Below are 72089 nucleotides of genomic sequence, written 5' to 3'. Positions count from 1 at the left end.
GACTCAGACAGGGCTGCTGTGCGGCACCAATCTGTGGCTGGGGTAGTGGGCGGCCTGTGGCCCGGGCAGGAGCCTCTCCGCGTGTGTCCCAGGGACCGATCTACCTGCGAACATCGGTCACCTGGCAGGAAGCTACGATGCCCAGACCTATGGTTAGCTGTGCAGCGAGGTGTACTGCGTGGAGAGGTTCCACACACACTTCAAGTAAGAGGGCGGCCTGAGTGGAAAGGTGAGAGTTTGGGCAGCTGTTCAGACAAAGAAGGCGCCCTTTGGCCTGGGCCTAAATGCTTGTGACACCCCACTGGGCCTGCCGGGCTCTGACGGCCCTGCCCTCGGCCCCATGCTCCCCTGCCCTTTGTTCAGTCACAGCAGAGATGGCCACACCCACTCCCTCAGTGAGGGCAGTGTTCCAACCTGCCTCAGCCCCGCCCCCTCTCCTCAGGTTACCATGGACTACAGTTGCTGCATTCTGAGGCCAGGGCGTTCCGAGAATGCCAAGGGCAGACATGATGACCTTAAATGACTTCCTCTTGTGTCAGTTTTGGTAAACTTTAGGAGCTAGGAAATGGTCCCCTTTACAGAAATGTTCAAATTTACTGGCATTTCATATATTCTCTGCTATAACATTGTCCTGATTCTTTCTGTATATTCTTCACTTATGTTTTTGTTTTCCTTAATCAAAGTGTGTCTTTTCAAACTTTTCAAAGAATATTCTTTGGACTTACTAAATCCCCTCAATTTTATACGTTTGCTGTTGTATTAAGTTCTGCTCATATCTTTATTTATCTTTTATCTATGTTCTCAGGGTTTATTGGTTTTATCTTCTGATGTCAATTAAAACACTTGGTTATTCATTTTAATAAATCTTTTTACTTATAAATATTTGAACTTTTGAAGATTCCAGCTTACTTGCAAGTTTCTAAGTGTCAGGTCCTCTACATTGTTGCTGTCCTAAGGCTTAGTTCTACGTATAGCAATGTATATATTGACATATTTTCCCCTTGACTTTCTGTGATTCCTTACATAGCACCTTTCATTGCAGACAAGCCATTTGAAATACCCTTAACTTATTTCACAGCCAATAAGTCTTTGAAATAATGTGTATGTTTTAGAGTAATCTTCTTATATAATTAGGAAGAAAATCTCACCTGCCATAGTTTTCAAAACAGCATAATTTCACTCTTCTCAATGATTAATCTGTTGTATTACACAACCTTTGAGTATTTAGATTTATCAATGACATGTACTTTAAAAATGTTTTAGAGATCGTACCAGAATTTGAAAACACCCTTGTTTCTTGTTTCAGTTCCAGTGTTATGTATATATCCTGCCTTGCACCTGATTATTCCAACATCTGATGGATGGCCTTGGGAATCTAATTCTGGTATTGATTGTTTTTGCTGATTGTCTCCCCTTGTAGCTGATCACTTCATTATTGTGTAAATTTCGATAATGAGCTCATGTTTAGCTAAAGAGCTGACCTTGTAAGAGGCTTAGGTGTGAACGCTCCTAAGTTTCAGCAGAAAGTCGGCAAAGATTTATTTCTGTCCCTCCAATGAGTTGCCCGTGAGGACCCCATTTTCTAGAAGTGTTGGTCCAATACTCCTTCTAGAGGCAGGAGACTCAGACAGGGCTGATTTTCGGCCGCTGAACTGGGGCTGGGGCAGTGGGCGGCCTGTGGCCCGGACAGGAGCCTCTCCGTGTGTGTCCCAGGGACCCATCTTCCTGCGAACTTCGGTCACCTGGCAGGAAGCTACGATGCCCAGTCCTATGGTTAGCTGTGCAGCGAGGTGTACTGCGCGGACAGCTTCCACACACACTTCAAGAAAGAGGGAGGCCTGAGTGGAAAGGTGAGAGTTTGGGCAGCTGTTCAGGCAAAGAAGGCACCCTTTGGCCTGGGCCTAAATGCTTGTGAAACCACACTGGGCCTGCTGGGCTCTGAGTGCCCTTCCCTGGGACCCCTGCTCCCCTGCACTTTGTTCAGTCACAGCAGAGATGGCCACACCCACTCGCTCAGTGAGGGCAGTGTTCCAAACTCCCTCAGCCCCGCCCCCCCTCCACAGGTTACCATGGACTACAGATGCTGCATTCTGAGGCCAGGGCGTTCTCAGAATGCCAAGGGCAGGCATGAGGACCTTAAATGATTTCCTCTTGTCTCAGTTTTGGTAAACTTTAGGAGCTAGGAAATGGTCCCCTTTACAGAAATATTCAAATTTACTGGCATTTCATATATTCTTTGCTATAACATTGTCCTGACTCTTTCTATATATTCTTTACTTATGTTTTTGTTTTCCTTACTCAAAGTGTGTCTTTTAAATCTTTTCAAAGAATATTCTTTGGACTTACTAAATCACCTCAATTTTATACGTTTGCTGTTGTATCAAGTTCTGCTCATATCTTTATTTTTCTTTTATCTATGTTCTCAGGGTTTATTGGTTTGATCTTCTGCTGTCAATTAAAACACTTGGTTATTCATTTTAATAAATATTTTTACTTATAAAAATTGTAACTTTTGAAGATTCCAGCTTACTTGTAAGCTTCTAAGGGTCAGGTCCTCTACATTGTTGCTGTCCTAAGGCTTAGTTCACCTATAGCAATGTATATATTGACACATTTTCCCCTCGACTTTCTGTGATTCCCTACATAGCACCTTTCATTGCAGACAAGCCATTTGAAATACCCTTAACTTATTTCACAGCCAATAAGTCTTTGAAATAATGTGTATGTTTTAGATAAATCTTCTTATATAATTAGGCAGAAAATCTGACCTGCCATAGTTTTCAAAACAGTATAATTTCACTCTTCTCAATGATTAATCTGTTGGATTACACAACCTTTGAGTATTTAGCTTTATCAATGACATGTACTTTAAAAATGTTTTAGAAATCCTACCAGACTTTGAAAACATCCTTGTTTCTTGTTTCAGTTCCAGTTTTATGTGTATATCCTGCCTTGCACCTGATTATTCCAACATCTGATGGATGGCCTTGGGAATCTAATTCTGGTATTGATTGTTTTTGCTGATTGTCTCCCCTTGTAGCTGATCTCTTCATTATTGTGTAAATTTAGATCATGAGCTCATGTTTAGCTAAACAGCTGACCTTGTAAGAGGCTTAGGTGTGACTGCTCCTAAGTTTCAGCAGAAAGTCGGCAAAGATTTATTTGTGTCCCTCCAATGAGTTGCCCGCGACGACACCTATTTCTAGAAGTGTTGGTACAATACTCCCTCCAGAGGCAGGGGACTCAGACAGGGCTGCTTTGCGGCCCCTGATCTGGGGCTGGGGCAGTGGGCGGCCTGTGGACCGGGCAGGAGCCTCTCCGCGTGTGTCCCAGGGACTCATATGCCTGCGAACTTCGGTCACCTGCCAGGAAGGTACGATGCCCAGACCTATGGTTAGCTGTGTAGCGAAGTGTACTGCGCGGACAGCTTCCAAACACACTTCAAGTAAGAGGGCGGCCTGAGTGGAAAGGTGAGAGTTTGGGCAGCTCTTCAGACAAAGAAGGCGCCCTTTGGTCTGGGCCTAAATGCTTGTGATACCACACTGGGCCTGCTGGGCTCTGAGGGCCCTTCCCTGGGACCCATGCTCCCCTGCCATTGTTCAGTCACAGCAGAGATGGCCACACCCACTCCCTCAGTGAGGGCAGTGTTCCAACCACACTCAGCCCGGCCCCCTCTCCGCAGGTTACCATGGACTACAGATGCTGAATTCTGAGGCCAGGGCGTTCCGAGAATGCCAAGGGCAGACCTGATGACCTTAAATGATTTCCTCTTGTGTCAGTTTTGGTAAACTTTAGGAGCTAGGAAATGGTCCCCTTTACAGAAATATTCAAATTTACTGGCATTTCATATATTCTCTGCTATAACTTTGTCCTGTCTCTTTCTGGATATTCTTTACTTACGTTTTTGTTTTCCTTAATCAAAGTGTGTCTTCTCAATCTTTTCAAAGAATATTCTTTGGACTTACTAAATCACCTCAATTTTATACGTTTGCTGTTGTATTAAGTTCTGCTCATATCTTTATTTATCTTTTATCTATGTTCTCAGGGTTTATTGGTTTGATCTTCTGATGTCAATTAAAACACTTGGTTATTCATTTTAATAAATCTTTTTACTTATAAATATTGGAACTTTTGAAGATTCCAGCTTACTTGTAAGCTTCTAAGGGTATGGTCCTCTACATTGTTGCTGTCCTAAGGCTTAGTTCAACCTATAGCAATGTATATATTGACATATTTTCCCCTCGACTTTCTGTGATTCCCTACATAGCACCTTTCATTGCAGACAAGCCATTTGAAATACCCTTAACTTATTTCACAGCCAATAATTCTTTGAAATAATGTGTATGTTTTAGATAAATCTTCTTATATAATTAGGCAGAAAATCTGACCTGCCATAGTTTTCAAAACAGCATAATTACACTCTTCTCAATGATTAATCTGTTGTATTACACAAAATTTGAGTATTTAGCTTTATCAATGACATGTACTTTAAAAATGTTTTAGAGATCCTACTAGACTTTGAAAACATCCTGGTTTCTTATTTCAGTTCCAGTTTTATGTATATATCCTGCCTTGCACCTGATTATTCCAACATCTGATGGATGGCCTTGGAAATCTAATTCTGGTATTGATTGTTTTTGCGGATTGTCTCCCCTTGTAGCTGATCTCTTCATTATTGTGTAAATTTAGATCATGAGCTCATGTTTAGCTAAACAGATGACCTTGTAAGAGGCTTAGGTGTGAATGCTCCTAAGTTTCAGCAGAAAGTCCGCAAAGATTTATTTGTGTCCCTCCAATGAGTTGCCCGCGAGGACTCCGTTTCCTAGAAATGTTGGTCCAATACTCCCTCTAGAGGGAGGGGACTCAGACAGGGCTGCTCTGTGGCCTCAATCTGGGGCTGGGGTAGTGGGCGGCCTGTGGCCCGGGCAGGAGCCTCTCCGCGTGTGTCCCAGGGACCCATCTACCTGCGAACTTCGGTCACCTGACAGGAAGCTACGATGCCCAGACCTATGGTTAGCTGCGCATGGAGGTGTACTTCGTGGACTGGTTCCACACACACTTCAAGTAAGAGGGCGTCCTGAGTGGAAAGGTGAGAGTTTGGGCAGCTGTTCAGACAAAGAAGGCGCCCTTTGGCCTGGGCCTAAATGCTTGTGACACCCCACAGGGCCTGCCGGGCTCTGAGGGCCCTGCCCTCGGCCCCAAGCTCCCCTGCCCTTTGTTCAGTCACAGCAGAGATGGCCACACCCAGTCCCTCAGTGAGGGCAGTGTTCCAACCTCCCTCAGCCCCGCCCCCTCTCCGCAGGTTACCATGGACTACAGATGCTGCATTCTGAGGCCAGGGCGTTCCGAGCATGCCAAGGGCAGACATGATTACCTTAAATGATTTCCTCTTTTGTCAGTTTTGGTAAACTTTAGGAGCTAGGGAATGGTCCCCTTTACAGAAATGTTCAAATTTACTGGCATTTCATATATTCTCTGCTATAACTTTGTCCTGACTCTTTCTGTATATTCTTTACTTACGTTTTTGTTTTCCTTAATCAAAGTGTGTCTTTTCAATCTTTTCAAAGAATATTCTTTGGACTTACTAAATCACCCCAATTTTATACGTTTGCTGTTGTATTAAGTTCTGCTCATATCTTTATTTATCTTTTATCTATGTTCTCAGGGTTTATTTGTTTGATCTTCTGATGTCAATTAAAACACTTGGTTATTCATTTTAATAAATCTTTTTACTTATAAAGATTGGAACTTTTGAAGATTTCAGCTTACTTGTAAGTTTCTAAGGGTCAGGTCCTCTACATTGTTGCTGTCCTAAGGCTTACTTTAACCTATAGCAATGTATATATTGACATATTTTCCCCTCGAGTTTCTGTGATTCCCTACATAGCACCTTTCATTGCAGACAAGCCATTTGAAATACCCTTAAGTTATTTCACAGCCAATAACTCTTTGAAATAATGTGTATGTTTTAGAGAAATCTTCTTATATAATTAGGCAGAAAATCTGACCTGCCATAGTTTTCAAAACAGCATAATTACACTCTTCTCAATGATTAATCTGTTGTATTACACAAAATTTGAGTATTTAGCTTTATCAATGACATGTACTTTAAAAATGTTTTAGAGATCGTACCAGACTTTGAAAACATCCTTGTTTCTTGTTTCAGTTCCAGTTTTATGTATATATCCTGCCTTGCACCTGATTATTCCAACATCTGATGGATGGCCTTGGGAATCTAATTCTGGTATTGATTGTTTTTGCTGATTGTCTCCCCTTGTAGCTGATGTCTTCATTATTGTGTAAATTTCGATAATGAGCTCATGTTTAGCTAAAGAGCTGAACTTGTAAGAGGCTTAGGTGTGAACGCTCCTAAGTTTCAGCAGAAAGTCGGCAAAGATTTATTTGTGTCCCTCCAATGAGTTGCCCGCGACGACACCTATTTCTAGAAGTGTTGGTACAATACTCCCGCCAGAGGCAGGGGACTCAGACAGGGCTGCTTTGCGGCCCCTGATCTGGGGCTGGGGTAGTGGGCGGCCTTTGGCCCGGGCAGGAGCCTCTCCGCGTGTGTCCCAGGGACTCATATGCCTGTGAACTTCGGTCACCTGCCAGGAAGCTACGATGCCCAGACATATGGTTAGCTGTGTTGCGAAGTGTACTGCGCGGACAGCTTCCAAACACACTTCAAGTAAGAGGGCGGCCTGAGTGGAAAGGTGAGAGTTTGGGCAGCTCTTCAGACAAAGAAGGCGCCATTTGGTCTGGGCCTAAATGCTTGTGACACCACACTGGGCCTGCTGGGCTCTGAGGGCCCTTCCCTGGGACCCCTGCTCCCCTGCCATTGTTCAGTCACAGCAGAGATGGCCACACCCACTCCCTCAGTGAGGGCAGTGTTCCAACCACACTCAGCCCCGCCCCCTCTCCACAGGTTACCATGGACTACAGATGCTGAATTCTGAGGCCAGGGCGTTCCGAGAATGCCAAGGGCAGACCTGATGACCTTAAATGATTTCCTCTTGTGTCAGTTTTGGTAAACTTTAGGAGCTAGGAAATGGTCCCCTTTACAGAAATATTCAAATTTACTGGCATTTCATATATTCTCTGCTATAACTTTGTCCTGTCTCTTTCTGGATATTCTTTACTTACGTTTTTGTTTTCCTTAATCAAAGTGTGTCTTCTCAATCTTTTCAAAGAATATTCTTTGGACTTACTAAATCACCTCAATTTTATACGTTTGCTGTTGTATTAAGTTCTGCTCATATCTTTATTTATCTTTTATCTATGTTCTCAGGGTTTATTGGTTTGATCTTCTGATGTCAATTAAAACACTTGGTTATTCATTTTAATAAATCTTTTTACTTATAAATATTGGAACTTTTGAAGATTCCAGCTTACTTGTAAGCTTCTAAGGGTATGGTCCTCTACATTGTTGCTGTCCTAAGGCTTAGTTCAACCTATAGCAATGTATATATTGACATATTTTCCCCTCGACTTTCTGTGATTCCCTACATAGCACCTTTCATTGTAGACAAGCCATTTTAAATACCCTTAACTTATTTCACAGCCAATAAGTCTTTGAAATAATGTGTATGTTTTAGATAAATCTTCTTATATAATTAGGCAGAAAATCTGACCTGCCATAGTTTTCAAAACAGCATAATTACACTCTTCTCAATGATTAATCTGTTGTATTACACAAACTTTGAGAATTTAGCTTTATCAATGACATGTACTTTAAAAATGTTTTAGAGATCCTACCAGACTTTGAAAACATCCTGGTTTCTTATTTCAGTTCCAGTTTTATGTATATATCCTGCCTTGCACCTGATTATTCCAACATCTGATGGATGGCCTTGGAAATCTAATTCTGGTATTGATTGTTTTTGCGGATTGTCTCCCCTTGTAGCTGATCTCTTCATTATTGTGTAAATTTAGATCATGAGCTCATCTTTAGCTAAACAGATGCCCTTTAAGAGGCTTAGGTGTGAATGCTCCTAAGTTTCAGCAGAAAGTCGGCAAAGATTTATTTGTGTCCCTCCAATGAGTTGCCCGCGAGGACTCCGTTTTCTAGAAATGTTGGTCCAATACTCCCTCTAGAGGGAGGGGACTCAGACAGGACTGCTCTGTGGCCTCAATCTGGGGCTGGGGTAGTGGGCGGCCTGTGGCCCGGGCAGGAGCCTCTCCGCGTGTGTCCCAGGGACCCATCTACCTGCGAACTTCGGTCACCTGACAGGAAGCTACGATGCACAGACCTATGGTTATTTGTGCATCGAGGTGTACTGCGTGGACTGGTTCCACACACACTTCAAGTAAGAGGGCGGCCTGAGTGGAAAGGTGAGAGTTTGGGCAGCTGTTCAGACAAAGAAGGCGCCCTTTGGCCTGGGCCTAAATGCATGTGACACCCCACTGGGCCTGCCGGGCTCTGAGGGCCCTGCCCTCGGCCCCAAGCTCCCCTGCCCTTTGTTCAGTCACAGCAGAGATGGCCACACCCAGTCCCTCAGTGAGGGCAGTGTTCCAACCTCCCTCAGCCCCGCCCCCTCTCCGCAGGTTACCATGGACTACAGTTGCTGCATTCTGAGGCCAGGGCGTTCCGAGAATGCCAAGGGCAGACATGATGACCTTAAATGACTTCCTCTTGTGTCAGTTTTGGTAAACTTTAGGAGCTAGGAAATGGTCCCCTTTACAGAAATGTTCAAATTTACTGTCATTTCATATATTCTCTGCTATAACATTGTCCTGACTCTTTCTGTATATTCTTTACTTATGTTTTTGTTTTCCTTAATCAAAGTGTGTCTTTTCAATCTTTTCAAAGAATATTCTTTGGACTTACCAAATCACCTCAATTTTATCCTTTTCCTGTTGTATTAAGTTCTGCTCATATCTTTATTAATCTTTTATCTATGTTCTCAGGGTTTATTTGTTTGATATTCTGATGTCAATTAAAACACTTGGTTATTCATTTTAATAAATCTTTTTACTTATAAATATTTGAACTTTTGAAGATTCTAGCTTACTTGCAAGTTTCTAAGTGTCAGGTGCTCTACATTGTTGCTGTCCAAAGGCTTAATTCAACATATAGCAATGTATATATTGACATATTTTCCCCTCGACTTTCTGTGATTCCGTACATAGCACCTTTCATTGCAGACAAGCCATTTGAAATACCCTTAACTTATTTCACAGCCAATAAGTCTTTGAAATAATGTGTAGGTTTTAGATAAATCTTCTTATATAATTAGGCAGAAAATCTGACCTGCCATAGTTTTCAAAACAGCATAATTTCACTCTTCTCAATGATTAATCTGTTGTATTACACAACCTTTGAGTATTTAGCTTTATCAATGACATGTACTTTAAAATGTTTTAGAGATCGTACTAGACTTTGAAAACATCCTTGTTTCTTCTTTCAGTTCCAGTTTTATGTATATATCCTGCCTTGCACCTGATTGTTCCAACATCTGATGGATGGCCTTGGGAATCTAATTCTGGTATTGATTGTTTTTGCTGATTTTCTCCCCTTGTAGCTGATCTCTTCATTATTGTGTAAATTTCGATCACGAGATCATGTTTAGCTAAACAGCTGAGCTTGTAAGAGGCTTAGGTGTGAACGCTCCAAAGTTTCAGGAGAAAGTCGGCAAAGACTTATTTGTGTCCCTCCAATGAGTTGCCCGCCAGGACCCCGTTTTCTAGATGTGTTGGTCCAATACTCCCTCTACAGGCAGAGGACTCAGACAGGGCTGCTGTGTGGCCCCCAATCTGGGGCTGGGGTAGTGGGAGGCTTGTGGCCCAGGCAGGAGCCTCTCCACGTGTGTCCCAGGGACCCATCTGCCTGCGAACTTCGGTCACCTGGCAGGAATCTACGATGCCCAGACCTATGGTTAGCTGTGCAGCGAGGTGTACTGCGTGGACAGGTTCCACACACACTTCAAGTAAGAGGGCGGCCTGAGTGGTAAGATGAGTGTTTGGGCAGCCTTTCAGACAAAGAAGGCGCCCTTTGGCCTGGGCGTAAAAGCTTGTGACACCCCACTGGGCCTGCTGGGCTCTGAGGGCCCTTCCCTGGGACCCATGCTCCCCTGCCATTGTTCAGTCACAGCAGAGATGGCCACACCCACTCCCTCAGTGAGGGCAGTGTTCCAACCACACTCAGCCCCGCCCCCTCTCCGCAGGTTACCTTGGACTACAGATGCTGAATTCTGAGGCCAGGGCGTTCCGAGAATGCCAAGGGCAGACCTGATGACCTTAAATGATTTCCTCTTGTGTCAGTTTTGGTAAACTTTAGGAGCTAGGAAATGGTCCCCTTTACAGAAATATTCAAATTTACTGGCATTTCATATATTCTCTGCTATAACTTTGTCCTGTCTCTTTCTGGATATTCTTTACTTACGTTTTTGTTTTCCTCAATCAAAGTGTGTCTTCTCAATCTTTTCAAAGAATATTCTTTGGACTTACTAAATCACCTCAATTTTATACGTTTGCTGTTGTATTAAGTTCTGCTCATATCTTTATTTATCTTTTATCTATGTTCTCAGGGTTTATTGGTTTGATCTTCTGATGTCAATTAAAACACTTGGTTATTCATTTTAATAAATCTTTTTACTTATAAATATTGGAACTTTTGAAGATTCCAGCTTACTTGTAAGCTTCTAAGGGTGAGGTCCTCTACATTGTTGCTGTCCTAAGGCTTAGTTCAACCTATAGCAATGTATATATTGACATATTTTCCCCTCGAGTTTCTGTGATTCCCTACATAGCACCTTTCATTGCAGACAAGCCATTTGAAATACCCTTAACTTATTTCACAGCCAATAACTCTTTGAAATAATTTGTATGTTTTAGAGAAATCTTCTTATATAATTAGGCAGAAAATCTGACCTGCCATAGTTTTCGAAACAGCATAATTTCACTCTTCTCAATGATTAATCTGTTGTATTACACAACCTTTGAGTATTTAGCTTTATCAATGACATGTACTTTAATAATGTTTTAGAGATCCTACCAGACTTTGAAAACATCCTTGTTTCTTGTTTCAGTTCCAGTTTTATGTATATATCCTGCGTTGCACCTGATTATTCCAACTTCTGATGGATGGCCTTGGGAATCTAATTCTGGTATTGATTGTTTTTGCTGATTGTCTCCCCTTGTAGCTGATCTCTTCATTATTGTGTAAATTTAGATCATGAGCTCATGTTTAGCTAAACAGCTGACCGTGTAAGAGGCTTAGGTGTGAATGCTCCTAAGTTTCAGCAGAAAGTCGGCAAAGATTAATTTGTGTCCCTCCAATGAGTTGCCCGCGAGGACTCCGTTTTCTAGAAATGTTGGTCCAATACTCCCTCTAGAGGGAGGGGACTCAGACAGGGCTGCTCTGTGGCCTCAATCTGGGGCTGGGGTAGTGGGCGGCCTGTGGCCCGGGCAGGAGCCTCTCCGCGTGTGTCCCAGGGACCCATCTACCTGCGAACTTCGGTCACCTGACAGGAAGCTACGATGCCCAGACTTATGGTTACCTGTGCATCGAGGTGTACTGCGTGGACTGGTTCCACACACACTTCAAGTAAGAGGGCGGACTGAGTGGAAAGGTGAGAGTTTGGGCAGCTGTTCAGACAAAGAAGGCGCCCTTTGGCCTGGGCCTAAATGCTTGTGACACCCCACTGGGCCTGCCGGGCTCTGAGGGCCCTGCCCTCGGCCCCAAGCTCCCCTGCCCTTTGTTCAGTCACAGCAGAGATGGCCACACCCAGTCCCTCAGTGAGGGCAGTGTTCCAACCTCCCTCAGCCCCGCCCCCTCTCCGCAGGGTACCATGGACTACAGTTGCTGCATTCTGAGGCCAGGGCGTTCCGAGAATGCCAAGGGCAGACATGATGATCTTAAATGACTTCCTCTTGTGTCAGTTTTGGTAAACTTTAGGAGCTAGGAAATGGTCCCCTTTACAGAAATGTTCAAATTTACTGTCATTTCATATATTCTCTGCTATAACATTGTCCTGACTCTTTCTGTATATTCTTTACTTATGTTTTTGTTTTCCTTAATCAAAGTGTGTCTTTTCAATCTTTTCAAAGAATATTCTTTGGACTTACCAAATCACCTCAATTTTATACTTTTCCTGTTGTATTAAGTTCTGCTCATATCTTTATTTATCTTTTATCTATGTTCTCAGGGTTTATTTGTTTGATCTTCTGATGTCAATTCAAACACTTGGTTATTCATTTTAATAAATCTTTTTACTTATAAAGATTTGAACTTTTGAAGATTCTAGCTTACTTGCAAGTTTCTAAGTGTCAGGTGCTCTACATTGTTGCTGTCCTAAGGCTTAGTTCAACATATAGCAATGTATATATTGACATATTTTCCCCTCGACTTTCTGTGATTCCCTAGATAGTACCTTTCATTGCAGACAAGCCATTTGAAATACCCTTAACTTATTTCACAGCCAATAAGTCTTTGAAATAATGTGTAGGTTTTAGATAAATCTTCTTATATAATTAGGCAGAAAATCTGACCTGCCATAGTTTTCAAAACAGCATAATTACACTCTTCTCAATGATTAATCTGTTGTATTACACAAAATTTGAGTATTTAGCTTTATCAATGACATGTACTTTAAAAATGTTTTAGAGATCCTACTAGACTTTGAAAACATCCTGGTTTCTTATTTCAGTTCCAGTTTTCTGTATATATCCTGCCTTGCACCTGATTATTCCAACATCTGATGGATGGCCTTGGAAATCTAATTCTGGTATTGATTGTTTTTGCGGATTGTCTCCCCTTGTAGCTGATCTCTTCATTATTGTGTAAATTTAGATCATGAGCTCATGTTTAGCTAAACAGATGACCTTGTAAGAGGCTTAGGTGTGAATGCTCCTAAGTTTCAGCAGAAAGTCCGCAAAGATTTATTTGTGTCCCTCCAATGAGTTGCCCGCGAGGACTCCGTTTCCTAGAAATGTTGGTCCAATACTCCCTCTAGAGGGAGGGGACTCAGACAGGGCTGCTCTGTGGCCTCAATCTGGGGCTGGGGTAGTGGGCGGCCTGTGGCCCGGGCAGGAGCCTCTCCGCGTGTGTCCCAGGGACCCATCTACCTGCGAACTTCGGTCACCTGACAGGAAGCTACGATGCCCAGACCTATGGTTAGCTGTGCATCGAGGTGTACTGCGTGGACTGGTTCCACACACACTTCAAGTAAGAGGGCGTCCTGAGTGGAAAGGTGAGAGTTTGGGCAGCTGTTCAGACAAAGAAGGCGCCCTTTGGCCTGGGCCTAAATGCTTGTGACACCCCACAGGGCCTGCCGGGCTCTGAGGGCCCTGCCCTCGGCCCCAAGCTCCCCTGCCCTTTGTTCAGTCACAGCAGAGATGGCCACACCCAGTCCCTCAGTGAGGGCAGTGTTCCAACCTCCCTCAGCCCCGCCCCCTCTCCGCAGGTTACCATGGACTACAGATGCTGCATTCTGAGGCCAGGGCGTTCCGAGCATGCCAAGGGCAGACATGATGACCTTAAATGATTTCCTCTTTTGTCAGTTTTGGTAAACTTTAGGAGCTAGGGAATGGTCCCCTTTACAGAAATGTTCAAATTTACTGGCATTTCATATATTCTCTGCTATAACTTTGTCCTGACTCTTTCTGTATATTCTTTACTTACGTTTTTGTTTTCCTTAATCAAAGTGTGTCTTTTCAATCTTTTCAAAGAATATTCTTTGGACTTACTAAATCACCCCAATTTTATACGTTTGCTGTTGTATTAAGTTCTGCTCATATCTTTATTTATCTTTTATCTATGTTCTCAGGGTTTATTTGTTTGATCTTCTGATGTCAATTAAAACACTTGGTTATTCATTTTAATAAATCTTTTTACTTATAAAGATTGGAACTTTTGAAGATTTCAGCTTACTTGTAAGTTTCTAAGGGTCAGGTCCTCTACATTGTTGCTGTCCTAAGGCTTACTTTAACCTATAGCAATGTATATATTGACATATTTTCCCCTCGAGTTTCTGTGATTCCCTACATAGCACCTTTCATTGCAGACAAGCCATTTGAAATACCCTTAAGTTATTTCACAGCCAATAACTCTTTGAAATAATGTGTATGTTTTAGAGAAATCTTCTTATATAATTAGGCAGAAAATCTGACCTGCCATAGTTTTCGAAACAGCATAATTTCACTCTTCTCAATGATTAATCTGTTGTATTACACAACCTTTGAGTAGTTAGCTTTATCAATGACATGTACTTTAAAAATGTTTCAGAGATCCTACCAGACTTTGAAAACATCCTTGTTTCTTGTTTCAGTTCCAGTTTTCTGTATATATCCTGCCTTGCACCTGATTATTCCAACATCTGATGGATGGCTTTGGGAATCTAATTATGGTATTGATTGTTTTTGCTGATTGTCTCCCCTTGTAGCTGATCTCTTCATTATTGTGTAAATTTAGATCATGAGCTCATGTTTAGCTAAACAGCTGACCGTGTAAGAGGCTTAGGTGTGAATGCTCCTAAGTTTCAGCAGAAAGTCGGCAAAGATTAATTTGTGTCACTCCAATGAGTTGCGCGCGAGGACTCCGTTTTCTAGAAGTGTTGGTTAAATACTCCCTCTAGAGGGAGGGGACTCAGACAGGGCTGCTGTGCGGCACCAATCTGGGGCTGGGGTAGTGGGCGGCCTGTGGCCCGGGCAGGAGCCTCTCCGCGTGTGTCCCAGGGACCGATCTACCTGCAAACATCGGTCACCTGGCAAGAAGCTACGATGCCCAGACCTATGGTTAGCTGTGCAGCGAGGTGTACTGCGTGGAGAGGTTCCACACACACTTCAAGTAAGAGGGCGGCCTGAGTGGAAAGGTGAGAGTTTGGGCAGCTGTTCAGACAAACAAGGCGCCCTTTGGCCTGGGCCTAAATGCTTGTGACACCCCCACTGGGCCTGCCGGGCTCTGACGGCCCTGCCCTCGGCCCCATGCTCCCCTGCCCTTTGTTCAGTCACAGTAGAGATGGCCACACCCACTCCCTCAGTGAGGGCAGTGTTCCAACCTGCCTCAGCCCCGCCCCCTCTCCTCAGGTTACCATGGACTACAGTTGCTGCATTCTGAGGCCAGGGCGTCCCGAGAATGCCAAGGGCAGACATGATGACCTTAAATGTCTTCCTCTTGTGTCAGTTTTGGTAAACTTTAGGAGCTAGGAAATGGTCCCCTTTACAGAAATGTTCAAATTTACTGGCATTTCATATATTCTCTGCTATAACATTGTCCTGATTCTTTCTGTATATTCTTCACTTATGTTTTTGTTTTCCTTAATCAAAGTGTGTCTTTTCAAACTTTTCAAAGAATATTCTTTGGACTTACTAAATCACCTCAATTTTATACGTTTGCTGTTGTATTAAGTTCTGCTCATATCTTTATTTATCTTTTATCTATGTTCTCAGGGTTTATTGGTTTGATCTTCTGATGTCAATTAAAACACTTGGTTATTCATTTTAATAAATCTTTTTACTTATAAATATTTGAACTTTTGAAGATTCCAGCTTACTTGCAAGTTTCTAAGTGTCAGGTCCTCTACATTGTTGCTGTCCTAAGGCTTAGTTCTACGTATAGCAATGTATATATTGACATATTTTCCCCTTGACTTTCTGTGATTCCCTACATAGCACCTTTCATTGCAGACAAGCCATTTGAAATACCCTTAACTTATTTCACAGCCAATAAGTCTTTGAAATAATGTGTATGTTTTAGAGAAATCTTCTTATATAATTAGGAAGAAAATCTCACCTGCCATAATTTTCAAAACAGCATAATTTCACTCTTCTCAATGATTAATCTGTTGTATTACACAACCTTTGACTATTTAGCTTTATCAATGACATGTACTTTAAAAATGTTTTAGAGATCGTACCAGAATTTGAAAACACCCTTGTTTCTTGTTTCAGTTCCAGTGTTATGTATATATCCTGCCTTGCACTTGATTATTCCAACATCTGATGGATGGCCTTGGGAATCTAATTCTGGTATTGATTGTTTTTGCTGATTGTCTCCCCTTGTAGCTGATCACTTCATTATTGTGTAAATTTCGATAATGAGCTCATGTTTAGCTAAAGAGCTGACCTTGTAAGAGGCTTAGATGTGAACGCTCCTAAGTTTCAGCAGAAAGTCGGCAAAGATTTATTTCTGTCCCTCCAATGAGTTGCCCGTGAGGACCCCATTTTCTAGAAGTGTTGGTCCAATACTCCTTCTAGAGGCAGGAGACTCAGACAGGGCTGATTTTCGGCCGCTGAACTGGGGTTGGGGCAGTGGGCGGCCTGTGGCCCGGGCAGGAGCCTCTCCGTGTGTGTCCCAGGGACCCATCTTCCTGCGAACTTCGGTCACCTGGCAGGAAGCTACGATGCCCAGTCCTATGGTTAGCTGTGCAGCGAGGTGTACTGCGCGGACAGCTTCCACACACACTTCAAGAAAGAGGGTGGCCTGAGTGGAAAGGTGAGAGTTTGGGCAGCTGTTCAGGCAAAGAAGGCACCCTTTGGCCTGGGTCTAAATGCTTGTGAAACCACACTGGGCCTGCTGGGCTCTGAGTGCCCTTCCCTTGGACCGCTGCTCCCCTGCACTTTGTTCAGTCACAGCAGAGATGGCCACACCCACTCCCTCAGTGAGGGCAGTGTTCCAAACTCCCTCAGCCCCGCCCCCTCTCCTCAGGTTACCATGGACTACAGATGCTGCATTCTGAGGCCTAGGCGTTCCCAGAATGACAAGGGCAGGCATGAGGACCTTAAATGATTTCCTCTTGTCTCAGTTTTGGTAAACTTTAGGAGCTAGGAAATGGTCCCCTTTACAGAAATATTCAAATTTACTGGCATTTCATATATTCTTTGCTATAACATTGTCCTGACTCTTTCTATATATTCTTTACTTATGTTTTTGTTTTCCTTACTCAAAGTGTGTCTTTTAAATCTTTTCAAAGAATATTCTTTGGACTTACTAAATCACCTCAATTTTATACGTTTGCTGTTGTATTAAGTTCTGCTCATATCTTTATTTATCTTTTATCTATGTTCTCAGGGTTTATTGGTTTGATCTTCTGATGTCAATTAAAACACTTGGTTATTCATTTTAATAAATATTTTTACTTATAAAAATTGTAACTTTTGAAGATTCCAGCTTACTTGTACGCTTCTAAGGGTCAGGTCCTCTACATTGTTGCTGTCCTAAGGCTTAGTTCACCTATAGCAATGTATATATTGACACATTTTCCCCTCGACTTTCTGTGATTCCCTACATAGCACCTTTCATTGCAGACAAGCCATTTGAAATACCCTTAACTTATTTCACAGCCAATAAGTCTTTGAAATAATGTGTATGTTTTAGATAAATCTTCTTATATAATTAGGCAGAAAATCTGACCTGCCATAGTTTTCAAAACAGCATAATTTCACTCTTCTCAATGATTAATCTGTTGGATTACACAACCTTTGAGTATTTAGCTTTATCAATGACATGTACTTTAAAAATGTTTTAGAAATCGTACCAGACTTTGAAAACATCCTTGTTTCTTGTTTCAGTTCCAGTTTTATGTGTATATCCTGCCTTGCACCTGATTATTCCAACATCTGATGGATGGCCTTGGGAATCTAATTCTGGTACTGATTGTTTTTGCTGATTGTCTCCCCTTGTAGCTGATCTCTTCATTATTGTGTAAATTTAGATCATGAGCTCCTGTTTAGCTAAACAGCTGACCTTGTAAGAGGCTTAAGTGTGAATGCTCCTAAGTTTCAGCAGAAAGTCGGCAAAGATTTATTTGTGTCCCTCCAATGAGTTGCCCGCGACGACACCTATTTCTAGAAGTGTTGATACAATACTCCCTCCAGAGGCAGGGGACTCAGACATGGCTGCTTTGCGGCCCCTGATCTGGGGCTGGGGCAGTGGGCGGCCTGTGGACCGGGCAGGAGCCTCTCCGCGTGTGTCCCAGGGACTCATATGCCTGCGAACTTCGGTCACCTGCCAGGAAGGTACGATGCCCAGACCTATGGTTAGCTGTGTAGCGAAGTGTACTGCGCGGACAGCTTCCAAACACACTTCAAGTAAGAGGGCGGCCTGAGTGGAAAGGTGAGAGTTTGGGCAGCTCTTCAGACAAAGAAGGCGCCCTTTGGTCTGGGCCTAAATGCTTGTGATACCACACTGGGCCTGCTGGGCTCTGAGGGCCCTTCCCTGGGACCCATGCTCCCCTGCCATTGTTCAGTCACAGCAGAGATGGCCACACCCACTCCCTCAGTGAGGGCAGTGTTCCAACCACACTCAGCCCGGCCCACTCTCCGCAGGTTACCATGGACTACAGATGCTGAATTCTGAGGCCAGGGCGTTCCGAGAATGCCAAGGGCAGACCTGATGACCTTAAATGATTTCCTCTTGTGTCAGTTTTGGTAAACTTTAGGAGCTAGGAAATGGTCCCCTTTACAGAAATATTCAAATTTACTGGCATTTCATATATTCTCTGCTATAACTTTGTCCTGTCTCTTTCTGGATATTCTTTACTTACGTTTTTGTTTTCCTTAATCAAAGTGTGTCTTCTCAATCTTTTCAAAGAATATTCTTTGGACTTACTAAATCACCTCAATTTTATACGTTTGCTGTTGTATTAAGTTCTGCTCATATCTTTATTTATCTTTTATCTATGTTCTCAGGGTTTATTGGTTTGATCTTCTGATGTCAATTAAAACACTTGGTTATTCATTTTAATAAATCTTTTTACTTATATATATTGGAACTTTTGAAGATTCCAGCTTACTTGTAAGCTTCTAAGGGTATGGTCCTCTACATTGTTGCTGTCCTAAGGCTTAGTTCAACCTATAGCAATGTATATATTGACATATTATCCCCTCGACTTTCTGTGATTCCCTACATAGCACCTTTCATTGCAGACAAGCCATTTGAAATACCCTTAACTTATTTCACAGCCAATAATTCTTTGAAATAATGTGTATGTTTTAGATAAATCTTCTTATATAATTAGGCAGAAAATCTGACCTGCCATAGTTTTCAAAACAGCATAATTACACTCTTCTCAATGATTAATCTGTTGTATTACACAAAATTTGAGTATTTAGCTTTATCAATGACATGTACTTTAAAAATGTTTTAGAGATCCTACTAGACTTTGAAAACATCCTGGTTTCTTATTTCAGTTCCAGTTTTCTGTATATATCCTGCCTTGCACCTGATTATTCCAACATCTGATGGATGGCCTTGGAAATCTAATTCTGGTATTGATTGTTTTTGCGGATTGTCTCCCCTTGTAGCTGATCTCTTCATTATTGTGTAAATTTAGATCATGAGCTCATGTTTAGCTAAACAGATGACCTTGTAAGAGGCTTAGGTGTGAATGCTCCTAAGTTTCAGCAGAAAGTCCGCAAAGATTTATTTGTGTCCCTCCAATGAGTTGCCCGCGAGGACTCCGTTTCCTAGAAATGTTGGTCCAATACTCCCTCTAGAGGGAGGGGACTCAGACAGGGCTGCTCTGTGGCCTCAATCTGGGGCTGGGGTAGTGGGCGGCCTGTGGCCCGGGCAGGAGCCTCTCCGCGTGTGTCCCAGGGACCCATCTACCTGCGAACTTCGGTCACCTGACAGGAAGCTACGATGCCCAGACCTATGGTTAGCTGTGCATCGAGGTGTACTGCGTGGACTGGTTCCACACACACTTCAAGTAAGAGGGCGTCCTGAGTGGAAAGGTGAGAGTTTGGGCAGCTGTTCAGACAAAGAAGGCGCCCTTTGGCCTGGGCCTAAATGCTTGTGACACCCCACAGGGCCTGCCGGGCTCTGAGGGCCCTGCCCTCGGCCCCAAGCTCCCCTGCCCTTTGTTCAGTCACAGCAGAGATGGCCACACCCAGTCCCTCAGTGAGGGCAGTGTTCCAACCTCCCTCAGCCCCGCCCCCTCTCCGCAGGTTACCATGGACTACAGTTGCTGCATTCTGAGGCCAGGGCGTTCCGAGAATGCCAAGGGCAGACATGATGATCTTAAATGACTTCCTCTTGTGTCAGTTTTGGTAAACTTTAGGAGCTAGGAAATGGTCCCCTTTACAGAAATGTTCAAATTTACTGTCATTTCATATATTCTCTGCTATAACATTGTCCTGACTCTTTCTGTATATTCTTTACTTATGTTTTTGTTTTCCTTAATCAAAGTGTGTCTTTTCAATCTTTTCAAAGAATATTCTTTGGACTTACCAAATCACCTCAATTTTATCCTTTTCCTGTTGTATTAAGTTCTGCTCATATCTTTATTTATCTTTTATCTATGTTCTCAGGGTTTATTTGTTTGATCTTCTGATGTCAATTCAAACACTTGGTTATTCATTTTAATAAATCTTTTTACTTATAAAGATTTGAACTTTTGAAGATTCTAGCTTACTTGCAAGTTTCTAAGTGTCAGGTGCTCTACATTGTTGCTGTCCTAAGGCTTAGTTCAACATATAGCAATGTATATATTGACATATTTTCCCCTCGACTTTCTGTGATTCCCTAGATAGTACCTTTCATTGCAGACAAGCCATTTGAAATACCCTTAACTTATTTCACAGCCAATAAGTCTTTGAAATAATGTGTAGGTTTTAGATAAATCTTCTTATATAATTAGGCAGAAAATCTGACCTGCCATAGTTTTCAAAACAGCATAATTTCACTCTTCTCAATGATTAATCTGTTGTATTACACAACCTTTGAGTATTTAGCTTTATCAATGACATGTACTTTAAAAATGTTTTAGAGATCGTACTAGACTTTGAAAACATCCTTGTTTCTTCTTTCAGTTCCAGTTTTATGTATATATCCTGCCTTGCACCTGATTGTTCCAACATCTGATGGATGGCCTTGGGAATCTAATTCTGGTATTGATTGTTTTTGCTGATTTTCTCCCCTTGTAGCTGATCTCTTCATTATTGTGTAAATTTCGATCACGAGATCATGTTTAGCTAAACAGCTGACCGTGTAAGAGGCTTAGGTGTGAATGCTCCTAAGTTTCAGCAGAAAGTCGGCAAAGATTTATTTGTGTCCCTCCAATGAGTTGCCCGCGACGACACCTATTTCTAGAAGTGTTGGTACAATACTCCCTCCAGAGGCAGGGGACTCAGACAGGGCTGCTTTGCGGCCCGTGATCTGGGGCTGGGGCAGTGGGCGGCCTGTGGACCGGGCAGGAGCCTCTCCGCGTGTGTCCCAGGGACTCATATGCCTGCGAACTTCGGTCACCTGACAGGAAGCTACGATGCCCAGACCTATGGTTAGCTGTGCATCGAGGTGTACTGCGTGGACGGGTTCCACACACACTTCAAGTAAGAGGGCGGCCTGAGTGGAAAGGTGAGAGTTTGGGCAGCTGTTCAGACAAAGAAGGCTCCCTTTGGCCTGGGCCTAAATGCTTGTGACACCCCACAGGGCCTGCCGGGCTCTGAGGGCCCTGCCCTCGGCCCCAAGCTCCCCTGCCCTTTGTTCAGTCACAGCAGAGATGGCCACACCCAGTCCCTCAGTGAGGGCAGTGTTCCAACCTCCCTCAGCCCCGCCCCCTCTCCGCAGGTTACCATGGACTACAGTTGCTGCATTCTGAGGCCAGGGCGTTCCGAGAATGCCAAGGGCAGACATGATGACCTTAAATGACTTCCTCTTGTGTCAGTTTTGGTAAACTTTAGGAGCTAGGAAATGGTCCCCTTTACAGAAATGTTCAAATTTACTGTCATTTCATATATTCTCTGCTATAACATTGTCCTGACTCTTTCTGTATATTCTTTACTTATGTTTTTGTTTTCCTTAATCAAAGTGTGTCTTTTCAATCTTTTCAAAGAATATTCTTTGGACTTACCAAATCACCTCAATTTTATCCTTTTCCTGTTGTATTAAGTTTTGCTCATATCTTTATTTATCTTTTATCTATGTTCTCAGGGTTTATTTGTTTGATCTTCTGATGTCAATTCAAACACTTGGTTATTCATTTTAATAAATCTTTTTACTTATAAAGATTTGAACTTTTGAAGATTCTAGCTTACTTGCAAGTTTCTAAGTGTCAGGTGCTCTACATTGTTGCTGTCCTAAGGCTTAGTTCAACATATAGCAATGTATATATTGACATATTTTCCCCTCGACTTTCTGTGATTCCCTAGATAGTACCTTTCATTGCAGACAAGCCATTTGAAATACCCTTAACTTATTTCACAGCCAATAAGTCTTTGAAATAATGTGTAGGTTTTAGATAAATCTTCTTATATAATTAGGCAGAAAATCTGACCTGCCATAGTTTTCAAAACAGCATAATTTCACTCTTCTCAATGATTAATCTGTTGTATTACACAACCTTTGAGTATTTAGCTTTATCAATGACATGTACTTTAAAAATGTTTTAGAGATCGTACTAGACTTTGAAAACATCCTTGTTTCTTCTTTCAGTTCCAGTTTTATGTATATATCCTGCCTTGCACCTGATTGTTCCAACATCTGATGGATGGCCTTGGGAATCTAATTCTGGTATTGATTGTTTTTGCTGATTTTCTCCCCTTGTAGCTGATCTCTTCATTATTGTGTAAATTTCGATCACGAGATCATGTTTAGCTAAACAGCTGAGCTTGTAAGAGGCTTAGGTGTGAACGCTCCAAAGTTTCAGCAGAAAGTCGGCAAAGATTTATTTGTGTCCCTCCAATGAGTTGCCCGCGAGGACCCCGTTTTCTAGATGTGTTGGTCCAATACTCCCTCTACAGGCAGAGGACTCAGACAGGGCTGCTGTGTGGCCCCCAATCTGGGGCTGGGGTAGTGGGCGGCCTGTGGCCCAGGCAGGAGCCTCTCCGCGTGTGTCCCAGGGACCCATTTGCCTGCGAACTTCGGTCACCTGGCAGGAATCTACGATGCCCAGACCTATGGTTAGCTGTGCAGCGAGGTGTACTGCGTGGACAGGTTCCACACACACTTCAAGTAAGAGGGCGGCCTGAGTGGTAAGATGAGTGTTTGGGCAGCTGTTCAGACAAAGAAGGCGCCTTTTGGCCTGGGCGTAAAAGCTTGTGACACCCCACTGGGCCTGCCGGGCACTGAGGGCCCTGCCCTCGGCCACATGCTCCCCTGGCCTTTGTCAGTCACAGCAGAGCTGGCCACACCCACTCCCTCAGTGAGGGCAGTGTTCCAACCTCGCTGAGCCCCGCCCCCTCTCCGCAGGTTACCATGGACTACAGATGCTGCATTCTGAGGCCAGGGCGTTCCGAGCATGCCAAGGGCAGACATGATGACCTTAAATGATTTCCTCTTTTGTCAGTTTTGGTAAACTTTAGGAGCTAGGGAATGGTCCCCTTTACAGAAATGTTCAAATTTACTGGCATTTCATATATTCTCTGCTATAACTTTGTCCTGACTCTTTCTGTATATTCTTTACTTACGTTTTTGTTTTCCTTAATCAAAGTGTGTCTTTTCAATCTTTTCAAAGAATATTCTTTGGACTTACTAAATCACCCCAATTTTATACGTTTGCTGTTGTATTAAGTTCTGCTCATATCTTTATTTATCTTTTATCTATGTTCTCAGGGTTTATTGGTTTGATCTTCTGATGTCAATTAAAACACTTGGTTATTCATTTTAATAAATCTTTTTACTTATAAAGATTGGAACTTTTGAAGATTTCAGCTTAATTGTAAGTTTCTAAGGGTCAGGTCCTCTACATTGTTGCTGTCCTAAGGCTTACTTTAACCTATAGCAATGTATATATTGACATATTTTCCCCTCGAGTTTCTGTGATTCCCTACATAGCACCTTTCATTGCAGACAAGCCATTTGAAATACCCTTAAGTTATTTCACAGCCAATAACTCTTTGAAATAATGTGTATGTTTTAGAGAAATCTTCTTATATAATTAGGCAGAAAATCTGACCTGCCATAGTTTTCGAAACAGCATAATTTCACTCTTCTCAATGATTAATCTGTTGTATTACACAACCTTTGAGTAGTTAGCTTTATCAATGACATGTACTTTAAAAATGTTTCAGAGATCCTACCAGACTTTGAAAACATCCTTGTTTCTTGTTTCAGTTCCAGTTTTCTGTATATATCCTGCCTTGCACCTGATTATTCCAACATCTGATGGATGGCCTTGGGAATCTAATTCTGGTATTGATTGTTTTTGCTGATTGTCTCCCCTTGTAGCTGATCACTTCATTATTGTGTAAGTTTCGATAATGAGCTCATGTTTGGCTAAAGAGATGACCTTGCAAGAGGCTTTGGTGTGAACGCTCCTAAGTTTCAGCAGAAAGTCGGCAAAGATTTATTTCTGTCCCTCCAATGAGTTGCCCGTGAGGACCCCATTTTCTAGAAGTGTTGGTCCAATACTCCTTCTAGAGGCAGGAGACTCAGACAGGGCTGATTTTCGGCCGCTGAACTGGGGCTGGGGCAGTGGGCGGCCTGTGGCCCGGGCAGGAGCCTCTCCGTGTGTGTCCCAGGGACCCATCTTCCTGCAAACTTCGGTCACCTGGCAGGAAGCTACGATGCCCAGTCCTATGGTTAGGTGTGCAGCGAGGTGTACTGCGCGGACAGCTTCCACACACACTTCAAGAAAGAGTGTGGCCTGAGTGGAAAGGTGAGAGTTTGGGCAGCTGTTCAGGCAAAGAAGGCACCCTTTGGCCTGGGCCTAAATGCTTGTGAAACCACACTGGGCCTGCTGGGCTCTGAGTGCCCTTCCCTGGGACCCCTGCTCCCCTGCACTTTGTTCAGTCACAGCAGAGATGGCCACACCCACTCCCTCAGTGAGGGCAGTGTTCCAAACTCCCTCAGCCCCGCCCCCCCTCCGCAGGTTACCATGGACTACAGATGCTGCATTCTGAGGCCAGGTCGTTCTCAGAATGACAAGGGCAGGCATGAGGACCTTAAATGATTTCCTCTTGTCTCAGTTTTGGTAAACTTTAGGAGCTAGGAAATGGTCCCCTTTACAGAAATATTCAAATTTACTGGCATTTCATATATTCTTTGCTATAACATTGTCCTGACTCTTTCTATATATTCTTTACTTATGTTTTTGTTTTCCTTACTCAAAGTGTGTCTTTTAAATCTTTTCAAAGAATATTCTTTGGACTTACTAAATCACCTCAATTTTATACGTTTGCTGTTGTATTAAGTTCTGCTCATATCTTTATTTTTCTTTTATCTATGTTCTCAGGGTATATTGGTTTGATCTTCTGATGTCTATTAAAACACTTGGTTATTCATTTTAATAAATATTTTTACTTATAAAAATTGTAACTTTTGAAGATTCCAGCTTACTTGTAAGCTTCTAAGGGTCAGGTCCTCTACATTGTTGCTGTCCTAAGGCTTAGTTCACCTATAGCAATGTATATATTGACATATTTTCCCCTCGACTTTCTGTGATTCCCTACATAGCACCTTTCATTGCAGACAAGCCATTTGAAATACCGTTAACTTATTTCACAGCCAAAAAGTCTTTGAAATAATGTGTATGTTTTAGATAAATCTTCTTATATAATTAGGCAGAAAATCTGACCTGGCATAGTTTTCAAAACAGCATAATTTCACTCTTCTCAATGATTAATCTGTTGGATTACACAACCTTTGAGTATTTAGCTTTATCAATGACATGTACTTTAAAAATGTTTTAGAGATCGTACCAGACTTTGAAAACATCCTTGTTTCTTGTTTCAGTTCCAGTTTTATGTATATATCCTGCCTTGCACCTGATTATTCCAACATCTGATGGATGGCCTTGGGAATCTAATTCTAGTATTGATTGTTTTTGCTGATTGTCTCCCCTTGTAGCTGATCTCTTCATTATTGTGTAAATTTAGATCATGAGCTCATGTTTAGCTAAACAACTGACCTTGTAAGAGGCTTAGGTGTGAACGCTCCTAAGTTTCAGCAGAAAGTCGGCAAAGATTAATTTGTGTCCCTCCAATGAGTTGCGCGCGAGGACTCCGTTTTCTAGAAGTGTTGTTTAAATACTCCCTCTAGAGGTAGGGGACTCAGACAGGGCTGCTGTGCGGCACCAATCTGGGGCTGGGGTAGTGGGCGGCCTGTGGCCCGGGCAGGAGCCTCTCCGCGTGTGTCCCAGGGACCGATCTACCTGCGAACATCGGTCACCTGGCAGGAAGCTACGATGCCCAGACCTATGGTTAGCTGTGCAGCGAGGTGTACTGCGTGGACTGGTTCCACACACACTTCAAGTAAGAGGGCGGCCTGAGTGGAAAGGTGAGAGTTTGGGCAGCTGTTCAGACAAAGAAGGCGCCCTTTGGCCTGGGCCTAAATGCTTGTGACACCCCACTGGGCCTGCCGGGCTCTGACGGCCCTGCCCTCGGCCCCATGCTCCCCTTCCCTTTGTTCAGTCACAGCAGAGCTGGCCACACCCACTCCCTCAGTGAGGGCAGTGTTCCAATCTGCCTCAGCCCCGCCCCCTCTCCTCAGGTTACCGTGGACTACAGTTGCTGCATTCTGAGGCCAGGGCGTTCCGAGAATGCCAAGGGCAGACATGATGACCTTAAATGACTTCCTCTTGTGTCAGTTTTGGTAAACTTTAGGAGCTAGGAAATGGTCCCCTTTACAGAAATGTTCAAATTTACTGGCATTTCATATATTCTCTGCTATAACATTGTCCTGATTCTTTCTGTATATTCTTCAATTATGTTTTTGTTTTCCTTAATCAAAGTGTGTCTTTTCAATCTTTTCAAAGAATAATCTTTGGACTTACTAAATCACCTCAATTTTATACGTTTGCTGTTGTATTAAGTTCTGCTCATATCTTTATTTATCTTTTATCTAGGTTCTCAGGGTTTATTTCTTTGATCTTCTGAGGTCAATTAAAACACTTGGTTATTCATTTTAATAAATCTTTTTACTAATAAAGATTTGAACTTTTGAAGATTCCAGCTTACTTGCAAGTTTCTAAGGGTCAGGTCCTCTACATTGTTGCTGTCCTAAGGCTTAGTTCTACGTATAGCAATGTATATATTGACATATTTTCCCCTCGAGTTTCTGTGATTCCCTACATAACACCTTTCATTGCAGACAAGCCATTTGAAATACCCTAACTTATTTCACAGCCAATAAGTCTTTGAAATAATGTGTATGTTTTAGAGAAATCTTCTTATATAATTAGGAAGAAAATCTCACCTGCCATAATTTTCAAAACAGCATAATTTCACTCTTCTCAATGATTAATCTGTTGTATTACACAACCTTTGAGTAGTTAGCTTTATCAATGACATGTACTTTAAAAATGTTTTAGAGATCGTACCAGAATTTGAAAACACCCTTGTTTCTTGTTTCAGTTCCAGTGTTATGTATATATCCTGCCTTGCACCTGATTATTCCAACATCTGATGGATGGCCTTGGGAATCTAATTCTGGTATTGATTGTTTTTGCTGATTGTCTCCCCTTGTAGCTGATCACTTCATTATTGTGTAAATTTCGATAATGAGCTCATGTTTAGCTAAAGAGCTGACCTTGTAAGAGGCTTAGGTGTGAACGCTCCTAAGTTTCAGCAGAAAGTCGGCAAAGATTTATTTCTGTCCCTCCAATGAGTTCCCCGTAAGGACCCCATTTTCTAGAAGTGTTGGTCCAATACTCCTTCTGGAGGCAGGAGACTCAGACAGGGCTTATTTTCGGCCGCTGAACTGGGGCTGGGGCAGTGGGCGGCCTGTGGCCCGGGCAGGAGCCTCTCCGTGTGTGTCCCAGGGACCCATCTTCCTGCGAACTTCGGTCACCTGGCAGGAAGCTACGATGCCCAGTTCTATGGTTAGCTGTGCAGCGAGGTGTACTGCGCGGACAGCTTCCACACACACTTCAAGAAAGAGGGTGGCCTGAGTGGAAAGGTGAGAGTTTGGGCAGCTGTTCAGGCAAAGAAGGCACCCTTTGGCCTGGGCCTAAATGCTTGTGAAACCACACTGGGCCTGCTGGGCTCTGAGTGCCCTTCCCTGGGACCCCTGCTCCCCTGCACTTTGTTCAGTCACAGCAGAGATGGCCACACCCACTCCCTCAGTGAGGGCAGTGTTCCAAACTCCCTCAGCCCCGCCCCCCCTCCGCAGGTTACCATGGACTACAGATGCTGCATTCTGAGGCCAGGGCGTTCTCAGAATGACAAGGGCAGGCATGAGGACCTTAAATGATTTCGTCTTGTCTCAGTTTTGGTAAACTTTAGGAGCTAGGAAATGGTCCCCTTTACAGAAATATTCAAATTTACTGGCATTTCATATATTCTTTGCTATAACATTGTCCTGACTCTTTCTATATATTCTTTACTTATGTTTTTATTTTCCTTACTCAAAGTGTGTCTTTTAAATCTTTTCAAAGAATATTCTTTGGACTTACTAAACCACCTCAAATTTATACGTTTGCTGTTGTATTAAGTTCTGCTCATATCTTTATTTTTCTTTTATCTATGTTCTCAGGGTTTATTGGTTTGATCTTCTGATGTCAATTAAAACACTTGGTTATTCATTTTAATAAATATTTTTACTTATAAAGATTGGAACTTTTGAAGATTTCAGCTTAATTGTAAGTTTCTAAGGGTCAGGTCCTCTACATTGTTGCTGTCCTAAGGCTTACTTTAACCTATAGCAATGTATATATTGACATATTTTCCCCTCGAGTTTCTGTGATTCCCTACATAGCACCTTTCATTGCAGACAAGCCATTTGAAATACCCTTAAGTTATTTCACAGCCAATAACTCTTTGAAATAATGTGTATGTTTTAGAGAAATCTTCTTATATAATTAGGCAGAAAATCTGACCTGCCATAGTTTTCGAAACAGCATAATTTCACTCTTCTCAATGATTAATCTGTTGTATTACACAACCTTTGAGTAGTTAGCTTTATCAATGACATGTACTTTAAAAATGTTTCAGAGATCCTACCAGACTTTGAAAACATCCTTGTTTCTTGTTTCAGTTCCAGTTTTCTGTATATATCCTGCCTTGCACCTGATTATTCCAACATCTGATGGATGGCCTTGGGAATCTAATTCTGGTATTGATTGTTTTTGCTGATTGTCTCCCCTTGTAGCTGATCACTTCATTATTGTGTAAGTTTCGATAATGAGCTCATGTTTGGCTAAAGAGATGACCTTGCAAGAGGCTTTGGTGTGAACGCTCCTAAGTTTCAGCAGAAAGTCGGCAAAGATTTATTTCTGTCCCTCCAATGAGTTGCCCGTGAGGACCCCATTTTCTAGAAGTGTTGGTCCAATACTCCTTCTAGAGGCAGGAGACTCAGACAGGGCTGATTTTCGGCCGCTGAACTGGGGCTGGGGCAGTGGGCGGCCTGTGGCCCGGGCAGGAGCCTCTCCGTGTGTGTCCCAGGGACCCATCTTCCTGCAAACTTCGGTCACCTGGCAGGAAGCTACGATGCCCAGTCCTATGGTTAGGTGTGCAGCGAGGTGTACTGCGCGGACAGCTTCCACACACACTTCAAGAAAGAGTGTGGCCTGAGTGGAAAGGTGAGAGTTTGGGCAGCTGTTCAGGCAAAGAAGGCACCCTTTGGCCTGGGCCTAAATGCTTGTGAAACCACACTGGGCCTGCTGGGCTCTGAGTGCCCTTCCCTGGGACCCCTGCTCCCCTGCACTTTGTTCAGTCACAGCAGAGATGGCCACACCCACTCCCTCAGTGAGGGCAGTGTTCCAAACTCCCTCAGCCCCGCCCCCCCTCCGCAGGTTACCATGGACTACAGATGCTGCATTCTGAGGCCAGGTCGTTCTCAGAATGACAAGGGCAGGCATGAGGACCTTAAATGATTTCCTCTTGTCTCAGTTTTGGTAAACTTTAGGAGCTAGGAAATGGTCCCCTTTACAGAAATATTCAAATTTACTGGCATTTCATATATTCTTTGCTATAACATTGTCCTGACTCTTTCTATATATTCTTTACTTATGTTTTTGTTTTCCTTACTCAAAGTGTGTCTTTTAAATCTTTTCAAAGAATATTCTTTGGACTTACTAAATCACCTCAATTTTATACGTTTGCTGTTGTATTAAGTTCTGCTCATATCTTTATTTTTCTTTTATCTATGTTCTCAGGGTATATTGGTTTGATCTTCTGATGTCTATTAAAACACTTGGTTATTCATTTTAATAAATATTTTTACTTATAAAAATTGTAACTTTTGAAGATTCCAGCTTACTTGTAAGCTTCTAAGGGTCAGGTCCTCTACATTGTTGCTGTCCTAAGGCTTAGTTCACCTATAGCAATGTATATATTGACATATTTTCCCCTCGACTTTCTGTGATTCCCTACATAGCACCTTTCATTGCAGACAAGCCATTTGAAATACCCTTAACTTATTTCACAGCCAAAAAGTCTTTGAAATAATGTGTATGTTTTAGATAAATCTTCTTATATAATTAGGCAGAAAATCTGACCTGGCATAGTTTTCAAAACAGCATAATTTCACTCTTCTCAATGATTAATCTGTTGGATTACACAACCTTTGAGTATTTAGCTTTATCAATGACATGTACTTTAAAAATGTTTTAGAGATCGTACCAGACTTTGAAAACATCCTTGTTTCTTGTTTCAGTTCCAGTTTTATGTATATATCCTGCCTTGCACCTGATTATTCCAACATCTGATGGATGGCCTTGGGAATCTAATTCTAGTATTGATTGTTTTTGCTGATTGTCTCCCCTTGTAGCTGATCTCTTCATTATTGTGTAAATTTAGATCATGAGCTCATGTTTAGCTAAACAACTGACCTTGTAAGAGGCTTAGGTGTGAACGCTCCTAAGTTTCAGCAGAAAGTCGGCAAAGATTAATTTGTGTCCCTCCAATGAGTTGCGCGCGAGGACTCCGTTTTCTAGAAGTGTTGTTTAAATACTCCCTCTAGAGGTAGGGGACTCAGACAGGGCTGCTGTGCGGCACCAATCTGGGGCTGGGGTAGTGGGCGGCCTGTGGCCCGGGCAGGAGCCTCTCCGCGTGTGTCCCAGGGACCGATCTACCTGCGAACATCGGTCACCTGGCAGGAAGCTACGATGCCCAGACCTATGGTTAGCTGTGCAGCGAGGTGTACTGCGTGGACTGGTTCCACACACACTTCAAGTAAGAGGGCGGCCTGAGTGGAAAGGTGAGAGTTTGGGCAGCTGTTCAGACAAAGAAGGCGCCCTTTGGCCTGGGCCTAAATGCTTGTGACACCCCACTGGGCCTGCCGGGCTCTGACGGCCCTGCCCTCGGCCCCATGCTCCCCTTCCCTTTGTTCAGTCACAGCAGAGCTGGCCACACCCACTCCCTCAGTGAGGGCAGTGTTCCAATCTGCCTCAGCCCCGCCCCCTCTCCTCAGGTTACCATGGACTACAGTTGCTGCATTCTGAGGCCAGGGCGTTCCGAGAATGCCAAGGGCAGACATGATGACCTTAAATGACTTCCTCTTGTGTCAGTTTTGGTAAACTTTAGGAGCTAGGAAATGGTCCCCTTTACAGAAATGTTCAAATTTACTGGCATTTCATATATTCTCTGCTATAACATTGTCCTGATTCTTTCTGTATATTCTTCAATTATGTTTTTGTTTTCCTTAATCAAAGTGTGTCTTTTCAATCTTTTCAAAGAATAATCTTTGGACTTACTAAATCACCTCAATTTTATACGTTTGCTGTTGTATTAAGTTCTGCTCATATCTTTATTTATCTTTTATCTAGGTTCTCAGGGTTTATTTCTTTGATCTTCTGAGGTCAATTAAAACACTTGGTTATTCATTTTAATAAATCTTTTTACTAATAAAGATTTGAACTTTTGAAGATTCCAGCTTACTTGCAAGTTTCTAAGGGTCAGGTCCTCTACACTGTTGCTGTCCTAAGGCTTAGTTCTACGTATAGCAATGTATATATTGACATATTTTCCCCTCGACTTTCTGTGATTCCCTACATAACACCTTTCATTGCAGACAAGCCATTTGAAATACCCTAACTTATTTCACAGCCAATAAGTCTTTGAAATAATGTGTATGTTTTAGAGAAATCTTCTTATATAATTAGGAAGAAAATCTCACCTGCCATAATTTTCAAAACAGCATAATTTCACTCTTCTCAATGATTAATCTGTTGTATTACACAACCTTTGAGTAGTTAGCTTTATCAATGACATGTACTTTAAAAATGTTTTAGAGATCGTACCAGAATTTGAAAACACCCTTGTTTCTTGTTTCAGTTCCAGTGTTATGTATATATCCTGCCTTGCACCTGATTATTCCAACATCTGATGGATGGCCTTGGGAATCTAATTCTGGTATTGATTGTTTTTGCTGATTGTCTCCCCTTGTAGCTGATCACTTCATTATTGTGTAAATTTCGATAATGAGCTCATGTTTAGCTAAAGAGCTGACCTTGTAAGAGGCTTAGGTGTGAACGCTCCTAAGTTTCAGCAGAAAGTCGGCAAAGATTTATTTCTGTCCCTCCAATGAGTTCCCCGTAAGGACCCCATTTTCTAGAAGTGTTGGTCCAATACTCCTTCTGGAGGCAGGAGACTCAGACAGGGCTTATTTTCGGCCGCTGAACTGGGGCTGGGGCAGTGGGCGGCCTGTGGCCCGGGCAGGAGCCTCTCCGTGTGTGTCCCAGGGACCCATCTTCCTGCGAACTTCGGTCACCTGGCAGGAAGCTACGATGCCCAGTTCTATGGTTAGCTGTGCAGCGAGGTGTACTGCGCGGACAGCTTCCACACACACTTCAAGAAAGAGGGTGGCCTGAGTGGAAAGGTGAGAGTTTGGGCAGCTGTTCAGGCAAAGAAGGCACCCTTTGGCCTGGGCCTAAATGCTTGTGAAACCACACTGGGCCTGCTGGGCTCTGAGTGCCCTTCCCTGGGACCCCTGCTCCCCTGCACTTTGTTCAGTCACAGCAGAGATGGCCACACCCACTCCCTCAGTGAGGGCAGTGTTCCAAACTCCCTCAGCCCCGCCCCCCCTCCGCAGGTTACCATGGACTACAGATGCTGCATTCTGAGGCCAGGGCGTTCTCAGAATGACAAGGGCAGGCATGAGGACCTTAAATGATTTCGTCTTGTCTCAGTTTTGGTAAACTTTAGGAGCTAGGAAATGGTCCCCTTTACAGAAATATTCAAATTTACTGGCATTTCATATATTCTTTGCTATAACATTGTCCTGACTCTTTCTATATATTCTTTACTTATGTTTTTATTTTCCTTACTCAAAGTGTGTCTTTTAAATCTTTTCAAAGAATATTCTTTGGACTTACTAAACCACCTCAAATTTATACGTTTGCTGTTGTATTAAGTTCTGCTCATATCTTTATTTTTCTTTTATCTATGTTCTCAGGGTTTATTGGTTTGATCTTCTGATGTCAATTAAAACACTTGGTTATTCATTTTAATAAATATTTTTACTTATAAAAATTGTAACTTTTGAAGATTCCAGCTTACTTGTAAGCTTCTAAGGGTCAGGTCCTCTACATTGTTGCTGTGCTAAGGCTTAGTTCACCTATAGCAATGTATATATTGACACATTTTCCCCTCGACTTTCTGTGATTCCCTACATAGCACCTTTCATTGCAGACAAGCCATTTGAAATACCCTTAACTTATGTCACAGCCAATAAGTCTTTGAAATAATGTGTAAGTTTTAGATAAATCTTCTTATATAACTAGGCAGAAAATCTCACCTGCCATAGTTTTCAAAACAGCATAATTTTACTCTTCTCAATGATTAATCTTTTGTATTACATAACCTTTGAGTATTTAGCTTTATCAATCACATGTAATTTAAGAATGTTTTAGAGATCCTACCAGACTGTGAAAACATCCTTGTTTCTGGTTTCAGTTCCAGATTTATGTATATTTCCTGCCTTGCACCTGATTATTCCAACATCTGATGGATGGCCTTGGGAATCTAATTCTGGTATTGATTGTTTTTGCTGATTGTCTCCCCTTGTAGCTGATCTCTTCATTATTGTGTAAATTTAGATCATGAGCTCATGTTTAGCTAAACAGCTGACCTTGTAAGAGGCTTAGGTGTGAACGCTCCTATGTTTCAGCAGAAAGTCGGTAAAGATTTATTTGTATCCCTCCAATGAGTTGCTCGCGAGGACTCCGTTTTCTAGAAGTGTTGGTCCAATACTCCCTCTAGAGGGAGGGGACTCAGACAGGGCTGCTTTGCGGCCGCTGATCTGGGTTTGGGACAGTGGGCGGCCTGTGGCCCGGGCAGGAGCTTCTCCGCGTGTGTCCCAGGGACCCATCTGCCTGCGAACTTCGGTCTCCTGGCAGGAAGCTACGATGCCCGGATATATGGTCAGCTGTGCAGCGAGCTGTACTGCACGGACAGGTTCCACACGCACTTCAAGTAAGTGGGCGGTCTGAGTGGAAAGGTGAGTGTTTGGGCAGCTGTGCAGACAAAGAAGGCGCCCTGTGGCCTGGGCCTAAATGCTTGTGACACCCCACTGGGCCTGCCGAGCTCTGAGCGCCCTTCCCTGGGCCCCCTGCTCCCCTGCCCTTTGTTCAGTCACAGCAGAGATGGCCACACCCACTCCCTCAGTGAGGGCAGTGTTCCAACCTCCCTCAGCCCCGTCCCCTCTCCGCAGGGTACCATGGACTACAGATGCTGCATTCTGAGGCCAGGGCGTTCTGAGAATGACAAGGGCAGACATGAGGACCTTAAATGATTTCCTCTTGTGTCAGTTTTGGTAAACTTTAGGAGCTAGGAAATTGTCCCCTTCACAGAAATGTTCAAATTTACTGTCATTTCATATATTCTCTGCTATAACATTGTCCTGACTCTTTCTGTATATTCTTTACTTATGTTTTTGTTTTCCTTAATCAAAGTGTGTCTTTTCAATCTTTTCAAAGAATATTCTTTGGACTTACTAAATCACCTCAATTTTATACGTTTGCTGTTGTGTTAAGTTCTGCTCATATCTTTATTATCTTTTATCTATGTTCTCAGGGTTTATTGGTTTGATCTTCTGATGTCAATTAAAACACTTGGTTATTCATTTTAATAAATCTGTTTACTTATAAAGATTTGAACTTTTGAAGATTCCAGCTTACTTATAAGTTTCTAAGTGTCAGGTCTTCTACATTGTTGCTGTCCTAAGGCTTAGTTCAACATATAGCAATGTATATATTGACATATTATCCCCTCAACTTTCTGTGATTCCCTACATAGCACCTTTCATTGCTGACAAGCCATTCGAAATACCCTTAACTTATTTCACAGCCAATAAGTCTTTGAAATTATGTGTATGTTTTAGAGAAATCTTCTTATATAAATAGGCAGAAAATCTGACCTGCCATAGTTTTCAAAACAGCATAATTTCACTCTTCTCAATGATTGATCTGTTGTATTACACAACCTTTGAGTATTTAGCTTTATCAATGACATGTATTTTAAAAATGTTTTAGAGATCCTACCAGACTGTGAAAACATCCTTGTTTCTTGTTTCATTTCCAGTTTTATGTATTTATCCTGCCTTACACCTGATTATTCCAACATCTGATGGATGGCCTTGGGAATCTAATTCTGGTATTGATTGTTTTTGCTGATTGTCTCCCCTTGTAGCTGATCTCTTCATTATTGTGTAAATTTAGATCATGAGCTCATGTTTAGCTAAACAGCTGACCTTGTAAGAGGCTTAGGTGTGAACGCTCCTATGTTTCAGCAGAAAATCGGTAAAGATTTATTTGTGTCCCTCCAATGAGTTGCCGCGAGGACCCCATTTTCTAGATGTGTTGGTCCAATACTCCCTCTAGAGGGAGGGGACTCAGACAGGGCTTCTGTGCGGCCACCGATCTCGGGCTGGGGCAGTGGGCGGCCAGGGGCCCGGGCAGGAGCCTCTCCGCGTTTCTCCCAAGGACCCATCTGCCTGCGAACATCGGTCACCTGGCAGGAAGCTATGATGCCCAGACTTATGGTTACCTGTGCAGCGAGGTGTACTTCGCAGACAGGTTCCACACACACTTCAAGTAAGAGGGTGGCCTAAGTGGAAAGGTGGGAGTTTGGGCAGCTGTGAAGACAAAGAAGGCGCCCTTTGGCCTGGGCCTAAATGCTTGTGACACCCCACTGGGCCTGCGGGCTCTGACGGCCCTGCCCTGGGGGCCCTGCTCCCCTGCCTTTTGTTGAGTCACAGCAGAGATGGCCACACCCACTCCCTCAGTGAGGGTAGTGTTCCAACCTCCCTCAGCCCCGCCCCATCTCCGCAGGTTACCTTGGACTACAGATGCTGCATTCTGAGTCCAGGGCGTTCCGAGAATGCCCAGGATAGACAAGATGACATTAAATGATTTCCTCTTGTGTCAGTTTTGGTAAACTTTCGGAACTAGGAAATGGTCCCCTTTAGAGAAATGTTCAAATTTACTGGCATGTCATATATCTATGAAAAGGAATGAAACTGGGTTATTTGTAGAGAAGTCGGTGAATCTAGAGACTGTCATACAGAATGTAGTAAGTCAGAAAGAGCAACACAAATATTCTGTATTAATGCATGTATGTGGAACCTAGATATATGGTACAGATGAACAGGTTTGCAGGGCACAAATAGAGAAACAGAGGTAGAGAACAGACGTATGGACACCTAGTCGGGGAAGCCATGGTGTGTTGGTGGTCAGATGAGTGGGGAGATAGGTATTGACCTGTATATATGTATACGAATAAAATAGATAACTAATAATAACCTGCTGTATAGAAAAATAAATATAATTAAACTTCAAAATTTTTAGAAATAATATTTAAAAATAAAACAGAAAAAAGTTCTTCCATTCACACAGATGTATTTCTATGAATGAATTATTTCCATGCTTATATCAATAAATACATAAAAGATGAATAAATTCTAACTTGAACCAAAAAAAAAAAAAAACCTGAACCCAGCAGTTATACAGAGGAAAACCCTATCAGGGCACTTGCTCCAGCGGTAAACAATTCTGAAATTGGTCAGAGGTGGGTAATCATCTCCCATACAGCCAGCAGCCCGGCCCCCCCACGCAAGGAGCGTCCTCATTGCAAAGCTGGGGGACCGTGCCGAGGCCTCTGTGAGTAAACGTGAGCTGAGCCCCAGGCCAGCTGCTGCTGAACTGTTCCCACCCTTCCCAGGTAAAACACCTGAATATGTACAAGGGCTTGAAAGCCTAGAGGAAGGGCCGTGGAGCCACACCAGCGACAGCACACAGGCCAACTTGGTGCCTGCAGGCCAGCCAGGATGGTACTGGTCTCGGGCGCTCTTCTGGAAGCTTTCCATTTCCCTGCCTGAGATACCCCTCCTGTCCCGGCCCCCACTCCTTTTTTTCCTTCCTCACCTCAGCCCGGAGAGAAATTCCAGTGGAAGGTATGGGTGACACATCCTCTTCTTTACAGGTGGCAGCCTGGCAACTCCTGCAGAAAGTCCAGCAGAGCCCCACTCACACCGGGCCATCAACAAAGCCGTGGACCCTCACACCCTCCCACCAGCACAGCCCCGAGACTGCTGACGAGTCAGAGAATATGGAGTCAGGCACAGCTGCAGGGTCTATTGCTGCCTGGAGTGCTGTTTCTATTGACCTCAAACCAGGCACTCCTGGGGAGGGCTTGCCGGCAGGGTCAGGCTGCCCAGGTCAGCTAATCCTCAGCCCTCAGGGAATCACATTGCAGAAAATGGACCTCGCTAAGACAGAATATTAGCCAAGGAAAAAAAGGGCACAATGCCATTTGCAGCCCCGTAGATGAGTCTACAGGTAATCACGTGACTTGTAGTAAGTCAGAGAGTGAAAGACACATATCGTAGGATATCACTTACAGGTGTTACCTAAAAACGGATACCAGGGCAGATATTTCCACGGAGAAGGGCAATCACAGATTCATTAAACAAACTTATGGTTCACCAATGGAAAGGTGTGAGGATTGGATTCATTACAATATTGGGGTTAAGAGACATATACAAACACAGGTGAAATATATAATCACCAAAGACCTACAGAATGCCAAGAGAAGACTACTCAACATTCTGTCATAACGTACATGGGAAAAGGGTCCCAGGAAGAACAGACATATGTATATGTGTAAAAGAACCATATCTTGCACACCTACAACAAGCCAAACGTTGTAATCAAACTTGCTGTAATAAAAAATAAAAAATTAAATTAAAAACACGAACAAGAAGTAGTGAGGCAAACTTGAGGGGCTTTCTCCTGGCACATTCCATTCTAAATTCCAATCTAGAACACGGCTTCCATTGAGGCTCTGTTGCCCTAGTAACCAGAGTTGGTAAGGGAGAACTGCTGCCACCTTGTGGCCGTTTCACACAACAGCAGCTTTAATCCCAGCGCTACTGGTCAGTGGATATTCCAAATCATTGCAGGCTTGTAAGTGACACCTGCCCTGAAAACAAATCCTGGGGTCATATATCGACCAAAAAGTTCAAAAGACGTCCATATGTCAAAACGACAGTTTCAACATGCATATTTCACGCACATTAGTGTTCTGCTTCTTTTGCTTTCTTTCTTTTTTTGGTTAAAAAAACGGGAATGAAAAAAGGCAACCCTCAGAATGGGTGAAAACGTTCGCAAATGAATCAATGGACAAAGGTTTAATCTCCGATATATATAAACAGCTCACGCAGCTTAATATTAATAAAACAAACAACCCAATACAAAAATGGGCAGAAGATCTAAATAGACGTTTCTTTAAAGAAGTCACGGAGACGGCCCAGACGCACATGAAAATCTGCTCAGCACCACTAATTATTAGAGAAATGCAAGTCAAAACGACAATGAAGTATCACCTCAAACCTGTTAGAATCGGCATCATCAGAAAATCTACATACAACAACTTCTGGGGAAGGTGTGGACAAAAGGAACCCTCTTCCACTACTGGTTGGAAGGTAAATTGATACAGTCACTATGGAGAACAGTATGGAGTTTCCTTAAAGAAAGTAGAAATAGAATTACCATCTGATGCAGCAATCCCACTTCTGGGCATATACCCAGAGAAAACCATAAATCAAAAACACACATTCACCACAATGTTCATTGCAGCACGATTTACAATAGCCAGGTAATGGAAGCAACCTAAATGCCCACAGACAGACGAATGGATAAAGATGTGGTACATATATAAAATGGGATATGACTCAGCCATGAAAAGGAATGAAACTGGGTTATTTGTCGAGAAGTCGGTGGATCTAGAGACTGTCATACAGAATGAAGTAAGTCAGAAAGTGCAAAACAAATATTCTGTATTAATGCATGTAGGTGGAACCTAGATATATGGTACAGATGAACAGGTTTGCAGGGCAGAAATAGAGAAACAGAGATAGAGAACAAACGTATGGACACCAAGTGGGGGAAGCCATGGGGTGTTGGTGGTCAGATGAGTTGGGAGATAGGTATTGACCTGTATATATGTATATGAATAAAATAGATAACTAATAATAACCTGCTGTATAGAAAAATAAATATAATTAAACTTCAAAATTTTTAGAAGTAAAATTTAAAAATAAAACAGAAAAAAGTTCTTCCCTTCACACAGATGTATTTCTATGAATGAATTATTTCCATGCTTATATCAATAAATACATAAAAGATGAAAAAATTCTAACTTGAACCAAAAAAGAAAAAAAAAACCTGAACCCAGCAGTTATACAGAGGAAATCCCTATCAGGGCACTTGCTCCAGCGGTAAACAATTCTGAAATTGTTCAGAGGTGGGGAATCATCTCCCATACAGCCAGCAGCCCGGCCCCCCCACGCAAGGAGCGTCCTCATTGCAAAGCTGGGGGACCGGGCTGAGGCCTATGTGAGTAAACGTGAGCTGAGCCCCAGGCCAGCTGCTGCTGAACTGTTCCCACCCTTCCCAGGTAAAACACCTGAATATGTACAAGGGCTTGAAAGCCTAGAGGAAGGGCCGTGGAGACACACCAGCGACAGCACGCAGGCCAACTTGGTGCCTGCATGCCAGGCAGGATGGTCCTGGCCTCGGGCGCTCTTTTGGAAGCTTTCCATTTCCCTGCCTGAGATACCCCTCCTGTCCCGGCCCCCACTCCTTTTTTTCCTTCCTCACCTCAGCCCGGAGAGAAATTCCAGCGGAAGGTATGGGTGACACATCCTCTTCTTTACAGGTGGCAGCCTGGCAACTCCTGCAGAAAGTCCAGCAGAGCCCCACTCACACCGGGCCACCAACAAAGCCGTGGACCCTCACACCCTCCCACCAGCACAGCCCCGAGACTGCTGACAGGGCAGAGAATATGGAGTCAGGCACAGCTGCAGGGGCTATTGCTGCCTGGAGTGCTGTTTCTATTGACCTCAACCCAGACACACCTGGGGAGGCCTTGCCGGCAGGGTCAGGCTGCCCAGGTCAGCTAATCCTCAGCCCTCAGGGAATCACATTGCAGAAAATGGACCTCGCTAAGACAGAATATTAGCCAAGGAAAAAAGGGGCACAATGCCATTTGCAGCCCCGTAGATGAGTCTACAGGTAATCACGGGACTTGTAGTAAGTCAGAAAGTGAAAGACACATATCGTAGGATATCACTTATAGGTGTTACCTGAAAACGGATACCAGGGCAGATATTTCCACGGAGAAGGTCAATCACAGATTCATTAAACAAACTTATGGTTCACCAATGGAAAGGTGTGAGGATTGGATTCATTACAATATTGGGGTTAAGAGCCATATACAAACACAGGTGAAATATATAATCACCAAAGACCTACGGAATGCCAAGAGAAGACTACTCAACATTCTGTCATAACGTACATGGGAAAAGGGTCCCAGGAAAAACAGACATATGTATATGTGTAAAAGAACCACATCTTGCACACCTACAACAAGCCAAACGTTGTAATCAAACTTGCTGTAATAAAAAATAAAAAATTAAATTAAAAACACGAACAAGAAGTAGTGAGACAAACTTGAGGGGCTTTCTCCTGGCACATTCCATTCTAAATTCCAATCTAGAACACGGCTTCCATTGAGGCTCTGTTGCCCTAGTAACCAGATTTGCTAAGGGAGAACTGCTGCCACCTTGTGGCCGTTTCACACAACAGCAGATTTAATCCCAGCGCTACTGGTAGTGGATATTCCAAATCATTGCAGGCTTGTAAGTGACACCTGCCCTGAAAACAAATCCTGGGGTCATATATCGACCAAAAAGTTCAAAAGACGTCCATATTTCAAAACGACAGTTTCAACAGGCATATTTCACGCACATTAGTGTTCTGCTTCTTTTGCTTTCTTTCTTTTTTTGTTTAAAAAAACGGGAATGAAAAAAGGCAACCCTCAGAATGGGCGAAAACGTTCGCAAATGAATCAATGGACAAAGGTTTAATCTCCGATATGTATAAACAGCTCACGCAGCTTAATATTAATAAAACAAACAACCCAATACAAAAATGGGCAGAAGATCTAAATAGACGTTTCTTCAAAGAAGTCACAGAGACGGCCAAAACGCACATGAAAAGCTGCTCAACACCACTAATTATTAGAGAAATGCAAATCAAAACGACAATGAGGTATCACCTCACACCTGTTAGACTCGGCATCATCAGAAAATCTACAAACAACAAATTCTGGGGAGGGTGTGGACAAAAGGAACCCTCTTCCACTATTGGTGGGAAGGTAAATTGATACAGTCACTATGGAGAACAGTATGGAGTTTCCTTAAAGAAACTAGAAATAGAATTACCATATGGTGCAGCAATCCCACTTTTGGGCATATACCCAGAGAAAACCATAAATCAAAAACACACATTCACCACAATGTTCATTGCAGCACGATTTACAATAGCCAGGTAACGGAAGCAACCTAAATGCCCACAGACAGACGAATGCATAATGATGTGGTACATATATAAAATGGAATATGACTCAGCCATGAAAAGGAATGAAACTGGGTTATTTGTAGAGAAGTCGGTGGATCTAGAGACTGTCATACAGAATGAAGTAAGTCAGAAAGAGCAAAACAAATATTCTGTATTAATGCATGTATGTGGAACCTAGATATATGGTACAGATGAACAGGTTTGCAGGGCAGAAATAGAGAAACAGAGGTAGAGAACAAACGTATGGACACCAAGTCGGGGAAGCCATGGGCTGTTGGTGGTCAGATGAGTTGGGAGATAGGTATTGACCTGTATATATGTATACAAATAAAATAGATAGCTAATAATAACCTGCTGTATAGAAAAATAAATATAATTAAACATCAAAATTTTTAGAAATGAAATTTAAAAATAAAACAGAAAAAAGTTCTTCCCTTCAAACAGATGTATTTCTATGAATGAATTATTTCCATGCTTATATCAATAAATACATAAAAGATGAATAAATTCTAACTTGAACCAAAAAGAAAAAAAAAAAACCTGAACCCAGCAGTTATACAGAGGAAATCCCTATCAGGGCACTTGCTCCAGCGGTAAACAATTCTGAAATTGGTCAGAGGTGGGGAATCATCTCCCATACAGCCAGCAGCCTGGCCCACCCACGCAAGGAGCGTCCTCATTGCAAAGCTGGGGGACCATGCCGAGGCCTCTTTGAGTAAACGTGAGCTGAGCCCCAGGCCAGCTGCGGCTGAACTGTTCCTACCCTTCCCAGGTAAAACACCTGAATATGTACAAGGGCTTGAAAGCCTAGAGGAAGGGCCGTGGAGACACACCAGCGACAGCACGCAGGCCAACTTGATGCCTGCATGCCAGCCAGGATGGTCCTGGCCCCGGGCGGTCTTCTGGAAGCTTTCCATTTCCCTGCCTGAGATACCCCTCCTGTCCCGGCCCCCACTCCTTTTTTTCCTTCCTCAGCTCAGCCGGGAGAGAAATTCCAGCGGAATGTATGGGTGACACATCCTCTTGTTTACAGGTGGCAGCCTGGCAACTCCTGCAGAAAGTCCAGCAGAGCCCCACTCACACCGGGCCACCAACAAAGCCGTGGACCCTCACACCCTCCCACCAGCACAGCCCCGAGACTGCTGACGGGGCAGAGAATATGGAGTCAGGCACAGCTGCAGGGGCTATTGCTGCCTGGAGTGCTGTTTCTATTGACCTCAACCCAGGCACACCTGGGGAGGGCTTGCCGGCAGGGTCAGGCTTCCCAGGTCAGCTAATCCTCAGCCCTCAGGGAATCACATTGCAGAAAATGGACCTCGCTAAGACAGAATATTAGCCAAGGAAAAAAAGGACACAATGCCATTTGCAGCCCCGTAGTTGAGTCTACAGGTAATCACGGGACTTGTAGTAAGTCAGAAAGTGAAAGACACATATCGTAGGATATCACTTACAGGTGTTACATAAAAACGGATACCAGGGCAGATATTTCCACGGAGAAGGGCAATCACAGATTCATTAAACAAACTTATGGTTCACCAATGGAAAGGTGTGAGGATTGGATTCATTACGATATTGGGGTTAAGAGACATATACAAACACAGGTGAAATATATAATCACCAAAGATCTACGGAATGCCAAGAGAAGACTACTCAACATTCTGTCATAACGTACATGGGAAAAGGGTCCCAGGAAGAACAGACATATGTATATGTGTAAAAGAACCACATCTTGCACACCTACAACAAGCCAAACAATGTAATCAAATTTGCTGTAATAAAAAATTAAAAATTAAATTAAAAACACGAACAAGAAGTAGTGAGACAAACTTGAGGGGCTTTCTCCTGGCACATTCCATTCTAAATTCCAATCTAGAACACGGCTTCCATTGAGGCTCTGTTGCCCTAGTAACCAGATTTGCTAAGGGAGAACTGCTGCCACCTTGTGGCCGTTTCACACAACAGCAGCTTTAATCCCAGCGCTAAAGGTCAGTGGATATTCCAAATCATTGCAGGCCTGTAAATGACACCTGCCCATAAAACAAATCCTGGGGTCATATATCAACCCAAAAATTCAAAAGACGTCCATATTTCAAAACGACAGTTTCAAGAGGCATATTTCACGCACATTAGTGTTCTGCTTCTTTTGCTTTCTTTCTTTTTTGGTTAAAAAAAACGGGAATGGAAAAAGGCAACCCTCAGAATGGGCGAAAACGTTTGCAAACGAATCAATGGACAAAGGTTTAATCTCCAATATATATAAACAGCTCACGAGGCTTAATATTAATAAAACAAACAACCCAATACAAATAAAGGCAGAAGATCTAAATAGACGTTTCTTCAAAGAAGTCACAGAGACGGCCAAGACGCACATGAAAAGCTGCTCAACACCACTAATTATTAGAGAAATGCAAATCAAAACGACAATGAGGTATCACCTCACACCTGTTAGACTCGGCATCATCAGAAAATCTACAAACAACAAATTCTGGGGAGGGTGTGGACAAAAGGAACCCTCTTCCACTATTGGTGGGAAGGTAAATTGATACAGTCACTATGGAGAACAGTATGGAGTTTCCTTAAAGAAACTAGAAATAGAATTACCATAAGATCCAGCAATCCCACTTCTGGGCATATACCCAGAGACAACCATAAATCAAAAACACACATTCGGGTTTCCATGGTGGCGCAGTGGTTGAGAGTCCGCCTGCCGATGCGGGGGACACGGGTTCGTGCCCCGATCCCGGAGGATCCCACATGCCGCGGAGCGGCTGGGCCCGCGAGCCATGGCCGCGGAGCCTGTGTGTCCGGAGCCTGTGCTCCGCAGCGGGAGAGGCCACAGCAGTGAGAGGCCCGCGTACAGCAAAAAAAAAAAAAAAAACACATTCACCACAATGTTCATTGCAGCACGATTTACAATAGCCAGGTAATGGAAGCAACCTAAATGCCCACAGACAGACGAATGGATAAAGATGTGGTACATATATAAAATGGGATATGACTCAGCCATGAAAAGGAATGAAACTAGGTTATTTGTAGAGAAGTCGGTGGATCTAGAGACTGTCATCCAGAATGAAGTAAGTCAGAAAGTGCAAAACAAATATTCTGTATTAATGCATGTAGGTGGAACCTAGATATATGGTACAGATGAACAGGTTTGCAGGGCAGAAATAGAAAAACAGAGGTAGAGAACAAACGTATGGAAACCAAGTGGGGGAAGCCATGGGGTGTTGGTGGTCAGATGAGTTGGGAGATAGGTATTAACCTGTATATATGTATATGAATAAAATAAATAACTAATAATAAACTGCTGTATAGAAAAATAAATATAATTAAACTGCAAAATTTTTAGAAGTAAAATTTAAAAATAAAACAGAAAAATGTTCTTCCCTTCACACAGATGTATTTCTATGAATGAATTATTTCCATGCTTATATCAATAAATACATAAAAGATGAATAAATTCTAACTTGAACCAAAAAAGAAAAAAAAAAACCTGAACCCAGCAGTTATACAGAGGAAAACCCTATCAGGGCACTTGCTCCAGCGGTAAACAATTCTGAAATTGGTCAGAGGTGGGGAATCATCTCCCATACAGCCAGCAGCCCGGCCCCCCCACGCAAGGAGCGTCCTCATTGCAAATCTGGGGGACCGTGCTGAGGCCTCTGTGAGTAAACATGAGCTGAGCCCCAGGCCAGCTGCTGCTGAACTGTTCCCACCCTTCCCAGGTAAAACACCTGAATATGTACAAGGGCTTGAAAGCCTAGAGGAAGGGCCGTGGAGACACACCAGCGACAGCACGCAGGCCAACTTGTTGCCTGCAGCCCACCCAGGATGGTCCTGGCCCCGGGCGCTCTTCTGGAAACTTTCCATTTCCCTTCCTGAGATACCCCTCCTGTCCCGGCCCCCACTCCTTTTTTTCCTTCCTCACCTCAGCCCGGAGAGAAATTCCAGCGGAAGGTATGGGTGACACATCCTCTTCTTTACAGGTGGCAGCCTGGCAACTCCTGCAGAAAGTCCAGCAGAGCCCCACTCACACCGGGCCTCCAACAAAGCCGTGGACCCTCACACCCTCCCACCAGCACAGCCCCGAGACTGCTGACGGGGCAGAGAATATGGAGTCAGGCACAGCTGCAGGGGCTATTGCTGCCTGGAGTGCTGTTTCTATTGACCTCAACCCAGGCACACCTGGGGAGGGCTTGCCGGCAGGGTCAGGCTGCCCAGGTCAGCTAATCCTCAGCCCTCAGGGAATCACATTGCAGAAAATGGACCTCGCTAAGACAGAATATTAGCCAAGGAAAAAAAGGGCATAATGCCATTTGCAGCCCCGTAGATGTGTCTACAGGTAATCACGGGACTTGTAGTAAGTCAGAAAGTGAAAGACACATAACGTAGGATATCACTTATAGGTTTTACCTAAAAACGGATACCAGGTCAGATATTTCCATGGAGAAGGGCAATCACAGATTCATTAAACAAACTTATGGTTCACCAATGGAAAGGTGTGAGGATTGGATTCATTACGATATTGGGGTTAAGAGACATATACAAACACAGGTGAAATATATAATCACCAAAGACCTACGGAATGCCAAGAGAAGACTACTCAACATTCTGTCATAACGTACATGGGAAAAGGGTCCCAGGAAGAACAGACATATGTATATGTGTAAAAGAACCACATCTTGCACACCTACAACAAGCCAAACGTTGTAATCAAACTTGCTGTAATAAAAAATAAAAAAATAAATTAAAAACACGAACAAGAAGTAGTGAGACAAACTTGAGGGGCTTTCTCCTGGCACATTCCATTCTAAATTCCAATCTAGAACACGGCTTCCATTGAGGCTCTGTTGCCCTAGTAAGCAGATTTGCTAAGGGAGAACTGCTGCCACCTTGTGGCCGTTTCACACAACAGCAGCTTTAATCCCAGCACTACTGGTAGTGGATATTCCAAATCATTGCAGGCTTGTAAGTGACACCTGCCCTGAAAACAAATCCTGGGGTCATATATCGACAAAAAGTTCAAAAGACGTCCATATGTCAAAACGACAGTTTCAACAGGCATATTTCACGCACATTAGTGTTCTGCTTCTTTTGCTTTCTTTCTTTTTTTGGTTAAAAAAACGGGAATGAAAAAAGGCAACCCTCAGAATGGGCGAAAACTTTCGCAAATGAATCAATGGACAAAGGTTTAATCTCCGATATATATAAACAACTCATGCAGCTTAATATTAATAAAACAAACAACCCAATACAAAAATGGGCAGAAGATCTAAATAGACGTTTCTTATAGAAGTCACAGAGACGGCCAAAAAGCACATGAAAAGCTGCTCAACACCACTAATTATTAGAGAAATGCAAATCAAAATGACAATGAGGTATCACCTCAAACCTGTTAGAATCGGCATCATCAGAAAATCTACATACAACAAATTCTGGGGAGGGTGTGGAAAAAAGGAACCCTCTTCCACTATTGGTGGGAAGGTAAATTTATACAGTCACTATGGAGAACAGTATGGAGTTTCCTTAAAGAAACTAGAAATAGAATTACCAGAGGATCCAGCAATCCCACTTCTGGGCATATACCCAGAGAAAACCATAAATCAAAAACACACATTCACCACAATGTTCATTGCAGCACGATTTACAATAGCCAGGTAATGGAAGCAACCTAAATGCCCACAGACAGACGAATGGATAAAGATGTGGTACATATATAAAATGGGATATGACTCAGCCATGAAAATGAATGAAACTGGGTTATTTGTAGAGAAGTCGGTGGATCTAGAGACTGTCATACAGAATGAAGTAAGTCAGAAAGTGCAAAACAAATATTCTGTATAAATGCATGTAGGTGGAACCTAGATATATGGTACAGATGAACAGGTTTGCAGGGCAGAAATAGAGAAAAAGAGGTAGAGAACAAACGTATGGACACCAAGTGGGGGAAGCCATGGGGTGTTGGTGGTCAGATGAGTTGGGAGATAGGTATTGACATGTATATGAATAAAATAGATAACTAATAATAACCTGCTGTATAGAAAAATAAATATAATTAAACTTCAAAATTTTTAGAAGTAATATTTAAAAATAAAAAAGAAAAAAGTTCTTCCCTTCACACAGATGTATTTCTATGAATGAATTATTTCCATGCTTATATCAATAAATACATAAAAGATGAATAAATTCTAACTTGAACCAAAAAGGAAAAAAAAAACCTGAACCCAGCAGTTATACAGAGGAAATCCCTATCAGGGCACTTGCTCCAGCGGTAAACAATTCTGAAATTGGTCAGAGGTGGGGAATCATCTCCCATACAGCCAGCAGCCCAGCCCCCCCACGCAAGGAGCGTCCTCATTGCAAAGTTGGGGGACCGTGCTGAGGCCTCTGTGAGTAAACGTGAGCTGAGCCCCAGGCCAGCTGCTGCTGAACTGTTCCCACCCTTCCCAGGTAAAACACCTGAATATGTACAAGGGCTTGAAAGCCTAGAGGAAGGGCCGTGGAGCCACACCAGCGACAGCACGCAGGCCAACTTGTTGCCTGCAGGCCAGCCAGGATGGTCCTGGCCTCGGGCGCTCTTCTGGAAGCTTTCCATTTCCCTTCCTGAGATACCCCTCCTGTCCCGGCCCCCACTCCTTTTTTTCCTTCCTCACCTCAGCCCGGAGAGAAATTCCAGCGGAAGGTATGGGTGACACATCCTCTTCTTTACAGGTGGCAGCCTGGCAACTCCTGCAGAAAGTCCAGCAGAGCCCCACTCACACCAGGTCACCAACAAAGCCGTGGACCCTCACACCCTCCCACCAGCACAGCCCCGAGACTGCTGACAGGGCAGAGAATATGGAGTCAGGCACAGCTGCAGGGGCTTATGCTGCCTGGAGTTCTGTTTATATCGACCTCAACCCAGACACACCTGGGGAGGCCTTGCCGGCAGGGTCAGGCTGCCCAGGTCAGCTAATCCTCAGCCCTCAGGGAATCACATTGCAGAAAATGGACGTCGCTAAGACAAAATATTAGCCATGGAAAAACAGGGCACAATGCCATTTTAAGCCCCGTAGATGAGTCTACAGGTAATCACGTGACTTGTAGTAAGTCAGAAAGTGAAAGACACATATCGTAGGATATCACTTATAGGTGTTACCTAAAAACGGATACCAGGGCAGATATTTCCATGGAGAAGGGCAATCACAGATTCATTAAACAAACTTATGGTTCACCAATGGACAGGTGTGAGGATTGGATTCATTACGATATTGGGGTTAAGAGACCTATACAAACACAGGTGAAATATATAATCACCAAAGACCTACGGAATGCCAAGAGAAGACTACTCAACATTCTGTCATAACGTACATGGGAAAAGGGTCCCAGGAAGAACAGACATATGTATATGTGTAAAAGAACCACATCTTGCACACCTACAACAAGCCAAACGTTGTAATCAAACTTGCTGTAATAAAAAATAAAAAATTAAATTAAAAACACGAACAAGAAGTAGTGAGACAAACTTGAGGGGCTTTCTCCTGGCACATTCCATTCTAAATTCCAATCTAGAACAGGGCTTCCATTGAGGCTCTGTTGCCCTAGTAACCAGATTTGCTAAGGGAGAACTGCTGCCACCTTGTGGCCGTTTCACATAACAGCAGCTTTAATCCCAGCGCTACTGGTAGTGGATATTCCAAATCATTGCAGGCTTGTAAGTGACACCTGCCCTGAAAACAAATCCTGGGGACATATATCGACAAAAAGTTCAAAAGACGTCCATATGTCAAAACGACAGTTTCAACAGGCATATTTCACGCACATTAGTGTTCTGCTTCTTTTGCTTTCTTTCTTTTTTTGGTTAAAAAAACGGGAATGAAAAAAGGCAACCCTCAGAATGGGCGAAAACGTTCGCAAATGAATCAATGGACAAAGGTTTAATCTCCGATATATATAAACAACTCACGCAGCTTAATATTAATAAAACAAACAACCCAATACAAAAATGGGCAGAAGATCTAAATAGACGTTTCTTATAGAAGTCACAGAGACGGCCAAAACGCACATGAAAAGCTGCTCAACACCACTAATTATTAGAGAAATGCAAATCAAAACGACAATGAGGTATCACCTCAAACCTGTTAGAATCGGCATCATCAGAAAATCTACAAACAACAAATTCTGGGGAGGGTGTGGACAAAAGGAACCCTCTTCCACTATTGGTGGGAAGGTAAATTGATACAGTCACTATGGAGAACAGTATGGAGTTTCCTTAAAGAAACTAGAGATAAAATTACCATATGATGCAGCAATCCCACTTCTGGGCATATACCCAGAGAAAACCATAAATCAAAAACACACATTCACCACAATGTTCATTGCAGCACGATTTACAATAGCCAGGTAATGGAAGCAACCTAAATGCCCACAGACAGACGAATGGATAAAGATGTGGTACATATATAAAATGGGATATGACTCAGCCATGAAAAGGAATGAAACTAGGTTATTTGTAGAGAAGTCGGTGGATCTAGAGACTGTCATACAGAATGAAGTAAGTCAGAAAGTGCAAAACAAATATTCTGTATTAATGCATGTAGGTGGAACCTAGATATATGGTACAGATGAACAGGTTTGCAGGGCAGAAATAGAGAAACAGAGGTAGAGAACAAACGTATGGACACCAAGTGGGGGAAGCCGTGGGGTGTTGGTGGTCAGATGAGTTGGGAGATAGGTATTGACCTGTATATATGTATATGAATAAAATAGATAACTAATAATAACCTGCTGTATAGAAAAATAAATATAATTAAACTTAAAAATTTTTAGAAGTAAAATTTAAAAATAAAACAGAAAAAAGTTCTTCCCTTCACACAGATGTATTTCTATGAATGAATTATTTCCATGCTTATATCAATAAATACATAAAAGATGAATAAATTCTAACTTGAACCAAAAAAGAAAAAAAAAACCTGAACCCAGCAGTTATACAGAGGAAAACCCTATCAGGGCACTTGCTCCAGCGGTAAACAATTCTGAAATTGGTCAGAGGTGGGGAATCATCTCCCATACAGCCAGCAGCCCGGCCCCCCCACGCAAGGAGCGTCCTCATTGCAAATCTGGGGGACCGTGCTGAGGCCTCTGTGAGTAAACATGAGCTGAGCCCCAGGCCAGCTGCTGCTGAACTGTTCCCACCCTTCCCAGGTAAAACACCTGAATATGTACAAGGGCTTGAAAGCCTAGAGGAAGGGCCGTGGAGACACACCAGCGACAGCACGCAGGCCAACTTGTTGCCTGCAGCCCACCCAGGATGGTCCTGGCCCCGGGCGCTCTTCTGGAAACTTTCCATTTCCCTTCCTGAGATACCCCTCCTGTCCCGGCCCCCACTCCTTTTTTTCCTTCCTCACCTCAGCCCGGAGAGAAATTCCAGCGGAAGGTATGGGTGACACATCCTCTTCTTTACAGGTGGCAGCCTGGCAACTCCTGCAGAAAGTCCAGCAGAGCCCCACTCACACCGGGCCTCCAACAAAGCCGTGGACCCTCACACCCTCCCACCAGCACAGCCCCGAGACTGCTGACGGGGCAGAGAATATGGAGTCAGGCACAGCTGCAGGGGCTATTGCTGCCTGGAGTGCTGTTTCTATTGACCTCAACCCAGGCACACCTGGGGAGGGCTTGCCGGCAGGGTCAGGCTGCCCAGGTCAGCTAATCCTCAGCCCTCAGGGAATCACATTGCAGAAAATGGACCTCGCTAAGACAGAATATTAGCCAAGGAAAAAAAGGGCATAATGCCATTTGCAGCCCCGTAGATGTGTCTACAGGTAATCACGGGACTTGTAGTAAGTCAGAAAGTGAAAGACACATAACGTAGGATATCACTTATAGGTTTTACCTAAAAACGGATACCAGGGCAGATATTTCCATGGAGAAGGGCAATCACAGATTCATTAAACAAACTTATGGTTCACCAATGGAAAGGTGTGAGGATTGGATTCATTACGATATTGGGGTTAAGAGACATATACAAACACAGGTGAAATATATAATCACCAAAGACCTACGGAATGCCAAGAGAAGACTACTCAACATTCTGTCATAACGTACATGGGAAAAGGGTCCCAGGAAGAACAGACATATGTATATGTGTAAAAGAACCACATCTTGCACACCTACAACAAGCCAAACGTTGTAATCAAACTTGCTGTAATAAAAAATAAAAAAATAAATTAAAAACACGAACAAGAAGTAGTGAGACAAACTTGAGGGGCTTTCTCCTGGCACATTCCATTCTAAATTCCAATCTAGAACACAGCTTCCATTGAGGCTCTGTTGCCCTAGTAAGCAGATTTGCTAAGGGAGAACTGCTGCCACCTTGTGGCCGTTTCACACAACAGCAGCTTTAATCCCAGCACTACTGGTAGTGGATATTCCAAATCATTGCAGGCTTGTAAGTGACACCTGCCCTGAAAACAAATCCTGGGGTCATATATCGACAAAAAGTTCAAAAGACGTCCATATGTCAAAACGACAGTTTCAACAGGCATATTTCACGCACATTAGTGTTCTGCTTCTTTTGCTTTCTTTCTTTTTTGGTTAAAAAAACGGGAATGAAAAAAGGCAACCCTCAGAATGGGCGAAAACTTTCGCAAATGAATCAATGGACAAAGGTTTAATCTCCGATATATATAAACAGCTCATGCAGCTTAATATTAATAAAACAAACAACCCAATACAAAAATGGGCAGAAGATCTAAATAGACGTTTCTTATAGAAGTCACAGAGACGGCCAAAAAGCACATGAAAAGCTGCTCAACACCACTAATTATTAGAGAAATGCAAATCAAAATGACAATGAGGTATCACCTCAAACCTGTTAGAATCGGCATCATCAGAAAATCTACATACAACAAATTCTGGGGAGGGTGTGGAAAAAAGGAACCCTCTTCCACTATTGGTGGGAAGGTAAATTGATACAGTCACTATGGAGAACAGTATGGAGTTTCCTTAAAGAAACTAGAAATAGAATTACCATAGGATCCAGCAATCCCACTTCTGGGCATATACCCAGAGAAAACCATAAATCAAAAACACACATTCACCACAATGTTCATTGCAGCACGATTTACAATAGCCAGGTAATGGAAGCAACCTAAATGCCCACAGACAGACGAATGGATAAAGATGTGGTACATATATAAAATGGGATATGACTCAGCCATGAAAAGGAATGAAACTGGGTTATTTGTAGAGAAGTCGGTGGATCTAGAGACTGTCATACAGAATGAAGTAAGTCAGAAAGTGCAAAACAAATATTCTGTATAAATGCATGTAGGTGGAACCTAGATATATGGTACAGATGAACAGGTTTGCAGGGCAGAAATAGAGAAAAAGAGGTAGAGAACAAACGTATGGACACCAAGTGGGGGAAGCCATGGGGTGTTGGTGGTCAGATGAGTTGGGAGATAGGTATTGACATGTATATGAATAAAATAGATAACTAATAATAACCTGCTGTATAGAAAAATAAATATAATTAAACTTCAAAATTTTTAGAATATTTAAAAATAAAAAAGGAAAAAGTTCTTCCCTTCACACAGATGTATTTCTATGAATGAATTATTTCCATGCTTATATCAATAAATACATAAAAGATGAATAAATTCTAACTTGAACCAAAAAGGAAAAAAAAAACCTGAACCAAGCAGTTATACAGAGGAAATCCCTATCAGGGCACTTGCTCCAGCGGTAAACAATTCTGAAATTGGTCAGAGGTGGGGAATCATCTCCCATACAGCCAGCAGCCCAGCCCCCCCACGCAAGGAGCGTCCTCATTGCAAAGTTGGGGGACCGTGCTGAGGCCTCTGTGAGTAAACGTGAGCTGAGCCCCAGGCCAGCTGCTGCTGAACTGTTCCCACCCTTCCCAGGTAAAACACCTGAATATGTACAAGGGCTTGAAAGCCTAGAGGAAGGGCCGTGGAGCCACACCAGCGACAGCACGCAGGCCAACTTGTTGCCTGCAGGCCAGCCAGGATGGTCTTGGCCTCGGGCGCTCTTCTGGAAGCTTTCCATTTCCCTTCCTGAGATACCCCTCCTGTCCCGGCCCCCACTCCTTTTTTTCCTTCCTCACCTCAGCCCGGAGAGAAATTCCAGCGGAAGGTATGGGTGACACATCCTCTTCTTTACAGGTGGCAGCCTGGCAACTCCTGCAGAAAGTCCAGCAGAGCCCCACTCACACCGGGTCACCAACAAAGCCGTGGACCCTCACACCCTCCCACCAGCACAGCCCCGAGACTGCTGACAGGGCAGAGAATATGGAGTCAGGCACAGCTGCAGGGGCTTATGCTGCCTGGAGTTCTGTTTATATCGACCTCAACCCAGACACACCTGGGGAGGCCTTGCCGGCAGGGTCAGGCTGCCCAGGTCAGCTAATCCTCAGCCCTCAGGGAATCACATTGCAGAAAATGGACGTCGCTAAGACAAAATATTAGCCATGGAAAAACAGGGCACAATGCCATTTTAAGCCCCGTAGATGAGTCTACAGGTAATCACGTGACTTGTAGTAAGTCAGAAAGTGAAAGACACATATCGTAGGATATCACTTATAGGTGTTACCTAAAAACGGATACCAGGGCAGATATTTCCATGGAGAAGGGCAATCACAGATTCATTAAACAAACTTATGGTTCACCAATGGACAGGTGTGAGGATTGGATTCATTACGATATTGGGGTTAAGAGACATATACAAACACAGGTGAAATATATAATCACCAAAGACCTACGGAATGCCAAGAGAAGACTACTCAACATTCTGTCATAACGTACATGGGAAAAGGGTCCCAGGAAGAACAGACATATGTATATGTGTAAAAGAACCACATCTTGCACACCTACAACAAGCCAAACGTTGTAATCAAACTTGCTGTAATAAAAAATAAAAAATTAAATTAAAAACACGAACAAGAAGTAGTGAGACAAACTTGAGGGGCTTTCTCCTGGCACATTCCATTCTAAATTCCAATCTAGAACAGGGCTTCCATTGAGGCTCTGTTGCCCTAGTAACCAGATTTGCTAAGGGAGAACTGCTGCCACCTTGTGGCCGTTTCACATAACAGCAGCTTTAATCCCAGCGCTACTGGTAGTGGATATTCCAAATCATTGCAGGCTTGTAAGTGACACCTGCCCTGAAAACAAATCCTGGGGACATATATCGACAAAAAGTTCAAAAGACGTCCATATGTCAAAACGACAGTTTCAACAGGCATATTTCACGCACATTAGTGTTCTGCTTCTTTTGCTTTCTTTCTTTTTTTGGTTAAAAAAACGGGAATGAAAAAAGGCAACCCTCAGAATGGGCGAAAACGTTCGCAAATGAATCAATGGACAAAGGTTTAATCTCCGATATATATAAACAACTCACGCAGCTTAATATTAATAAAACAAACAACCCAATACAAAAATGGGCAGAAGATCTAAATAGACGTTTCTTATAGAAGTCACAGAGACGGCCAAAACGCACATGAAAAGCTGCTCAACACCACTAATTATTAGAGAAATGCAAATCAAAACGACAATGAGGTATCACCTCAAACCTGTTAGAATCGGCATCATCAGAAAATCTACAAACAACAAATTCTGGGGAGGGTGTGGACAAAAGGAACCCTCTTCCACTATTGGTGGGAAGGTAAATTGATACAGTCACTATGGAGAACAGTATGGAGTTTCCTTAAAGAAACTAGAAATAAAATTACCATATGATGCAGCAATCCCACTTCTGGGCATATACCCAGAGAAAACCATAAATCAAAAACACACATTCACCACAATGTTCATTGCAGCACGATTTACAATAGCCAGGTAATGGAAGCAACCTAAATGCCCACAGACAGACGAATGGATAAAGATGTGGTACATATATAAAATGGGATATGACTCAGCCATGAAAAGGAATGAAACTAGGTTATTTGTAGAGAAGTCGGTGGATCTAGAGACTGTCATACAGAATGAAGTAAGTCAGAAAGTGCAAAACAAATATTCTGTATTAATGCATGTAGGTGGAACCTAGATATATGGTACAGATGAACAGGTTTGCAGGGCAGAAATAGAGAAACAGAGGTAGAGAACAAACGTATGGACACCAAGTGGGGGAAGCCGTGGGGTGTTGGTGGTCAGATGAGTTGGGAGATAGGTATTGACCTGTATATATGTATATGAATAAAATAGATAACTAATAATAACCTGCTGTATAGAAAAATAAATATAATTAAACTTAAAAATTTTTAGAAGTAAAATTTAAAAATAAAACAGAAAAAAGTTCTTCCCTTCACACAGATGTATTTCTATGAATGAATTATTTCCATGCTTATATCAATAAATACATAAAAGATGAATAAATTCTAACCTGAACCAAAAAAGAAAAAAAAAAAGTGAACCCAGCAGTTATACAGAGGAAAACCCTATCAGGGCACTTGCTCCAGCGGTAAACAATTCTGAAATTGGTCAGAGGTGGGGAATCATCTTCCATACAGCCAGCAGCCTGGCCCCCCCATGCAAGGAGCGTCCTCATTGCAAAGCTGGGGGACCGTGCTGAGGCCTCTGTGAGTAAACGTGAGCTGAGCCCCAGGCCAGCTGCTGCTGAACTGTTCCCACCCTTCCCAGGTAAAACACCTGAATATGTACAAGGGCTTGAAAGCCTAGAGGAAGGACCGTGGAGCCACACCAGCGACAGCACGCAGGCCAACTTGGTGCCTGCAGGCCAGCCAGGATGGTCCTGGCCTCGGGTGCTCTTCTGGAAGCTTTCCATTTCCCTGCCTGAGATACCCCTCCTCTCCCGGCCCCCACTCCTTTTTTTTTCCTCCCTCACCTGAGCCCGGAGAGAAATTCCAGTGGAAGTTATGGGTGACACATCCTCTTCTTTACAGGTGGCAGCCTGGCAACTCCTGCAGAAAGTCCAGCAGAGCCCCACTCACACCGGGTCACCAACAAAGCCGTGGACCCTCACACCCTCCCACCAGCACAGCCCCGAGACTGCTGACAGGGCAGAGAATATGGAGTCAGGCACAGCTGCAGTGGCTAATGCTGCCTGGAGTGCTGTATATATGGACCTCAACCCAGACACACCTGGGGAGGCCTTGCCGGCAGGGTCAGGCTGCCCAGGTCAGCTAATCCTCAGCCCTCAGGGAATCACATTGCAGAAAATGGACCTCGCTAAGACAGAATATTAGCCATGGAAAAAAAGGGCACAATGCCATTTGCAGCCCCGTAGATGAGTCTACAGGTATTCACGGGACTTGTAGTAAGTCAGAAAGTGAAAGACACATATCGTAGGATATCACTTATAGGTGTTACCTAAAAACGGACACCAGGGCAGATATTTCCACGGAGAAGGGCAATCACAGATTCATTAAACAAACTTATGGTTCACCAATGGAAAGGTGTGAGGATTGGATTCATTATGATATCGGGGTTAAGAGACATATACAAACACAGGTGAAATATATAATCACCAAAGACCTACGGAATGCCAAGAGAAGACTACTCAACATTCTGTCATAACGTACATGGGAAAATGGTCCCAGGAAGAACAGACATATGTATATGTGTAAAAGAACCACATCTTGCACACCTACAACAAGCCAAACGTTGTAATCAAACTTGCTGTAATAAAAAATAAAAAATTAAATTAAAAACACGAACAAGAAGTAGTGAGACAAACTTGAGGGGCTTTCTCCTGGCACATTCCATTCTAAATTCCATCTAGAACACAGCTTCCATTGAGACTCTGTTGCCCTAGTAACCAGATTTGCTAAGGGAGAACTGCTGCCACCTTGTGGCCGTTTCACACAACAGCAGCTTTAATCCCAACGCTACTGGTCAGTGGATATTCCAAATCATTGCAGGCTTGTAAGTGACACCTGCCCTGAAAACAAATCCTGGGGTCATATATCGACCAAAATGTTCAAAAGACGTCCATATGTCAAAACGACAGTTTCAACAGGCATATTTCACGCACATTAGTGTTCTGCTTCTTTTGCTTTCTTTCCTTTTTTTGGTTAAAAAAACGGGAATGAAAAAAGCCAACCCTCAGAATGGGCGAAAACGTTCGCAAATGAATCAATGGACAAAGGTTTAATCTCCAATATATATAAACAGCTCACGCTGCTAAATATTAATAAAACAAACAACCCAATACAAAAATGGGCAGAAGATCTAAATAGACGTTTCTTATAGAAGTCACAGAGACGGCCAAGACGCACATGAAAAGCTGCTCAACACCACTAATTATTAGAGAAATGCAAATCAAAACGACAATGAGGTATCACCTCACACCTGTTAGACTCGGCATCATCAGAAAATCTACAAACAACAAATTCTGGGGAGGGTGTGGACAAAAGGAGCCCTCTTCCACTATTGGTGGGAAGGTAAATTGATACAGTCACTATGGAGAACAGTATGGAGTTTCCTTAAAGAAACTAGAAATAGAATTACCATAGGATGCAGCAATCCCACTTCTGGGCATATACCCAGAGACAACCATAAATCAAAAACACACATTCACCACAATGTTCATTGCAGCATTATTTACAATAGCCAGGTAATGGAAGCAACCTAAATGCCCACAGACAGACGAATGGATAAAGATGTGGTACATATATAAAATGGGATATGACTCAGCCATGAAAAGGAATGAAACTGGGTTGTTTGTAGAGAAGTCGGTGGATCTAGAGACTGTCATACAGAATGAAGTAAGTCAGAAAGAGCAAAACAAATATTCTGTATTAATGCATGTATGTGGAACCTAGATATATGGTACAGATGAACAGGTTTGCAGGGCAGAAATAGAGAAACAGAGGTAGAGAACAAACGTATGGACTCCAAGTCGGGGAAGCCATGGGGTGTTGTGGTCAGATGAGTTGGGAGATAGGTATTGACCTGTATATATGTATATGAATAAAATAAATAATCAATAATAACCTGCTGTATAGAAAAATAAATATAATTAAACTTCAAAATTTTTAGAAATGAAATTTAAAAATAAAACAGAAAAAAGTTCTTCCCTTCACACAGATGTATATCTATGAATGAATTATTTCCATGCTTATATCAATAAATACATAAAAGATGAATAAATTCTAACTTGAACCAAAAAAGAAAAAAAAAATCCTGAACCCAGCAGTTATACAGAGGAAAACCCTATCAGGGCACTTGCCCCAGCAGTAAACAATTCTGAAATTGGTCAGAGGTGGGGAATCATCTCCCATACAGCCAGCAGCCCGGCCCCTCCACGCAAGGAGCGTCCTCATTGCAAAGCTGGGGGACCGTGCCGAGGCCTCTGTGAGTAAACGTGAGCAGAGCCCCAGGCCAGCTGTTGCTGAACTGTTCCCACCCTTCCCAGGTAAAACACCTGAATATGTACAAGGGCTTGAAAGCCTAGAGGAAGGGTCGTGGAGCCACACCAGCGACAGCACGCAGGCCAACTTGGTGCCTGCAGGCCAGCCAGGATGGTCCTGGCCCCGGGAGCTCTTCTGGAAGCTTTCCATTTCCCTGCCTGAGATACCCCTCCTGTCCCGGCCCCCACTCCTTTTTTTCCTTCCTCACCTCAGCCCGGAGAGAAATTCCAGCGGAAGTTATGGGTGACACATCCTCTTCTTTACAAGTGGCAGCCTGGCAACTCCTGCAGAAAGTCCAGCAGAGCCCCACTCACACCGGGCCACCAACAAAGCCGTGGACCCTCACACACACCCAACAGCACAGCCCCGAGACTGCTGACGGGGCAGAGAATATGGAGTCAGGCACTGCTGCAGGGGCTATTGCTGCCTGGAGTGCTGTTTCTATTGACCTCAACCCAGGCACACCTGGGGAGGGCTTGCCGGCAGGGTCAGGCTGCCCAGGTCAGCTAATCCTCAGCCCTCAGGGAATCACATTGCAGAAAATGGACCTCACTAAGACAGAATATTAGCCAAGGAAAAAAAGGACACAATGCCATTTGCAGCCCCGTAGATGAGTCTACAGGTAATCACGTGACTTGTAGTAAGTCAGAAAGTGAAAGACACATATCGTAGGATATCACTTACAGGTGTTACCTAAAAACGGATACCAGGGCAGATATTTCCACGGAGAAGGTCAATCACAGATTCATTAAACAAACTTATGGTTCACCAATGGAAAGGTGTGAGGATTGGATTCATTACGATATTGGTGTTAAGAGACATATACAAACACAGGTGAAATATATAATCACCAAAGACCTACGGAATGCCAAGAGAAGACTACTCAACATTCTGTCATAACGTACATGGGAAAAGGGTCCCAGGAAGAACAGACATATGTATATGTGTAAAAGAACCACATCTTGCACACCTACAACAAGCCAAACGATGTAATCAAACTTGCTGTAATAAAAAATTAAAAATTAAATTAAAAACACGAACAAGAAGTAGTAAGACAAACTTGAGGGGCTTTCTCCTGGCACATTCCATTCTAAATTCCAATCTAGAACACGGCTTCCATTGAGGCTCTGTTGCCCTAGTAAGCAGATTTGCTAAGGGAGAACTGCTGCCACCTTGTGGTCGTTTCACACAACAGCAGCTTTAATCGCAGCGCTAATGGTCAGTGGATATTCCAAATCATTTCAGGCCTGTAAATGACACCGGCCCTGAAAACAAATCCTGGGGTCATATATCAACCAAAAAGTTCAAAAGACGTCCATATTTCAAAACGACAGTTTCAAGAGGCATATTTCACGCACATTAGTGTTCTGCTTCTTTTGCTTTCTTTCTTTTTTGGTTAAAAAAAACGGGAATGGAAAAAAGCAACGCTCAGAATGGGCGAAAACGTTCACAAACGAATCAATGGACAAAGGTTTAATCTCCAATATATATAAACAGCTCAGGCAGCTTAATATTAATAAAACAAACAACCCAATACAAAAATGGGCAGAAGATCTAAATAGACGTTTCTTCAAAGAAGTCACAGAGACGGCCAAGACGCACATGAAAAGCTGCTCAACACCTCTAATTATTAGAGAAATGCAAATCAAAACGACAATGAGGTATCACCTCACACCTGTTAGACTCAGCATCATCAGAAAATCTACAAACAACAAATTCTGGGGAGGGTGTGGACAAAAGGAGCCCTCTTCCACTATTGGTGGGAAGGTAAATTGATACAGTCACTATGGAGAACAGTATGGAGTTTCCTTAAAGAAACTAGAAATAGAATTACCATAGGATCCAGCAATCCCACTTCTGGGCATATACCCAGAGACAACCATAAATCAAAAACACACATTCACCACAATGTTCATTGCAGCACGATTTACAATAGCCAGGTAATGGAAGCAACCTAAATGCCCACAGACAGACGAATGGATAAAGATGTGGTACATATATAAAATGGGATATGACTCAGCCATGAAAAGGAATGAAACTGGGTTGTTTGTAGAGAAGTCGGTGTATCTAGAGACTGTCATACAGAATGCAGTAAGTCAGAAAGAGCAAAACAAATATTCTGTATTAATGCATGTATGTGGAACCTAGATATATGGTACAGATGAACAGGTTTTCAGGGCAGAAATAGAGAAACAGAGGTAGAGAACAAACGTATGGACACCAAGTGGGGGAAGCCATGGGGTGTTGGTGGTCAGATGAGTTGGGAGATAGGTATTGACCTGTATATATGTATATGAATAAAATAGATAACTAATAATAACTTGCTGTATAGAAAAATAAATATAATTAAACTTCAAATTTTTTAGAAATGAAATTTAAAAATAAAACAGAAAAAGTTCTTCCCTTCACACAGATGTATTTCTATGAATGAATTATTTCCATGCTTATATCAATAAATACATAAAAGATGAATAAATTCTAACTTGAACCAAAAAAGAAAAAAAAAATCCTGAACCCAGCAGTTATACAGAGGAAAACCCTATCAGGGAATTTGCTCCAGCAGTAAACAATTCTGAAATTGGTCAGAGGTGGGGAATCATCTCCCATACAGCCAGCAGCCCGGCCCCTCCACGCAAGGAGCGTCCTCATTGCAAAGCTGGGGGACCGTGCCGAGGCCTCTGTGAGTAAACGTGAGCTGAGCCCCAGGCCAGCTGCTGCTGAACTGTTCCCACCCTTCCCAGTTAAAACACCTGAATATGTACAAGGGCTTGAAAGCCTAGAGGAAGGGTCGTGGAGCCACACCAGCGACAGCACGCAGGCCAACTTGGTGCCTGCAGGCCAGCCAGGATGGTCCTGGCCCCGGGTGCTCTTCTGGAAGCTTTCCATTTCCCTGCCTGAGATACCCCTCCTGTCCCGGCCCCCACTCCTTTTTTTCCTTCCTCACCTCTGCCCGGAGAGAAATTCCAGCGGAATTTATGGGTGACACATCCTCTTCTTTACAAGTGGCAGACTGGCAACTCCTGCAGAAAGTCCAGCAGAGCCCCACTCACACCGGGCCACCAACAAAGCCGTGGACCCTCACACCCACCCACCAGCACAGCCCCGAGACTGCTGACGGGGCAGAGAATATGGAGTCAGGCACAGCTGCAGGGGCTATTGCTGCCTGGAGTGCTGTTTCTATTGACCTCAACCCAGGCACACCTGGGGAGGGCTTGCCAGCAGGGTCAGGCTGCCCAGGTCAGCTAATCCTCAGCCCTCAGGGAATCACATTGCAGAAAATGGACCTCGCTAAGACAGAATATTAGCCAAGGAAAAAAAGGACACAATGCCATTTGCAGCACCATAGATGAGTCTACAGGTAATCACGTGAGTTGTAGTAAGTCAGAAAGTGAAAGACACATAACGTAGGATATCACTTATAGGTGTTACCTAAAAACGGATACCAGGGCAGATATTTCCATGGAGAAGGGCAATAACAGATTCATTAAACAAACTTATGGTTCACCAATGGAAAGGTGTGAGGATTGGATTCATTACGATATTGGTGTTAAGAGACATATACAAACACAGGTGAAATATATAATCACCAAAGACCTACGGAATGCCAAGAGAAGACTACTCAACATTCTGTCATAACGTACATGGGAAAAGGGTCCCAGGAAGAACAGACATATGTATATGTGTAAAAGAACCACATCTTGCACACCTACAACAAGCCAAACGTTGTAAGTAAAATTGCTGTAATAAAAATTAAAAATTAAATTAAAAACACGAACAAGAAGTAGTGAGACAAACTTGAGGGGCTTTTTCCTGGCACATTCCATTCTAAATTCCAATCTAGAACACGGCTTCCATTGAGGCTCTGTTGCCCTAGTAAGCAGATTTGCTAAGGGAGAACTGCTGCTACCTTGTAGCCGTTTCACACAACAGCAGCTTTAATCCCAGCGCTAATGGTCAGTGGATATTCCAAATCATTGCAGGCCTGTAAATGACACCTGCCCATAAAACAAATCCTGGGGTCATATATCCACCAAAAAGTTCAAAAGACGTCCATATTTCAAAACGACAGTTTCAAGAGGCATATTTCACGCACATTAGTGTTCTGCTTCTTTTGCTTTCTTTCTTTTTTGGTTAAAAAAAACGGGAATGGAAAAAGGCAACCCTCAGAATGGGCGAAAACATTCGCAAACGAATCAATGGACAAAGGTTTAATCTCCAATATATATAAACTGCTCACGCAGCTTAATATTAATAAAACAAACAACCCAATACAAAAATGGGCAGAAGATCTAAATAGACTTTTCTTCAAAGAAGTCACAGAGACGGCAAAGACGCACATGAAAAGCTGCTCAACACCACTAATTATTAGAGAAATGCAAATCAAAACGACAATGAGGTATCACCTCACACCTGTTAGACTCGGCATCATCAGAAAATCTACAAACAACAAATTCTGGGGAGGGTGTGGACAAAAGGAACCCTCTTCCACTATTGGTGGGAAGGTCAATTGATACAGTCACTATCGAGAACAGTATGGAGTTTCCTTAAAGAAACTAGAAATAGAATTACCATAGGATCCAGCAATCCCACTTCTGGGCATATACCCAGAGACAACCATAAATCAAAAACACACATTCACCACAATGTTCATTGCAGCACGATTTACAATAGCCAGGTAATGGAAGCAACCTAAATGCCCACAGACAGATGAATGGATAAAGATGTGGTACATATATAAAATGGGATATGACTCAGCCATGAAAAGGAATGAAACTGGGTTGTTTGTAGAGAAGTCGGTGGATCTAGAGACTGTCATACAGAATGAAGTAAGTCAGAAAGAGCAAAACAAATATTCTGTATTAATGCATGTATATGGAACCTAGATATATGGTACAGATGAACAGGTTTGCAGGGCAGAAATAGAGAAACAGAGGTAGAGAACAAACGTATGGACACCAAGTCGGGGAAGCCATGGGGTGTTGTGGTCAGATGAGTTGGGAGATAGGTATTGACCTGTATATATGTATATGAATAAAATAGATAACTAATAATAACCTGCTGTATAGAAAAATTAATATAATTAAACTTCAAAATTTTTAGAAATGAAATTTAAAAATAAAACAGAAAAAAGTTCTTCCCTTCACACAGATGAATTTCTATGAATGAATTATTTCCATGCTTATATCAATAAATACATAAAAGATGAATAAATTCTAAGTTGAACCAAAAAAGAAAAAAAAAAACCTGAACCCAGCAGTTATACAGAGGAAAACCCTATCAGGGCACTTGCTCCAGCGGTAAACAATTCTGAAATTGGTCAGAGGTGGGGAATCATCTCCCATACAGCCAGCAGCCCGGCCCCTCCACGCAAGGAGCGTCCTCATTGCAAAGCTGGGGGACCGTGCCGGGGCCTCTGTGAGTAAACGTGAGCAGAGCCCCAGGCCAGCTGTTGCTGAACTGTTCCCACCCTTCCCAGGTAAAACACCTGAATATGTACAAGGGCTTGAAAGCCTAGAGGAAGGGTCGTGGAGCCACACCAGCGACAGCACGCAGGCCAACTTGGTGCCTGCAGGCAAGCCAGGATGGTCCTCGCCCCGGGCGCTCTTCTGGAAGCTTTCCATTTCCCTGCCTGAGATACCCCTCCTGTCCCGGCCCTCACTCCTTTTTTTCCTTCCTCACCTCAGCCCGGAGAGAAATTCCAGCGGAAGTTATGGGTGACACATCCTCTTCTTTACAAGTGGCAGCCTGGCAACTCCTGCAGAAAGTCCAGCAGAGCCCCACTCACACCGGGCCACCAACAAAGCCGTGGACCCTCACACCCACCCACCAGCACAGCCCCGAGACTGCTGACGGGGCAGAGAATATGGAGTCAGGCACAGCTGCAGGGGCTATTGCTGCCTGGAGTGCTGTTTCTATTGACCTCAACCCAGGCACACCTGGGGAGGGATTGCCAGCAGGGTCAGGCTGCCCAGGTCAGCTAATCCTCAGCCCTCAGGGAATCACATTGCAGAAAATGGACCTCGCTAAGACAGAATATTAGCCAAGGAAAAAAAGGACACAATGCCATTTGCAGCCCCGTAGATGAGTCTACAGGTAATCACGTGACTTGTAGTAAGTCAGAAAGTGAAAGACACATATCGTAGGATATCACTTACAGGTGTTACCTAAAAACGGATACCAGGGCAGATATTTCCACGGAGAAGGGCAATCACAGATTCATTAATCAAACTTATGGTTCACCAATGGAAAGGTGTGAGGATTGGATTCATTACGATATTGGGGTTAAGAGACATATACAAACACAGGTGAAATATATAATCACCAAAGACCTACGGAATGCCAAGAGAAGACTACTCAACATTCTGTCATAACGTACATGGGAAAAGGGTCCCAGGAAGAACAGACATATGTATATGTGTAAAAGAACCACATCTTGCACACCTACAACAAGCCAAACGTTGTAATCAAACTTGCTGTAATAAAAATTAAAAATTAAATTAAAAACACGAACAAGAAGTAGTGAGACAAACTTGAGGGGCTTTCTCCTGGCACATTCCATTCTAAATTCCAATCTAGAACACTGCTTCCATTGAGGCTCTGTTGCCCTAGTAACCAGATTTGCTAAGGGAGAACTGCTGCCACCTTGTGGCCGTTTCACACAACAGCAGCTTTAATCCCAGCGCTACTGGTCAGTGGATATTCCAAATCATTGCAGGCTTGTAAATGACACCTTCCCATAAAACAAATCCTGGGGTCATATATCCACCAAAAAGTTCAAAAGACGTCCATATTTCAAAACGACAGTTTCAAGAGGCATATTTCACGCACATTAGTGTTCTGCTTCTTTTGCTTTCTTTATTTTTTGGTTAAAAAAAACGGGAATGGAAAAAGGCAACCCTCAAAATGGGCGAAAACGTTCGCAAACGAATCAATGGACAAAGGTTTAATCTCCAATATATATAAACAGCTCAGGCAGCTTAATATTAATAAAACAAACAACCCAATACAAAAATGGGCAGAAGATCTAAATAGACTTTTCTTCAAAGAAGTCACAGAGACGGCCAAGACGCACATGAAAAGCTGCTCAACACCACTAATTATTAGAGAAATGCAAATCAAAACGACAATGAGGTATCACCTCACACCTGTTAGAATCGGCATCATCAGAAAATCTACAAACAACAAATTCTGGGGAGGGTGTGGACAAAAGGAACCCTCTTCCACTATTGGTGGGAAGGTAAATTGATACAGTCACTATGGAGAACAGTATGGAGTTTCCTTAAAGAAACTAGAAATAGAATTACCATAGGATCCAGCAATCCCACTTCTGGGCATATACCCAGAGACAACCATAAATCAAAAACACACATTCACCACAATGTTCATTGCAGCACTATTTACAATAGCCAGGTAATAGAAGCAACCTAAATGCCCACAGACAGACGAATGGATAAAGATGTGGTACATATATAAAATGGGATATGACTCAGCCATGAAAAGGAATGAAACTGGGTTGTTTGTAGAGAAGTCGGTGGATCTAGAGACTGTCATACAGAATGAAGTAAGTCAGAAAGAGCAAAACAAATATTCTGTATTAATGCATGTATGTGGAACCTAGATATATGGTACAGATGAACAGGTTTGCAGGGCAGAAATAGAGAAACAGAGGTAGAGAACAGACGTATGGACACCAAGTCGGGGAAGCCATGGGGTGTTGTGGTCAGATGAGTTGGGAGACAGGTATTGACCTGTATATATGTATATGAATAAAATAAATAATCAATAATAACCTGCTGTATAGAAAAATAAATATAATTAAACTTCAAAATTTTTAGAAATAAAATTTAAAAATAAAACAGAAAAAAGTTCTTCCCTTCACACAGATGTATTTATATGAATGAATTATTTCCATGCTTATATCAATAAATACATAAAAGATGAATAAATTCTAACTTGAACCAAAAAAGAGAAAAAAAACCTGAACCCAGCAGTTATACAGAGGAAAACCCTATCAGGGCACTTGCTCCAGCGGTAAACAATTCTGAAATTGGTCAGAGGTGGGGAATCATCTCCCATACAGCCAGCAGCCCGGCCCCCCCCCCATGCAAGGAGCGTCCTCATTGCAAAGCTGGGGGACCGTGCCGAGGCCTCTGTGAGTAAACGTGAGCTGAGCCCCAGGCCAGCTGTTGCTGAACTGTTCCCACCCTTCCCAGGTAAAACACCTGAATATGTACAAGGGCTTGAAAGCCTAGAGGAAGGGCCGTGGAGCCACACCAGCGACAGCACGCAGGCCAACTTGGTGCCTGCAGGCCAGCCAGAATGATCCTGGCCCCGGGCGCTCTTCTGGAAGCTTTCCATTTCCCTGCCTGAGATACCCGTCCTGTCCCGGCCCCCACTCCTTTTTTTCCTTCCTCACCTCAGCCCGGAGAGAAATTCCAGCGGAAGTTATGGGTGACACATCCTCTTCTTTACAAGTGGCAGCCTGGCAACTCCTGCAGAAAGTCCAGCAGAGCCCCACTCACACCGGGCCACCAACAAAGCCGTGGACCCTCACACCCTCCCACCAGCACAGCCCCGAGACTGCTGACGGGGCAGAGAATATGGAGTCAGGCACAGCTGCAGGGGCTATTGCTGCCTGGAGTGCTGTTTCTATCGACCTCAAACCAGGCACACCTGGGGAGGGCTTGCCGGCAGGGTCAGGCTTCCCAGGTCAGCTAATCCTCAGCCCTCAGGGAATCACATTGCAGAAAATGGACCTCGCTAAGACAGAATATTAGCCAAGGAAAAAAAGGGCACAATGCCATTTGCAGCCCCGTAGATGAGTCTACAGGTAATCACGTGACTTGTAGTAAGTCAGAAAGTGAAAGACACATATCGTAGGATATCACTTACAGGTGTTACCTAAAAACGGATACCAGGGCAGATATTTCCACGGAGAAGGGCAATCACAGATTCATTAAACAAACTTATGGTTCACCAATGGAAAGGTGTGAGGATTGGATTCATTATGATATTGGTGTTAAGAGACATATACAAACACAGGTGAAATATATAATCACCAAAGACCTACGGAATGCCAAGAGAAGACTACTCAACATTCTGTCATAACGTACATGGGAAAAGGGTCCCAGGAAGAACAGACATATGTATATGTGTAAAAGAACCACATCTTGCACACCTACAACAAGCCAAACGATGTAATCAAACTTGCTGTAATAAAAAATTAAAAATTAAATTAAAAACACGAACAAGAAGTAGTGAGACAAACTTGAGGGGCTTTCTCCTGGCACATTCCATTCTAAATTCCAATCTAGAACACGGCTTCCATTGAGGCTCTGTTGCCCTAGTAAGCAGATTTGCTAAGGGAGAACTGCTGCCACCTTGTGGCCGTTTCACACAACAGCAGCTTTAATCCCAGCGCTAATGGTCAGTGGATATTCCAAATCATTGCAGGCCTGTAAATGACACCTGCCCTGAAAACAAATCCTGGGGTCATATATCGACCAAAAAGTTCAAAAGACGTCCATATTTCAAAACGACAGTTTCAAGAGGCATATTTCACGCACATTAGTGTTCTGCTTCTTTTGCTTTCTTTCTTTTTTGGTTAAAAAAAACGGGAATGGAAAAAGGCAACCCTCAGAATGGGCGAAAACATTCGCAAACGAATCAATGGACAAAGGTTTAATCTCCAATATATATAAACAGCTCAGGCAGCTTAATATTAATAAAACAAACAACCCAATACAAAAATGGGCAGAAGATCTAAACAGACTTTTCTTCAAAGAAGTCACAGAGACGGCCAAGACGCACATGAAAAGCTGCTCAACACCACTAATTATTAGAGAAATGCAAATCAAAACGACAATGAGGTATCACCTCACACCTGTTAGACTCGGCATCATCAGAAAATCTACAAACAACAAATTCTGAGGAGGGTGTGGACAAAAGGAACCCTCTTCCACTATTGGTGGGAAGGTAAATTGATACAGTCACTATGGAGAACAGTATGGAGTTTCCTTAAAGAAACTAGAAATAGAATTACCATAGGATCCAGCAATCCCACTTCTGGGCATATACCCAGAGACAACCATAAATCAAAAACACACATTCACCACAATGTTCATTGCAGCACGATTTACAATAGCCAGGTAATGGAAGCAACCTAAATGCCCACAGACAGATGAATGGATAAAGATGTGGTACATATATAAAATGGGATATGACTCAGCCATGAAAAGGAATGAAACTGGGTTGTTTGTAGAGAAGTCGGTGGATCTAGAGACTGTCATACAGAATGAAGTAAGTCAGAAAGAGCAAAACAAATATTCTGTATTAATGCATGTATGTGGAACCTAGATATATGGTACAGATGAACAGGTTTGCAGGGCAGAAATAGAGAAACAGAGGTAGAGAACAAACGTATGGACACCAAGTCGGGGAAGCCATGGGGTGTTGTGGTCAGATGAGTTGGGAGATAGGTATTGACCTGTATATATGTATATGAATAAAATAGATAACTAATAATAACCTGCTGTATAGAAAAATAAATATAATTAAACTTCAAAATTTTTAGAAATGAAATTTAAAAATAAAACAGAAAAAAGTTCTTCCCTTCACACAGATGTATTTCTATGAATGAATTATTTCCATGCTTATATCAATAAATACATAAAAGATGAATAAATTCTAAGTTGAACCAAAAAAGAAAAAAAAAACCTGAACCCAGCAGATATACAGAGGAAAACCCTATCAGGGCACTTGCTCCAGCGGTAAACAATTCTGAAATTGGTCAGAGGTGGGGAATCATCTCCCATACAGCCAGCAGCCCGGCCCCTCCACGCAAGGAGCGTCCTCATTGCAAAGCTGGGGGACCGTGCCGGGGCCTCTGTGAGTAAACGTGAGCAGAGCCCCAGGCCAGCTGTTGCTGAACTGTTCCCACCCTTCCCAGGTAAAACACCTGAATATGTACAAGGGCTTGAAAGCCTAGAGGAAGGGTCGTGGAGCCACACCAGCGACAGCACGCAGGCCAACTTGGTGCCTGCAGGCAAGCCAGGATGGTCCTCGCCCCGGGCGCTCTTCTGGAAGCTTTCCATTTCCCTGCCTGAGATACCCCTCCTGTCCCGGCCCTCACTCCTTTTTTTCCTTCCTCACCTCAGCCCGGAGAGAAATTCCAGCGGAAGTTATGGGTGACACATCCTCTTCTTTACAAGTGGCAGCCTGGCAACTCCTGCAGAAAGTCCAGCAGAGCCCCACTCACACTGGGCCACCAACAAAGCCGTGGACCCTCACACCCACCCACCAGCACAGCCCCGAGACTGCTGACGGGGCAGAGAATATGGAGTCAGGCACAGCTGCAGGGGCTATTGCTGCCTGGAGTGCTGTTTCTATTGACCTCAACCCAGGCACACCTGGGGAGGGCTTGCCAGCAGGGTCAGGCTGCCCAGGTCAGCTAATCCTCAGCCCTCAGGGAATCACATTGCAGAAAATGGACCTCGCTAAGACAGAATATTAGCCAAGGAAAAAAAGGACACAATGCCATTTGCAGCCCCGTAGATGAGTCTACAGGTAATCACGTGACTTGTAGTAAGTCAGAAAGTGAAAGACACATATCGTAGGATATCACTTATAGGTGTTACCTAAAAACGGATACCAGGGCAGATATTTCCACGGAGAAGGGCAATCACAGATTCATTAATCAAACTTATGGTTCACCAATGGAAAGGTGTGAGGATTGGATTCATTACGATATTGGTGTTAAGAGACATATACAAACACAGGTGAAATATATAATCACCAAAGACCTACGGAATGCCAAGAGAAGACTACTCAACATTCTGTCATAACGTACATGGGAAAAGGGTCCCAGGAAGAACAGACATATGTATATGTGTAAAAGAACCACATCTTGCACACCTACAACAAGCCAAACGTTGTAATCAAACTTGCTGTAATAAAAATTAAAAATTAAATTAAAAACACGAACAAGAAGTAGTGAGACAAACTTGAGGGGCTTTCTCCTGGCACATTCCATTCTAAATTCCAATCTAGAACACGGCTTCCATTGAGGCTCTGTTGCCCTAGTAAGCAGATTTGCTAAGGGAGAACTGCTGCCACCTTGTGGCCGTTTCACACAACAGCAGCTTTAATCCCAGCGCTAATGGTCAGTGGATATTCCAAATCATTTCAGGCCTGTAAATGACACCGGCCCTGAAAACAAATCCTCGGGTCATATATCAACCAAAAAGTTCAAAAGACGTCCATATTTCAAAACGACAGTTTCAAGAGGCATATTTCACGCACATTAGTGTTCTGCTTCTTTTGCTTTCTTTCTTTTTTGGTTAAAAAAAACGGGAATGGAAAAAAGCAACGCTCAGAATGGGCGAAAACGTTCGCAAACGAATCAATGGACAAAGGTTTAATCTCCAATATATATAAACAGCTCAGGTAGCTTAATATTAATAAAACAAACAACCCAATACAAAAATGGGCAGAAGATCTAAATAGACGTTTCTTCAAATAAGTCACAGAGACGGCCAAGACGCACATGAAAAGCTGCTCAACACCTCTAATTATTAGAGAAATGCAAATCAAAACGACAATGAGGTATCACCTCACACCTGTTAGACTCGGCATCATCAGAAAATCTACAAACAACAAATTCTGGGGAGGGTGTGGACAAAAGGAACCCTCTTCCACTATTGGTGGGAAGGTAAATTGATACAGTCACTATGGAGAACAGTATGGAGTTTCCTTAAAGAAACTAGAAATAGAATTACCATAGGATCCAGCAATCCCACTTCTGGGCATATACCCAGAGACAACCATAAATCAAAAACACACATTCACCACAATGTTCATTGCAGCACTATTTACAATAGCCAGGTAATGGAAGCAACCTAAATGCCCACAGACAGACGAATGGATAAAGATGTGGTACATATATAAAATGGGATATGACTCAGCCATTAAAAGGAATGAAACTGGGTTGTTTGTAGAGAAGTTGGTGGATCTAGAGACTGTCATACAGAATGAAGTAAGTCAGAAAGAGCAAA

Source organism: Mesoplodon densirostris, chromosome 6 (assembly GCF_025265405.1).
Source record: "Mesoplodon densirostris isolate mMesDen1 chromosome 6, mMesDen1 primary haplotype, whole genome shotgun sequence".
Classification (NCBI taxonomy): Eukaryota; Metazoa; Chordata; class Mammalia; order Artiodactyla; family Ziphiidae; genus Mesoplodon; species Mesoplodon densirostris.
This window is presented reverse-complemented; position numbering follows the sequence as displayed.